The sequence below is a fragment of the Chenopodium quinoa genome, unplaced genomic scaffold (genome assembly GCF_001683475.1).
Source record: "Chenopodium quinoa cultivar QQ74 unplaced genomic scaffold, ASM168347v1, whole genome shotgun sequence".
Classification (NCBI taxonomy): Eukaryota; Viridiplantae; Streptophyta; class Magnoliopsida; order Caryophyllales; family Amaranthaceae; genus Chenopodium; species Chenopodium quinoa.
This window is the reverse complement of record NW_018745569.1, coordinates 661,391-722,338: the sequence shown is the minus strand read 5'-3', so window position 1 is coordinate 722,338 and position 60,948 is coordinate 661,391. Positions and strand designations below refer to the sequence as shown.

The 60,948-nt window shown below is 36.3% G+C and overlaps 4 protein-coding genes across 7 annotated transcripts in view; 3 read left to right on the top strand and 1 right to left on the bottom strand.

The window, feature by feature from the left end:
- Window positions 1-8,470: 8,470 nt before the first annotated feature.
- Window positions 8,471-9,549, top strand: LOC110716356 (zinc finger BED domain-containing protein RICESLEEPER 1-like). The gene is made up of 2 exons (XM_021894974.1): window positions 8,471-9,008; window positions 9,485-9,549. Exons 1-2 carry the CDS (start codon window positions 8,471-8,473, stop codon window positions 9,547-9,549), a joined length of 603 nt encoding a protein of 200 aa, XP_021750666.1.
- A 737-nt stretch (window positions 9,550-10,286) lies between these two features.
- LOC110716385 lies at window positions 10,287-15,544 on the bottom strand. Of its 2 annotated transcripts, XR_002510478.1 has the most exons (5): window positions 14,572-15,544; window positions 13,526-13,729; window positions 13,270-13,437; window positions 11,493-12,249; window positions 10,287-11,412 (listed from the first exon to the last, which is right to left on the bottom strand). XR_002510478.1 is itself a non-coding variant. In XM_021894998.1 (4 exons), the coding sequence occupies exons 2-4, from the start codon at window positions 13,727-13,729 to the stop codon at window positions 11,827-11,829; spliced, it is 795 nt and encodes a 264-aa protein (XP_021750690.1). In that variant the 5' UTR covers window positions 14,572-15,544; the 3' UTR covers window positions 10,287-11,826. The 2 variants fall into 2 exon arrangements, 1 of the variants encoding a protein (XP_021750690.1); XM_021894998.1 differs by having other exon boundaries at window positions 10,287-12,249.
- Window positions 15,545-16,621: 1,077 nt separating this feature from the next.
- LOC110716384 (chromosome transmission fidelity protein 18 homolog) lies at window positions 16,622-49,650 on the top strand. Of its 2 annotated transcripts, XM_021894996.1 has the most exons (23): window positions 16,629-17,328; window positions 17,410-17,471; window positions 19,745-19,879; window positions 19,973-20,248; window positions 23,649-23,735; window positions 25,171-25,272; window positions 25,395-25,460; window positions 26,192-26,302; window positions 26,377-26,438; window positions 27,917-27,961; window positions 35,330-35,403; window positions 36,067-36,134; window positions 37,737-37,805; window positions 37,895-37,995; window positions 38,076-38,157; window positions 38,270-38,348; window positions 39,449-39,536; window positions 39,626-39,779; window positions 40,624-40,815; window positions 40,893-40,952; window positions 42,396-42,682; window positions 47,984-48,089; window positions 49,256-49,649. In XM_021894996.1, the coding sequence occupies exons 1-23, from the start codon at window positions 16,857-16,859 to the stop codon at window positions 49,307-49,309; spliced, it is 2,832 nt and encodes a 943-aa protein (XP_021750688.1). In that variant the 5' UTR covers window positions 16,629-16,856; the 3' UTR covers window positions 49,310-49,649. The 2 variants fall into 2 exon arrangements, with proteins under 2 accessions (XP_021750689.1, XP_021750688.1); XM_021894997.1 differs by lacking the exon at window positions 23,649-23,735 and having other exon boundaries at window positions 16,622-17,328; window positions 49,256-49,650.
- A 10,050-nt stretch (window positions 49,651-59,700) lies between these two features.
- Window positions 59,701-60,948, top strand: part of LOC110716386 — a 7,495-nt gene continuing 6,247 nt past the window's right edge. For both annotated transcript variants that reach the window (XM_021894999.1, XM_021895001.1), the window contains exons 1-5: window positions 59,701-59,885; window positions 59,963-60,037; window positions 60,434-60,529; window positions 60,609-60,684; window positions 60,762-60,860. In XM_021894999.1, the coding sequence (XP_021750691.1) occupies window positions 59,823-59,885; window positions 59,963-60,037; window positions 60,434-60,529; window positions 60,609-60,684; window positions 60,762-60,860 (409 nt within the window). In that variant the 5' untranslated portion in view covers window positions 59,701-59,822. The remainder of the gene's footprint in view (window positions 59,886-59,962; window positions 60,038-60,433; window positions 60,530-60,608; window positions 60,685-60,761; window positions 60,861-60,948) is intronic.

The window sequence follows — 60,948 nt, the reverse complement described above, 5'->3', positions numbered from 1 at the left end:
AACCTCTCGGATGGTACGAGGCGACTGCATGTCGATGACCGCATGCACCTTCTCAGGGTTCACCTTTATTCCTCTCTGATTGATAAGGAATCCGAGAAATTTCCCAGACTCAACTCCAAAGAAACATTTCTTGGGATTGAGCATGACATGGTGCCGCCTGAGTGTGGCGAAAGTTTCTCGGAGGTTCGACAGATGATCTTTCTGAAGTTTAGACTTGACAATCATATCATCAATATATGCCTCGACATTTCTCCCAATCTGATCAAAGAACACAGTGTTTATCATTCGCTGGAAAGTGGCCGGAGCATTCTTAAGACCAAACGGCATGACCGTGTAACAGTATAACCCCTGATCAGTGACAAAGGCCGTCTTCTCCTGATCTTTCTTCCATAAAGGAATTTGATGGAAACCAAAGTAGGCGTCCATAAAGCTCATCAAAGCATGGTCGGTTGTTGAGTCGACCAGGTTATCAATTTTAGGCAGAGGGTAACTGTCTTTGGGGCACGCCTTGTTTAAGTCTGTGTAGTCTACACACATTCGCCAGGTGCCATTCGGCTTTTTAACAAGCACCACATTTGCAACCCAGTCTGGGAATTAACATTGCCGAATGAACCCTACATCAAGTAATTTTTTAACTTCGGCGGCTGCCGCCTGACTTCTTTCTTCGCCATGGTTTCGCTTCTTCTGCCATACCGGCTTCTTTTTCGGATCCACAGCCAGTTTATGTACCGCCAGATGAGGACTAATGCCTGGCATTTCATGGACTTCGAATGCAAAGATGTCCTTGTATTCTTTCAATAGTTTGTGAAAGTCATCACCCAGGTCCCTTAGAGAAATCGTCCCAACCTTGATTGTTCTGTCAGGACGCGAGTCATCTAAGATCAGGTCCGTATGCTCACCAGCTGGCTGAGGGCGGAATTCATCCGACCGCTCCTCTGCCAATGATTGCTATTTTCTGTCTTTTCTTGCGGCCCCTGTCTGGGATGCCTTTCTCTTCTTGCCGCCTGCTTCTTGAACAGGCGCACTCTCCTTGACATTGTCAAGGTCTATTTTTCCACCTCTCGACCCAGTGGCCATAACAGTGGGCTTGACATCCGAGAGATAGCACTCTCGGGCCATCCTCTGATCTCCCCTTAGGGACCCGACTGTTCCATTATCCCTCTCAAACTTGAGCAACATAAGAGATGGGATTATAACAACCTTGGAATTATTCAGGGTTGGTCGTCCCAGAATCATGTTGTAGGCCGAGAGTTCTTCTACTACCAGGAACCGAACTACCATGTGTCGTCCTTCCCCTTTTTCGCCCAGGCGGATGGGTAAATCCACTCGTCCCACTGGGTGGACGACTCCTCCTCCAAACCCTACTAAAGGGTGGGATGCCGGATGTATGCAATCAGTCTGATATTTTAGCTTCGACAGACATTTTCTACTGATGAGATCTGAGGAGCTTCAAGTATCTATGAGGATTCGGCCAACTCTCTGGTTGGCCACTTTACATTCAATAACGATAGGGTCGTCATGCGGCCCTCTTACCCCTCCTAGATCTTCTTCAGTGATGACAATCTCAGGAAATGAATATTTGGAGGGTCGTTCTTGGTGAACGGAATTTACATCTAACCGTCTGATATTGTCTTTGTTGCCCCTAATAGTGGGGCCGCCTCCTGAGAAGCCGCCTGCAATGGTGTAGACGACTGCATCATCTGCATCGGAGCTGTCGGCCTGTTGATTCTTTTTGGTCGACCGCTTTTTCGAGGAAGTGTTCCCCGTAGATTTCTTGACATAAGTGTCAAGGTCACCTTGCTCAACCAGGCGGTCCAGATACCGCATGAGAGTGATGCATTCATTGGTGTGATGACCAACATCTTCATGATAATCACAGAATTTTTCTTGGTTCCGATTGTTTGCAGAACCCTTCATGGGGACCGGCTTCTCAATTGAGATCCGTCCCTTGATTTCCTTTAGGATAAATTGGATATCCTTGTTAAATGCATACTTTGGGGAGTATGGTTTGAATTCTTTTTTCTTCTTCTGGGCCGGATGTTTAGAGGAATCAGCCGCCCAGACCTCTTTTCTCTTCTCGTCTTTGTTTGACGACTGTTTCTGTCGTTCTTCTCTTTTGTCGGACCTTCTCCCGTCTGACTGTTTTACCGTACTACAAAGATCAGTCGCCTGTATATAGGCTTCCGCTTCAATCAAGGCCTCTTGAAGAGTCGCCACCCTCTTTCGGACCAAATCAAATTTGAAGGTCGACCCGTCTTTGAGACCTCTGAAAAAGTCAGTATAGGCTACTTCATCCGGTAACCCTTGAATCTGTATTCTCATCAGGTTAAACCGCCTGATGTAAGAACGAAGCCCCTCCTTCTCGCCCTGCTGAATTGTTCCTAAATCAAGGGTCGTCTTCTTCGCAGGGATGTTCATGGCAAAGTTGGAGGTGAATAAGTAAGCAAGCGTCTTGAAGTTATTTACACAACTAGTCGGCAGGTTGCCGAACCATTTTTGTGCGATTCCTTTGAGAGTCGCTGGGAAACACTTGCACCAAGTGGGATCATCCAATCCTTGAAGGTACATCAGGTTGGTGAATGCCATCAGATGGTCTTCTAGGTTAGTAGTGCCGTCATAGACGCCTACTAATACATTTTTCACTTTGGCCGGCTGAGCGGCTTCAGTAATTTCCTTGGAGAAGGCCAATGGCTGTTCACCAAGTCTAAGCAACCGTAGCTGTCAGTCCATAGGTTGGACATTTTTTGCTGCATGTCCACCAAACGGAGGTGGCTGTAAAAAATACTGTTGTTGCGGTACAAACGGTAAGTTTGGTACCGCCTGGTCGCTATGAAAGCCGGACTGACGGGAGGTGCCGCCTGACTGACTCTCATGATACGACTGAGTATGCCTCATCGAGGTATTTCGCAGACTGTCTTGAAAGTATGAAGTAGAGGCCGACTCTGACAATCGGTCACTCTTCTTCTGCTTTAGCAGTAGCCGAGCGTCTGTGTATGTTTTCCTCGACCCGTCCGCCTGAATATGACGAACAGGTTTCCTATTTCCTGGAGTAGGAAAACGGTATTTTGTGAAATCAAGGGCAGGTGGCTCCCACTTCCTAGATTTAGGATGAGGGGTCGCCTCTCGCCCTTGAACTGGCTTCCTCTTCCGTGAAGTGGAGGGTTTCTTAGCCGACTGCTCCTTGTCCAGAGCAGGCGGCTTCTTGTTGATCAACTCTTAAATTTCTCCCTTGAAGTCCCTCATGAAGGTCATGAGTTCGTCCCTTGTGATGGGAGCAGACCCATCAGTCGGCTGCTGCCGAACAGGCGGTGCGCCTGCTGGCTCGCTTCCAGTTTGAAGATGTTCCCGTTCCCTCCTTTCGGTATGACGGGTACGTTGGGCCCTTAGGGTCCCGTCTGAAGCTGTGTGAGCTTCAACTTCAAATTCATTCTCAGTATCGCGGTCCGACTGAACTAGAGGATCGTCCAGGGGACGTCTCACTTCAGGAGCCGGTACAAACGTGGGTGCCATCTCAGAAGTACTCTCCCCACAGACGGCGCCAAAATGTTTCGGGGTTTTCTGATGTCCTGCGGGAGAGTTACAATTCCGAGACTGGAACCGGACGTCTGTACCTGCAAAACAAACGGATGCTCCGGATGGTTGGAGATCCGCCTCCAACGGTCAAGTTAGTACTTGATTAAGGAGTAATTAATGCGGAAATTAAAGTGATTGGGTCTCTCTAGGTGAGAGTGTTTAATGTGTGTAATCTGCGTTGTTTTTTGCGTCCCCTCCCTTAATGAGGATTAAGAGAGGTATTTATAACCTTGGGAAACGTGCCAATCTAGGTTTAGGTTAACCTTGGGCTGATTGGGCTTCCCTCGGAAGTTGGGCCTAGGTGACCGGCTTCTCCATTAGGCATGGAGTATGCCACGTGTCATGACATAATAAGTCCAGGGTGGACGAATAAGCGTGTGCCACGTGGCAAGCCCTGAGAGGTCCAACTGGGGGACACTTGGCAGGACCTGATTGGCCCACGTGGCGCATTCCGATTGGTGGGAGAAAAATCCCCTAATCAGCCGTTAGGGTGACAATGTCTCTGGCGGACATGCGCGCCTCAGTTGGGTCGGTTATGGACGGCCATTTGTACGCCTCCTCATCCCCACTGACGGCATCCGCCTGCAGTGAGGTTGACTCCTCTGAGTCAGATTGTTGGACGGTCTCAGCGTCGTCTCCATTATCAGATTCCTCCAATATATCGTCACTTGGAGTGCTGGGTGCACCCAGAGGATTGTAATATTCTATTTCAGTCGACGCCTCAGCTGAGCCGTCTGATCTATAGTCTGGGTCAATTGTCGTCCGCTTCGTCCAAGCCATAATGTCCTGCACATGCACAGAGACAGTCGGATTCGAGGAAGAGAAAGGGTGGTCCAAACACCCCCAAATGGAATCCCCAGTCCTAGACTCAACCGTACCAGGAGACCGGCTGACTACTGTCCAAGACTGTGCCGTGTGTGTGGTGGGTGAATCCATTATTCATTATGGTAGGCGTGTCGCGTACCTAACAAAATATAACCTAACTGACCACTACTATGTAGCAGGGCAAGCAAGGGTCGAATCCCAAGAGACTAAGGTTCAAAAATAATTAAATAGACTCAAATTCCTACTAAGCAAGAATCAATAATGATCGATTAACTAAGGAACTAATGTATGGAAAATTCGAAAATAAACTAAAGAATATGAAGAAATCAAGTAATTAAAACATCCAAGATCAAGTATCACCACAATTACGAATGATGCAATTATAATTCTACCCCTAACATACAATTCCAATTGAATGGGGAAAAGTAAACCCTAATCAATACCAAGGACCTCTCTCGAGTATCAATGGCTTCTCTGACATACAATCAAGCCTATTCTCATGGTATCATGCATATTAGAGACATTAAACACATTACTCTAACTTCCCAATCATCAATCCAACTATTCTCATATTGAAAATCAAACCCTATATTGATCTACTCAAATCCGTTTAAATCCAACTCTCGCTGCGATAGAAACAATGGAATAATCATAACACCAAGATTACGTCTAACCTAGTATTGGCATAATCACAATCAATTTAGCATAGCAATTGTAAAAGTCATTAGAGAATTTAAAGTTTTAATTCATGCATCAATCATAATTGGGCTACCCTAGATCTTAGAATAGAAAATCTACTCACACATATTGAAAGAGACAATAACAATCATAAAGATGGAAAACATAATTGAAAAGCAATTATAATTGAAAGAGAATGAAGTAGAAGTGAATACCAAAGATTCTTCAATTGAAAGGAATTAAATTGTTGAAGAACAATGCTCAAATCTTGTGCAAGGAATTAAAATTGCTTCAAAATGATAAATTAGAATTCTAGAGAGAGAAAGAGGAATAATGGAAAACTGAAAAACGTCTCTAATGAAAGTTACAAAGGGTATTTATACCCCTTAAGACCTAAAAAAAGAAAAAAAATTAAATCGGAGTTGCGCCATAACTGTGCCCGGTCTGCCCGGGCTGTGCCTGCCCGATCGGGCACTTAGGATTAAAGTTGCTAAAATTGCTTCCGCTGGAGTTCTTCTTCGCCCGGTCCAACCGGGCAGGTTGAGCCCGATCGGGCGCGAGACCAAAAATCATCCTGCTACCTTCTCTTGAGCTTCGTAGCAATGTCAAGCTTCTTCTACCACGCGCCCGGTCTGACCGGGCATGGGTTGCCCGACCGGGCACGTGGCACAGATTGCCAAATTCAGATGATTGCTTTGACTGCCATTAGCCTGACTTCCTCTATTGCGCCCGATCTGACCGGGCATGCCTAGCCCGGTCGGGCACATCTATAATTGCTGCTTTTCTTCCTCTTTTCTCCTTAGTCTTGGCTCGTTGTTTAGCTTGCTTATACGTCCTCGTCCACTAACATCTCCAAATTGCTCTAAACATGTCCGAATTGTCCGGAAAACTCCAAATTCCTGTAAAACTTATAAAAATACACCGAACACACTAGAGAAGAGATTGTTAGCGGGAAATGGCTCGAAAGAGCCTAAAACCATGCAAAAACGTAATGAAAAGTTGGGAAGATATATGTATAAAACGTGTATATCACATTCCAATACATACAGACGGTAAAAAGCTCGAAAGAGTTGCGAAGGGGAGAGACGGTACCTTGAAGATGTTTGTGAAAGTGAGGTAAAGCGTTGACCGGCTGACAGGCAGGCGGAAATCAGTCAGCTGCCTGAAAAATACACAGACGGTTGATCGAATGTACCCACTTGAAAAGCAAGAGAATTTGCTGGATATGTACCCAGGCGGTTCCTTGAAGCTCTGGTTGTTAAGTCCACAAGCGGATGGCCCGCTGTAGGTACTTTGAAAACAAGCGAATTTGCTGCAAATATACCCAGACGGTTTTGATGTACCTTGGGTAAAGGTTACACAGACGGTATACAGGCTGTGTCAGACGGAAGTAGCAGAGAATTTTATGGAAGCAAGCGCAAGCGTTATCAGAGCTTTTCCTAAGTCTCTCTTTCCCTCTCTTTAAAATTTTTTCCAAGATGCAAAAATGAGGAAGGGGGGGGGAAGTCTTACTTATAGAGGGAGGGAACTAGGGCTACCCCTCTAACTTCCCCAGAAGATGAACCATCATTAAAAAAAATGAAAAAAAAATCGTCAGCATGTGACACCAGTTCACAGGCGTCACGTGGCATGCCACGTCACACCTGTGAGGGGCAAATGTTTTGGGTAAAAATACCATGACACGTGGCCCAATAAAATGGTGACACGTGTCACCTAAGGAGAGGTTCAAAATGAACCAATCCTCTGCTAACACGTGGCATCTCCAATCATTGGGAAAAAAACGGCCTTCCTGGCCCAATTCTCGAGATAGCCCATCATTCCTAGGTTTCCGTAACCTAGGATGACTGCGCGCATCCCCAAGACCCTATAAATAGGGAGATGTTCCCACCTGAGAACACATTCAAAAATATTCACAAAAACAGAGCAATCATTAATTGCAGATATTCTCCACTGAGAGAGCACTCTTGATCTCGGAATCTGAGAATATACTTTACTTTCTGCACTTTACATCTTCCAAACACGTTCTAACTTGATCGTCGGAGGCGGAACTCCACCCAACCGGAGTCTCCGTTGTTTTGCAGGTACAGGCGCCCAGAATCCAGTCTTGGAATTGTAACTCTCCCGAGGGACACAGAAAACCCTGAAACACTTACTTTTGTAGTTTTTTTAACCATGGAAAGTGAAGCAACTACAACGTCAATGCAGGTAGATGATGAGGTTGATGAATCTGATGCCGCCCGTAAGCGTAAAAGGAGTAGGAAATCTAAAGTTTGGCAAGAAATGACGGATGGAAATAATGCAAAAGGTGAGCGAATTGCTATTTGTAAGCATTGTAAAGTGGACTTAATTGCCCACAAAAATAGTGAAACATCTCATTTAATACGTCATTTGCTTGAAGTGTGTAAAAAACGAACTAATAGACTTCCACTTGGGGAGGCGGTTGATGATGAGGAAGAATTTATTTTTGATATGAGTGAATTAAGAAAGGAGATTTTATTGTATGTTGTTGAAGGTTCTCATTCTTTTTCGACTGTGGAAGAAAAAGGTTTTAAGCGGATGATGTTAAAGTCTAATTCTAAATTTAAACCATTTAGTCGAACAACTTTAACTAGAGACCTTTTTTCTTTGTGTGCCTCTTATAGAGAGAAATTAAAAAAAAAAAAAATTGAGGAGTGCACCCGGACGAATATGTTTGACAACTGATAGTTGGAAATCATCACACACTTGGCAACATTACATTTGCATAACCGCCCATTTTATTGATCATGATTGGAAACTTCATAAAAGGATCATTAAGTTCACATCATTGTCACCCCCTTTTGATGGACAAAGCATCTCCGATAAGATTTTTATGTTTCTTAACCAATGGTATTTAGATGACAAAGTGCTTAGCTTAACGGTTGACAATGCAAGTTACAATGATGTGATGGTTAAGCACATGAAAAATCGCCTAAGATCAAGGGGAATGTTGGTTAGTGGTGGTTGTTTTTTTCATATTAGATGTTGTGCTCATATCATCTATCTTATTGTCCAATCCGGTCTATCTTGTATTGAGAACATATTAGATAGGATTAGAAACTTGGTAAAATTTGTTATAAGATCATCTTCTAGAAGCAAGGATTTTTATGATACCGCTCAAAACCATTTTCATTTAGAGGCTAAGAGGAAACTTAGTATGGACATGCAAGTTCGCTGGAACTCTACATATATGATGCTTGATAATGTGCTTTACTATAAATATGTGTTTATTCATTTGGGGTCATTACATGCATATTTCAAGAGTAATGTGCCTTTGGAGGATGAATGAGATAAATTGAGTGTTGTTCACAAGTTTTTGAAACTCTTTTATTATGTTACATGTATGTTCTCGGCCAATAAGTCTCCAACTTCTAACATGTATTTTAAGGGAGCATGTATGGTGCATCGTCGTTTACTTGAGACATCTAAAGGTCCACATGAAGTTTTAGCTCAAATGGTGTTACCTATGTTGAAAAAATTTGACAAATATTGGTCCGAGTATAACCTATATCTAGCTTGTGAGACAATTCTTGACCCAAGGTTTAAGTTAAAGTTTGTGGAGTATTGTTTTGACAAGATATATGGTTCGGATGAGGCTATGTATAAAGTTGAAAAAGTGTTGAACACTTTAAGATCTTTGTATAATGAGTATAAGTCGACATTTTCAACTTCCCCAATTGTTGCTCCCTCTACTACAAGTAGTAGGATTGAAGATGAAAACTTCTTTGATGATTATCAAAGCTATATTTCAAGAATTACAAGGACTCAAACGAAAAAGTCCCAACTTGAGTCATATTTGGAGGAACCGGGGCTTGATTTGAACATGGAGCTAGATATTCTAGAGTATTGGCAACAAAATGTAGTGAGATTTCCAGAGCTTGCAATATTGGCACGAGATTTTCTAACGATTTCGGGTAGTACGGTGGCTTCCAAGTCGATTTTTAGTGTAGGGGGGGAAAATATATCTCCTAATCATAGCTCATTGAAACCCTCAACGGTTCAAGCCCTAGTTTGCATTCAAGATTGGCGCCGTGAGAATATAACATCCTTTCAAATTTGGATCATGATTCTAGCTCGGATGATGATGAGGTCGTTGATGATGGAGATGATGATGATGAGGTTGATGATAGTTTCCTATACTAGGTAATTGTTTTGATTTTTCTTCTCTTATTATTATAATCTTGCTGTTTTTCTTGGTATAAATCAATACCATGGAGTTCCATCTTCATTGTAAGCATATTGCCTTTAGTTCTCTGCTTTTATATGTGTCTGCATTGTCTCTCTTTAAATGCACTTACTGCCAACATAGTATAACACTCATTTTGGCTCCTATGCTTATAATTAGTGATTGGTATTGATTTAACCAAAATTTTAAATGGTCTAATTACAGGTAAAGGGCAGCCTACCATGGAAAGGCCTGCGAGACTGAGGATTGCCCTTGGAGCTGCAAAATGATTAGCATATTTGCATAGTTATAACTCTCATAGTACTATAGTAGGTGATATGAACTATTTTCATGATACAATGTGCTGGATTTTAAATTTTATTGTCCGAGATTTATCCTATACTTATTCAGAGTTTTACAACACCAATATATTTGCTTTGTAATTTTATTTCTAAGGCCCTTTATAAGGCCCCTGAAAGGCCCTTTATAATTCTCTTATATTGTGTTTACTTCATGGTTGTTGTAGTTTGTTCATACATTTTGAATGGGATGGTCGGGCTGGGCTTAATGGCCCATGGACAAGCTCGGCCCATTTCGGATTAGGCTTGGCGTGGCCCGTTGAACAGGTCTAGAAAAGACTCAATTTATTGTTCTGCCCATCTGTTGCAGGGTTGCAGGCAACAGGCTGCTGATAAATAATAAGCTACTGGGAGCATAATATCTAATTTAAAGGACACCTTATACTTAATGATGATCAATCAGATGTAAAGCCCGTGGGCAGTGAAGAGTTTTTCATCCAAGTGAGTTTTACAGCGACTGGACAATGGAACCGCCTACTGATTCCTTGAAACACATTCAATCCTCCAGTGTAGAGGGTGGCAGAAGACATATAAGAACTCATTCTAGCCAGCACCGACCAAGAAATTAAATCATAACACCTGTGTGCAAATATTCTATCGCTTTATTTACTAAATGCCTCCGTTTTGGTCTTCTTGAAGTGAGAAAAGGAGTAAAATAAATAAAGATATCATTCAAATAGAATCTTTATTCCACAAACATTGATGATATCAATCAAGTCTACATCAAATTATACAACATTAGGTCCAAGTGACCTGAACAAAAAATTAGGGGGTAGGGAACGGGAATAAAATTAACTTAAACGTCAATTATTGAGTCTCCAGTCCCACATGGATGTATCCATAGAACTACACAACACTTGCACTTCATACAATGATTGTCGTTTCACAACTAGGGATATTCATCGGTCAAAGACCGAACCAACCTAAACCGGACTGAAGACTGAAAAATTAAATTTTAAGAACTGAAGACCAGACCGATTTAGACCAATTTTAGAATATGCTTGTAATATTTTAAATTTATTTTTAATTATACTATGAAATGTGAAAATAAAATAAAGGAAAATTCATTTTATCGCCTTTTTTTGTAAATCTAATATTAAAAAACTCATAAACTTATAGTTTTCCTAACTTATTAAGAATAATGTTAATTATTTTTAAATATTTTATGCATAGTTTTAAGCAAAAAAGGGGTCTGGTCCGAGACCGGTTTTTATAAGATTTTGGACCGAACCGGACCGAAAATCGAAAAAATTAATTTCTCAACTAGAAGATTGGACCGGTAGAGGTCTGAGGTCAGTCCGGTCCAGTTTGGTCCATTTTTCCGGTCCGGACCAGTTGTTGAACACCCTTTTCCACAACTACAGATTCTTCAGTGATAGCAAGCTGTTTACGTGGAGATGTGGGAGGTCAAAATGTCTTTGCCAATTAATTGGAGATGACCAAATACTCCCCGTCTTCCAATTGTAACAAACCAACGCTACATTCATGCCAGGGCTGGACCTCACGTTGCCAAAACCAAAACTCTCCAGTTTTCAAACTAATAAGAAAGAGGTATAGCGCCTCCAAACCTTAAAGGATGGAAATGTCTATCAAGCGCCGAATACATACCAGCTGCACCGAAATTTGTACATCTACCCCAAGGACCAGTTTTCGGTTCTGTCATTTCCCAGACTTTCCAACACATAGCAGGGGATAGCATATGTATTAGACCCGCACCGGTGTCCATCGGTATACAGTAAGTCTGACTGAAGTACATTGTATAATCTTTTGGCCCAGCAAATTGATACACTGGCCCTGCAAATTGATACATGGTTTCAGCATCTATATCCAAGGCAAAATCAAGATAGTGATCTGTATGAAACCAACAAATATACCCTCCTGCAATAGAAAACGGATGACTCATTAGTGTCTGCTTTGCCTCATTACTCATAGTAATGCCTTGACAGTCAATGGCCCTCCAAGTTTCATCAACAGCTACTGTCCATACCATAACCTTAACTTTGAATCTGGCACAATAATAACCAGCTTTCCCAGGTTCAAGATATGGTGGATGTTCATATTTGGAGACGAAACAAGCATATAAGACTTTGTATTGACCTGAAGAAGGCGCAAATGCTAGAGCAGCAGAAGGTTTATGATGAACAACTGCCCTTGGCACGGCGAGGGACAGGGGAGGGAGACTGATGTGGGCTTTAGTTACGAGATTCACTACAAACAATTTTTTTGGAATGATGGCATTTTGAAGCAAGAGTAGACCGTTACAAGAACCCAAAATTGTGGCTTTAAATGGAACTTAAGTATACTGATAGCACGATCATATGGGTGAACGTAAAAGGCCCGCTTTAGCTTAGCATCATGCAGGTTGTTGTCTTGAATAAGGAAACCAGTAGTAGCAGGAGATGACAAGGACTGAAGAAGGTGGGCTCTAATAAAGAGCCGGTCATTGATTATAGCATTCCACTCCTTGCAAACGAACCTCACAATCTCCTGAAGAACTGAAGCAGGAAGAAGTAATAATATATCATACATAATTTCGCTGGGAATAGGCAAATTAAATGCTGAATACTTGTCTACTGTCCTCGGCCTCTTGCTGCAAGCAGCAAGTGTTTGCTTTTTTCCTGCTCCTGAAACCTGAAAATTTTGACACTATTACAATCCAACAGTGACATGATATATAATGTCACTAGTAATACTTCCTCTATTATGCACTTCTTCAATCAATAATTCTAATTATACAATTGAAATAAAAAAAAATGATAATTTGAAAAAAACACATCTACATTTTTAATATTCTAATTTCCCTTTTTAATTTGTTAGTTGTTTCACTTTGACCAGGGCACATTTGCCAATGTAGAACTTTGACCACTAATATCTTTAGATATTTTTTTAATAATTATAAAAACAATTAATGTTAGAAAATACACATTAAGACAAATTCATTAACATATTACACTATAAAAATTGTTTAATAAGTTAATAGAAAAATATGATCAAAGTACATGCAAAGTGTACAAAGTCAAAGTGGTTCAACTATTAGATAATGGAGGGAGTGTATATATAAAGTAGTACAAAAAGATGGGTCATAGTATATGAATTGTGCCACCAACTTAAGCAAAGACCAATTTGAAGTGAACTCACAGCATTAAACACAGTGTAGAGTGTAATAGACTAGTCTAAGTAGGGGCAATATTGGTAGCCTAGTATTGTTGTTATGTTAGGTTAATAGTACTTAGTTTTAGTATAAATAGAGAGAAAAAGGTTAGGCAGAAATTTAGTGAGAATCCTTGAGAGAGTTATGGCCTAAAGCCATTATTTAGAGTGTTGTGAGCTAAATTCACTATGGAGCTTGATAGGCTAAACCTATCGATTGTGTAGTTCGTGTTCTATTTATCAAAGTCTTAGTCTTTCTTCTCTATTGTACTGTTCTGCAGTATCTCTATATTTGGGTTGTGCTTGACTAGATTAGTAATCAAAAAGCTTCCATCTTTCTCTTTATTTTGTTCTGCAAACTAGTATTATTATTCTGTTATGTGCTGTTGCTAGCAGTCCATCACACAGTTGTATGACTAACAGAATATATAAAGAAACTCGTAATCAACGTTAAGACTAGGCAATGAGTTAGTCAGTAACATGTGTTAATTAACAACTCACCTTTTTAGTACCCCTTCTACTATCATTGTTTGAGCCTGATTTCGCTTCCCCACATGCTCCCATCCTTCGAGAATTTATAGCAGGCAAATGAGCACGAGGAGCAGCAGCACTCTGAGATGCCACAGATGCTGCAAGATGACCAAGAGATCGCCACCTTTCTTGAACAACCTGAAAAGTAGTAGACATACTTGATATAAGAGAAAATTTTGGCTAACAATTAATATGACCCTCAAAGTTTATGGAGGTGCAAACATACCTCTTTAACATTTCGCCCTTCACGTGTTGCTTGCTCCTGCGCACGCTTCAAAGCCTTCATTCTCCAGCTTGCTCCACCATCCCCCACTACAGAAGATGACAAAAGTTGGTCCTTGCTGGACTTTATTTGCTCTTCATCTTCAGGATAGCCACTTCCATTGTTCCTCAGGTAAGGATTCAGTTCTCTGGGATTTTGTTTTGGCATCTGATGAAAAAGCAGTAAAGTAAATTCTCCAATGATATGCTTGATTAAATGAGTTCTCCAAAAGTAAGCCCCACTAATTGAGTTCTTCAAAAATAAACTTTAATAATCAAGTTCTCTAAAATATGTCTATAACACATTCAAAGGTAAAGTTAAGGTAACATCCAGCTAAGAATAAAATCAATCTTCAATCAATTAATTTTATCATGCTTGTCTAATGTCAATAATTAATTACATAAGTTTAAATGATAATAACAAGATGCCAATAACTAATACTTTCTCTGCCCCGGGAAAATTGCAACTAAACAGTAACGCACAGGATTTTAGGCAAGCTACAGTGGTGGGACATGTGACAAAGTTACCAATGTGATTAGAATGCAAATGAAGAGAGATAATTTGCTAATTACCACTGATCAAACCCAAACACATCATCAAACCTAAACATCTTGAAACACATCATCATCAAACCCAATCAACATATTCAACATAGTCATACTCAAATCCAGAAAATCAACCCAACAAATAAAAATCAACCTAGAAATTTCAAGTGGAATGAGTAAAAAATATGGAATTTACAATAAAAATAATTACATTAATACACTGACATACTCTAAAGTACAACGATCCGCCAATAATTTTCATCTCAGATGCAACAATATCAAATTTAACAAAAAAAAAGAACAATCAAACATGTGTTTTACAACCAAATGAATCTTGAAACAAATTATTATCATCTTGGATCCATTGGAAAACATCATCAACATCAATTTCGTTTTCAAAATCAGAAAATAAAACCCCCAAATTTCGTTTTCAAAATCAGAAAATAAAACCCAGAAAACTCATACCTGATCGAATTTCGCGATGAATTTGTGCGCTTTTTGTAAGAAATTCGTTGCAAAACAGTTAAAAAAATTGATTTCCGAATAGTATTTGTGCGAAATTGGTGTAGATTTGTGCGACTTTGGTATAGATTTGTGCGAATTCGTAGGATGCTACAATAATAAAGAGATAAGGGTTTTTCTACGTTATGACCTTGTTTTTTTCGCGTTTTCTACGTTGTGACATGACATTTTTTATTTTCTACGTTGTAACCCTAAATTACCAAACGTTTCTACGTTGTGACCCTGCCGTTAGTTGCTTCCGTTAACTTTAACTATTTCCGTTAGTGGGGCCCAACCACCGTCCATCCACCTTCCAGCCAACCCACTGCCACCCCCTCCGTCATCCACCTTCCAGCCACCCCCTTCGTCAGCCACCTCCCTGCCTCCACACGCCCAGTCCTCCGCCGCAGCCCCCATTCCCGGCCGCGCTTAGACCCCCCTTGTGCCGGCAACCGCCCAGAAACTTCAAGCGTCGCCCCTTAACCACCAAAACTCCACCACGTAACCCCTCTCCCTTCCCCGAAAAATCCCTAAAAAAAACCCTCCCTCCACCGCATAAAACCTCCAACCGCCTTGCATCAACTTAATCGAAGTCTGTGGTTAATTGCTTGCTCGAATTATTTAACAAATCAGATAATTTTTTTTTTTTTTTTGAAACTATCAGATCGGTGGTGTTTTGTTGGTGAATTGGGGGGTTTCGTGGTGGGGGTTTCGGTGGTTTAGGGGGAGGGGGAGGGGAAGTGCCGACGAGGGGAAGGGGATGGGTCTGGGAGCGGCGGCGGGCCGAAACCAGGGCGGGAGAGTCCGGCTGGGGTGGGGGAAGGGAGATGGTCAAGGGGGCAATGGTCGCGATTGTCTGGTGGTTATGGATGGTGGTTCTAGGGTTTGGCTTTGGGTGGTGGTGGGGATGGGGAAGGGGAGGGGGTGGGGTCGCTGGAAATGGAGGGGGAGGGGTGGCTGACGAAGGGGGTGGGGTCGCTGGAAATGGAGGAGGAGGGGTGGCAGCTCATCTCAGTCAAACAGGAAGAAGAAGAAAGGAGGGAGGCAGCCTAACAGCTTAACAGTACGCACTCCCATTACCTTAACGGCAGACACTAACGTCAACTTAACGGCAGGGTCACAACGTAGAAATGTTTGGTAATTTAGGGTTACAGCGTAGAAAATCAAAAATGTCATGTCACAACGTAGAAAAAGCGAAAAAACGGGGTCATAACGTAGAAAAACCCAAGAGATAAAGATGAAGTTCGTCAGGTATTTTTGGGAAATTAGGGTTTTTTTTTTTTTTTTTTTTTATTCCCAAAGTGAATTGCTAAACCATGTCGGTATTTATTGAGTGATGCCCGTATTTTAACATGACTTTACAAACATGCCCCATATAAAATGTACCCTATTTCACTTTCACTTTCTGTAACCACTATCTAACTTATTACCCCACCAAACAACCGCCACCCATATTTTTAAAAACAAAATTGCTTTTACTCTTCACCAATTAGCGCAAACGGTAAATGGACGAGTTTAAGGAAGCAACAACGCCAGTGGAAAGGTCGTCGGAGCATACGGTTTCGGTGAATGCTCTGAATTTTTGTTGTTGTTGTTGTTTTTTTTTTTTATTAATATTTTTTTTATTTCGTAATCATAGAAGGAACGCCTTAAATTTTAGAATCACCCTTGGAACATTCTAAAATTTCAGGCGTTCAAGAGGGGAAACGCCTAAAATTTTAGAATGTTATGGGGGGAACGGCTGAAATTTTAGAATGTTTCGGGGGAGATTCTAAAATTTCAGGTGTTCCTTCCATGGAACATTTTAAAATTTCAGGCGTTTGTCTAGAACGACTGAATAAAAAAAAAATGTAAAACAAATACCTGATCGCCAACTCCCTTACCTTTCCGATTTTCTGACATCGTCCCTTGTAGCCGGTCGCAACCCTTGGTGGCGATGGAATTGTGGTGGCTTTGCTTGGTGGTGACGGAATTGTGGTGGTTTGCTCGGTGGTGGTGGTTGTAGATGAAATTCTTAAGGTAAATAGAGGGAAAAGTAAAAGTGAAAGTAAGAGAGAAGATTAAAGAGTTATTTAAGGGTTACTTAGGAGAGTTCATATAAAAATACGGACGTTACACGGTAAATATCGGACGTGGTTTAGTAGACCATTTCTGTTCCCGCCAGAAACCCTCCTCCTCCTTCTCCCCTTCTCTTCCTCTTCTTCAATTGCTAGAGGGTTAGGTCAGCGGTTCCACCCTAACGTTCAAAAATGGAATTTCCCGACTTAGATGAGCTTCAATGGCTAGAGGTCAACCAGCAGGAGGAGGAAGAAGAATACTCGGTGGAACTGGAAGTCGAAGAAGACAAATTCGAAATTGAGGATGCCCATTATGAATCTGAAGAAGCACCTCCTTCTCCCCATCGACATTCCCAATCTCGGATTCAGATTGCCTCCAATGACAAGAAGCGTCCTCGATCCCCACTGGATACCGACTATGATGAGTGTGTTAGGGTTAGGGTTAGAACTGAAATTGAAACGCCTGACGTCTCTATTCAACTAGAGAAGCACGACAATGGGATATATTTGTCGCGCTTTGCCTCGGAAATTGATGGTAATTGTGTGCCAATCACTGCCCCCTCTGGATCTGGTGAACGAGTCTATGCCAAGCTCGACAGGCATACATTTTCAGTTGGCGATGATAATGTTGTTAAGAAATCCAATATGCCAGCCACATCCAGCGGTATATTTCTCTTTGGTTACCGAAGTTGGCTGGAATTTTTGTTTTAGATGTTTTCAGTATCCTAAACTCAATTACTTGCAGGTCTTATCTCAGAATCAGTCTGTGTTCTGCTGCAAAACGCAGAGCAGGATGCACTGTTGAAGGTACTCCTATTTCTTGGTCCTCAGAGTTTCATGTTTTATGAAATATCTACTTAGGATGCACTTTTTATGTAAAATACTCCTATTACTGACTTTGACATATGTGAACTTGTTTTTGTTTTAAACTTCTTATACTTTTTATGAAATTGGTTAAATTAGTTTGAACAAAACACACCCTTAGTGGATACTACTCAGTCTTGATTGAATGCATTTTTTTTTTATTCATAATAATACGTGTATATACCTTATCGTTGTAATTGTTTGGATCTTAAACAGTTCCGACAAGCAAGTAACCATAATTTAAAACCATTAAGAATCATCAAAATCATGTATGTGCTAGAGGACTCACATAACCTAGGCTATTGATATTACAAGTGCTACTAGCTATGAGTTTTATAAGACTCTCATTTGAAGGGCCTTCAATGTTGTTTCCTTAGTGGAGCCTACAATTGTGTAGATTTTTTGTTTGAGCTTGGTTGGCAAGCGCTAGATTAGCTTGGTTTGGTTTGAGATTGCTGTTTTCTTTTGAAGCTTCTTAATTAGTATGATTTAATAATCAAGTATGTATTATTAGATTCTATCCATACTATTAACTACATTTAGGTTGTGTTTAGCTCAGCTTATCTTCTTTATTGATCTGGTACGAACTATTTTCATCGCATCCAACTTATATATTTAACTGACATATACATATATTTTGATTTGGAATATATTTGTACTTTTTTAATCTAATCTGATTTTAGGGTCTGATCTAAATTTTAGGTATATTTAAAATAATTACACTTCCTCCTCTCTTTATTTTTTCTCTCTACCTCTCTCTATTATTTAAAACCAACTTCAGAATAAGATTTAATTGTAGGAAAAAGTTGTAGATAAATCTTTTTATTAGCATAATAAAGCTAAGATAACAAAATATTTAGAATAATTTGTTAGGAAGGGCCCCTTTAAGTGGTCTATTTGTAACAAAGGGATTTTTTTTATCTAAAAAGTGGCAAAGTAGGACCTTAAACGTTTTTCTTTTTCTTTTTATTTTTTATTTGTTTTGTTTGTGAGGAGGTACCTTTTATCAGATTCCGACGTTTGACTATTATTTTCCGATGTTGACCTTCACGTGCCAAACTTATGACATGATTTTTGCCTAAGGTTTTGTCCATTCTCCTTTAACTACCATGCTCATCAACCCACCATCATTTCACCGTCATTCCACCGCTATCCCTCCCTCATGTCATGCCATCCCACCACCATCACTATATCTTTCCACTCGTCACATTATCTTTTTTGACTTTTTACCATCTACCATTGTAGTTCACCCTAAGTCAAATAAATTTACTTGAATAAAATGAAAACCCTCTTTTCTGTAATGAGCTACAGAAAAATGGAATATTGTTGAAAAGCTTAAAGTTAAAACCAAAAAAGAATACTAAAGATGATGTGAATCTTAGTCCAAAAACCAAAAGTCACAAGGATATGATCTAACCCTTAAATCGATACAGAATATTCACCACAAAATAGCCTAGATTTTGAGCTTAATTAACTAAGAATCCACCAAATTAATTAATCTCCATACAAACTAAGAACAAGGAATCTAGCTAGACTAGTTTATGCAAATGAGTCATTATCTAAAACAAACAAAACAACAATTGATCGCAATCAACCAAAACTTAAGTGTTTAAACTCAAACTAATTATTAATGTATTTCATATATGAACAATAAACGTGTGTACAACTTATATATAAGCTAGCTTCCCTAGAAAGATTGGGACAAGTCCCTAATTCAATTCTAAACAAACTAGTTAACCTAAACTGCCTTGAAGACCAAGTCTTACACGATTTTTACAACTCACCAAATCTGATTTGTTTTAGTTATCCAAAACCAAATCAAACTAGAATTATTTCCTTAAAACATATCCCTAAATTATAGGATTTTTGGATAGATTAATAACTAATCTTATGCTAACAAAAGACACATGTTAATTAGCTAACAACTAACTAATTTAGCTGTAACAAACTAAAATTATTCTAGCTTTGAAGAACTTGAAGAAACATAAAGAAAGATTAAACATCCTAATGCTTGAACCAAGAAAAAACCCTTTCAAGTGAAAGGTAAAAATATGCAAGCAAAGTCTAAATAAAAACGAACATGTAATGCCTATAGTTTTTAGTTGATCTGGATCTTGACTTGAAATATGTTTATAGGATTCTATGCCCCTTTTTTGACTGTTGTTAATTTGTGCAAATTTTAAATGGTAATTTTATTTTTTGCTTTGTTGCTGTAGGCTTTACAGTCTAGTTCTGAAGTCCAAGACACTTTATCTCCAGAATCTTCAGTTATGACTGAAGAACTTTGGGTTAACAAATATGCTCCAAGATCTTTTACTGAGCTTCTAAGTGACGAACAAACAAATAGAGAGGTATTGTTCACCTTAATCTTTTTCTGAAGTATGAACTCTTTACCAAGTGGCTTTTGTTCTTCTCTTTTTTATATGTCATATTATTGCATACAGGTTCTCTCTTGGCTGAAACAATGGGATGCTGCAGTTTTTGGTAATGGTATTAGAAACACTGAAGATGAGGTTTTATCTGCACTGAGACGACATTCTTCTCTTCCCCTCCATCAGAAACATTCTAGTGCTAGTTTTCCCGGGAAGAGTAGAGGACCTAAATATGCTGGAAAGTACACAGAGACTTCATCTAATTTTGAGCAAGAAAACAATAGGCCTAAAGTTATTGATAATGTGCAAAACACGAAGCAAAATAGTTCAAGGACACCAGATCAAAAGGTCAGCATTTAGAAACTACTTTTGTTGGCAAAAGTCTATGATGGTGGTATGGCACTTTCACTCTTATTTTTCCAAAGTTTGTTTTCATCATGCCATTGTAGATTGCTACCAAAGCTTCTTAAAATAACAAAAACAAACGGTATACCAATGTAGACTAAGAATCAATAACTATAACAAAGTTTATGTGCTCTCTCTCTCTCTCTCTAGGTGCAAGCATGTTATGTGGTTGCTTGATTGTAGGCATAATTATTGGGCAAGTCGAGGCTTAGTACTAGTGAGGTCTACTGTGGCCTTGTGGGTTATTCACAATTGAAGGTGGGAAAAATCAGGGGTAAGGCCAATTATAAGTGGGTTCAAAGTGAAGCCAATAATAAAATTGTTTAAAATAACCCAAAGAGCAAAAAAAGACGAAAGAAGCATCGAGGAATATGAGGGAGAGAAGGGGAAAGGTCACTGTGTCAAAATGGACATGTGGTGCCTATAGTTGAATATATCATATAAAAAGTCCTAATGGCCCTTATTAATAAAGACATAAGAGGACCAAATACCCTTAATAAGTGGCCTGACCCTATTGCCGTTGGGTAGCTTTGCCCAATGACCACCGTACTTTCATGTGCGCTTAAGTACATGTATAAAGGTTAGATACAAGGTTAAATTACAAACCTCGGTATTTGATTAAGTTGAATGATAATGGCTGTCATTTTTGTGTTAGCTTCACAAAATAGTGCATTGGTTCATAATTGATCAAAAGTAGGAGTTTTGCTGTCGCATTAATGTTTAGTACATTGATGCTCTGTTAGAAGGTAGAATCTTTGCTAAAGTAATGAATGGATGGTCATCCTTTTTTTTTTTTTTTTTTTTTTTGTGGTGCCTTAGGTGGTATTTAAGTTTGTTACTGTTGTTAGGTTATTTTTTTTAAGGTAAAAAATGAATTAATAGCCTATGGAGAATTTTTAATGTTGAATGGATTGACTTCATTGCGGACTATTATACTACCTCCGTTTTATATCATGTGCAACATTAAATGGATGTTACTCATTGTCTGCAACAATTTTTTCTTTCTTTATTGGGTATAATATCCCCCACTTAAAATTTTATCTTTGTCCTACTTTTTTACTCAAATGCTCCCACTAAAAATTTTGTCCTACTTTCTCTCTCCTACTTTTAATAATTTCATATTCACATGTCTAAAAGGTTGGTCCCCACTTCTTTCTTTTACTTTTTCTTAATCATATGCCCCTAACTATATTAATCGCTTTTTAAGAAATTTTTGCTTAGGAGAATGAGCCAAGACAATTGTTGCAAATGTTATATAACTGAGGTAGTACAAAAGATTATAACACACACACACACACAACTTTTTCCTTCGATTGTTGTGTGCCTTTGTAGTGCTCAATCAATATAAAGAATAGGAAAAATTGATTCTAATAATCCAACCTTTTGATTGTTATTCAATAATCCAACCTTTGGGGGTAATTGCTCATGGTAATTGATTTGATAGGTTAAGCATGCCACATGTTGCTCTATGGTCTAGAATATTTATCTTTTTTTAAGAACTCTTTCTCTTTCCTCCCCTTTCGTGAATCTCGACCATCTAAATTTAACCCAAGCCACCGCCAAGGCGCCAACACCTTCCCTACCTAGCTCTTTTGTTTTCCTTAAACCTCGGTTTCTCTCTTTAACCTCTTCAAACCCACCACTGTCAACCGTAAACTGCTCTACAACAATCGGGGCTTCCTACATCCAAAGGCCTCCCCTTTCAGACGCCCCACCTACGACACAAAACCCCCCTCGCTACTGAATATCCCTCTACCTCTCTTTGTTCCGACCTTTTTTCTCGACGTCTTGCCAAACCACCACCCCATGTCAGTAGCGGCCATTCGACCAAACCCATTGCCCCTTGCAGCCCTTCTTCTCCCTTTCCTCTTATTACTCTTTCTTGGCTTTGATGTTGGGTATGAAAGGTTGTTAATGGCAATGACGGTGACGAGGGTGTTGTTGGTGTTGATGACGGTGTTGGTGGTTCAGGTTTATGTGTTGTGGTAGGTTAAGGGGAGGAGAAAGAATGGAGATGGTTGTTTTTGTTGTTGTTGGTGGTCAAAGGGTTTAGGTGTTTTTTTTTTTTTTTTTTTATTTTTTTTTATTTTTATGATGAGTGGTCAAAAGGTGTAGGTGGTGGTCAAAGATAGAGAAGAAAAAAAATTACTTTTGGTGCATTAAAATCAATGGGATGAAATGTTTGGTTATTACATAATAATCAAATGGTTGGATTATTTAAAGACTACCAGCTAGAGGTTTAATTATTAGAATCAATTTTATTGCTCGATGACAAATTGTATTGATGTGAATCTTTTGAGAAATTATGAACAAGGACAATCCCTTTTCATTGTTTTCATAACATTATTGCCATTGTTTATTTTGAAATGAAAATTATGATATGAAAAATCGCGCACATTCTTAGGTATGTAGGCTTACCACGGGTGCTTTTTTAGGCCATAACTGCCGCAACCCATCCGCATTGCCCACGAAAGTGGTCCTGTGATCAGTACTGAGATGGTGCCCGCTTTTGATTCCAAAACCACAGTATAGATAAATAGCATTTGTATTAGACTTCCTAAACATTATAACTAAATCTTTCTTTTCTCCATGGGGTGTGTAATTATGGAAAAAGCTAATAGAGGATTGATCGTCCACATCTTGGATTGGATAAACCTGGATTCTGGAGTATGTGATCATTACAATCATGGGACCACTTTCCTTCACAGGGATAGATTTTTCCTTCCTAGGAAACAATTTTGTTTGTAATTTCACCGGGACAACTCCTGCTACGTTTTTCATCTATACATAACTTCCTTCTCCTGCTAGGAGACTCACCCAACAGTCCGGTGACTCCTGTCATTGTAAGCCCCAGAAATATTATGAGGAATCCCCAGACTAGCTTGTGTGCACATTGATATTATCACCGCACTAATGAAAATAGTGATAAACCATTCTATGTGAGTTGGGAGGTCTTAGGTTTGAGGATTAGCAACTCAGAATGTATTTTTTTTTTCTAGGATTATGTAAAAATGACAACAATTTATTATTTAAATCGCAGGTGAATTTTATTCATATTCTATTTCCTAAGATTTTTAGTTTCTCATAATTTTGGTGATAATAAAAATTGCTGATGTTTTGGATGACATGGATGTTCGCTTTAAATGTATTTGATAATGAGTAAGAATGAAAATAAAGCCAGTTAAATGGTCAGATTTGTTAAATCCTTAGAATTGATGATGTTAAAAAAAAAAAAAAAAAAAATCTTGATACGAAACTGGCAAATGTATAATTCTACCCCACCAATTATTGGTTGAGATTTTGTTCTACTTTATATGGTTAGCCTAAGCTTCAATAATTGCAGGTTCTTTTGCTTTGTGGACCCCCTGGACTAGGAAAGACCACTCTTGCTCACGTAGCTGCTAAACACTGTGGATACCATGTTGTGGAGGTTGGTAGCTAATTTTACTATGGTTAAAAATATCCAATACCCAAAACCTAGAAAACAAAGATTCTTGGTTACTTCTAGCTAATGAATCAATTTACTTGTATTTTATGGCTATATAATTGAGAGAAACTATTGTTGTTAACGCAAATTCAAAAAGGGGCAAGAAACCCTAACTTTTAAAATTACCTGCAAATTTGATGAAGTGGCCAAGAATTACAAAACAATCTAAGAGTATCCTTGGTCAAAATTAATTGCCAAACACAATAACTGAAATTAATCCAAACTACCTTGTTGAAGGATCTTTAATTGAGAGAACAACATAATAAGAGAAGAGAGGATTTGAAATGCGAGAGTGAAAGAGGCAAATTAGGGGGGGGGGGTATTGGTATAAGGGTCACGTGACCTGCACATGGGGGGTAAACGCCGGAAAAAACCAAGTCAATGTCGGAAAGTGACCCTAGATTGTCTTGAACAAAAAAAATTTAGAATCAGGTTTTTAGTTGCAAAAAAAATTTGTAAGGTTTTTCTAGACAAAAAAGTTGTTTTAAAAGGTTTTTCCTACAACATTTCCTTTTTAATTTTCATGTTTTTTAGCAAAGTACAAGTTATTTTTAAAAACATTAAAAATATAATTATTCAAAATTAATTGTCGTATCCCCGTACCCATGTCCATATCGAGTCCTTGTGTCTTGGAATTTTAAGATTGACGTATCGGACACTCATATGTGAACTCGTATCCGATCCTCCTTCCCGAGTCCTTGTAAAATAGCTTTCCATTACGTATTCCCATCTTTAGCCGCTTTCCTTTTTTTTCTTTTTCTTTTTCTTTTTCTTTTTCTTTTCTTCTTTCCTTTGCCAAAATTCACTATGGCTGCGAAGATCTTTTTAGTCAGCCGTTGAATAAATAGTGTCCCTCCTTTCTGGCTTGATAAGACCAACATTACTCTTTTCGAATTAAGTTGGAAATTAATCTAATAGCATTTTTTAATTAAAAAAAAATGTAGAGTAGCTGTTGTCATCGATGGAGGTTATACAATTCATATCGTAGAGTGGCTGTTAACTCCAAAAGAAGAAAGAAAAAGAAAAATGTTTTATTATTTTTGCATTTTTTTCCTCTTACAGCTGCCACCTTATATAATCTTAATATTAACTAGCTACTCTCATTGAATGGATTCCGCATTCTTCTAACAGAATTGCTAGTAGCCTTATACCCTTAGGCTGCATTCCCCAAATTGTCCTCCTGCAAACGTCTGACATATGCCAGTCCAATAGGAGGCATAGGTTGGGCATACCTATTTTGATGTTGTTTGCACAAAGTATACAAGGGAATGCAAAATATGTGCTTTCTCTTTAGGTCAATAAATTTATAAACATACACTACCTATTTATGCCTCATTGTTTTTGTTTTCTATGTTCATTTGGAGGTTGATGTATGTAGATAAATGCTAGTGATGACCGGTCATCGACTACCATTGAGGCGAAGATCTTAGATGCAGTGCAAATGAACTCAGTCATGGCTCATTCTAAACCCAAGTGTTTGGTAGGTGATGTAATCCGTTATTTTGTTTCAATGTATTCTACAAGTTTAGAGAGCTCCAATACCCTGGTTTTTAGATAAATAAAATATTCTCTGGTTAAAAAATATACAACTAATCTCAACAGGTAATTGATGAAATTGATGGAGCACTAGGGGATGGAAAGGGTGCAGTAGAGGTCATTTTAAAAATGGTAATAACTTTTTGCCTCTTATCCGTCCGTTTTAGTATTCATTATCATTTTTTGTTTATTATAAAGGGGCTTGATACCACTTTGGATTCTTAGTTAAACAACTAACATCCTCCTCAAAGAAGTGGAATTGCCTAGAGAGATGTAAATTCAAAATGGAGAATTTATGCTTTGGAGGCCTCTTTTATGTTTGCTCAAATACCTTTTCTAGGTTCCTTGTTTCTTTCGATAAGTTATGAAGAAATACGTTAAATGGATTCCAAGAGGGTGTCAATGACTCAATGCTGTATATAAGGAGGGATATATTTACTCAGTCACTCTTATTATACCCTCAAATAATCACATAGTATTTTGGGCTGGAAATGTTGTCACCTTTTATAAAATAGTACGGAGTGATAGTTGATGATTATTTTTCTACATCTGCCACTTAAGGGATGGTGAATAAGAAATTAATCCAACTATTTATTTAATTGTGTATTTGTTAAAATAATGCCATATTTAATCATATCAAAATTCTTCTTTGTGTCAGATTTTAACAGTCTGTTTTAGCTGAGTACTTGCTTTGTATCAATCGATATGTAATGGTGCTTTATGGCTTGGGAATCATTGGCATAACAAGTTAAATTTTCAGTGCATATCTGCTATTCATTGTTTATGGCTGCTGTTAAAAACCATGTTTGAAGTGTATATGTTTTGATTTTCCTAGAAAGCACATTAACAACTGCCTTGTCCAGGTTGCGGCAGAAAAGAAGTCTTATGTTGGAAATGAAGCCTCCATCAAAGAGGAACGATATGAAAGGAAATCGTTGAGTAGGGGGCGCAAAGTCGTGTCTCTGTCACGACCGGTAAGATTAGATTTAATTTTGGACACTTAATAATATGTTTTTAGTTTGTCAAATTAATTGAATACAATTTGCAGATAATTTGCATATGCAATGATCTCTATGCTCCTTCATTAAGGTCTTTGCGACATGTAGCAAAGTGAGTTCCTCCCTCTTCTCATTAGGTGTAACATGTTTACATTTCAAGATGTCCTTTATTTTTTAATACCTTAATTAAATATTCTATCATTAGTCTACATCTTATGTTTTGAGCTTTTGTAAGGATATTTTAATCACGGTAAGAGCCAAGAAGTTGGTTTCATAAAACTTTGTGTATCTATTATTGATTCAAGGACATAATGGATGTAGAAATGGGGTGAAGTGCCACTTTAGTTCTTCCACGCCATCTGCAATTTGAAGTTCGAAGACACCTACACACCATCAGAGTTCAACAATTTGCTTTTTTCATAAATATAATCCCTCCTTAAGTCCATTTTGAAAGTGATTCTTTTTCCGTTTTGGGGTGTTCTAGAATGTTTGACTCACTTTTACAGTTCCATTTTTGGCAACCTCTTTTACTACCTTATGTCCTTACCCCTTTTACCCCACACTATTTACACCTTTCCACTCTCTCTTTTACCTTGTTCACCTTTTTCCAAACACACCCTGCTTTTTTACTTTATCCACCTTCATCTTACACCCACCCACTTTTGTAAATTTGCCTTTGAAGAAGAGTCTACAGTTAGTGAGCTAAACTTTTGAGAATGGAGGGAGTACATAGTTTTTGGCTTTTGAAAATTATTAAATTGTAGCTATATAGAAGTTGGATGATTTTATCATGACATTTAGTATTGATGTATGCTTTTTATATTTATTTTATTATTTGCTTTTCGGTTGAATAAAATTGAGTTTTTTCTCTTAAGGACTACAACTCATTCACGTGATGTATTGATGAAATTTTTGGTTATTATTGCGAAGAGGTGGTTTTAGTTTTTAAGCTATGAGAGTAGGAAATATTTAGCTTTGTAGCAAGATGAAATGGAGCTAAGTATGAGACTTTGTGGACTCACTATCGGAAATTGCTTTTGAAACTGCACTAAAACATAAGGTACATATGTGATATTTATTGATTTAGTAAAATATATTGGTTTCTAGTTTAGCTCTTAAGGACGTGTTCCATAATTCTAATTACTCATGTATGTAGTGTGATTAAGTTTTCTCTTACATGGTAAGGTTACTCCCTATGCTTTCTTTTTTAAGAGCTCTTCTAGACGTTGAGCACTACGCTTACCTTCCCTTCACAAGATCGACCCCTTTGAAGCGTAGCGATACCCTTTACATCCCCACTATGCCCGTTTTGAAATATAAAGGGAAAATAGTAGCTATACCCAAATTCGAACTCTTTTAATTGAAAAAAATCTACACTGTAATTGAAGGTTGTTAGAACCTTAAAACTATTTTCGAAAAAAACTACGAATTTTGAATCTTATAAATATTTCAGCCATCAATAATGGACTATCCATTTTGGATGTTTGGTTACGTTATGTATCGCTTATGTAAATTGTTAAAACATCATTGAATATTACTTTGTTTTTTAAATTTCCTAATTGTTGAATTGGCTTTTTTTATGCCTTGCAGGGTTCATGTATTTTCTCAGCCAACTTTAAACCGTGTGGTAAATAGGTAATATTTATAGCATTTAGACACTTAATTATGTGATTATAACATAATGAAGCCTTATGCTTTATATATAAAACTCCTTCATTTTCCCTTTCCATTAGCTTGATCTTTTATCTTATACCAAAACTCTTTAGTCAACACCTTTAATAAGTTTTTTTTTTTAGTGTTGGAATAACTAAATAAACATCAGAGTTAAATAGCTCGAAAGAGCTTTTATGGAAAACCAATAACATAGGTCCAATATGTATGAATATTAGGAATTGAACAAGAATCACTTAAAACAAGAATATGGTTTTACTATCTTCGTCAATAAGCTTTTTTGAATCAGTTATTGTATTTGCTAGATTTGTTCCACCTATTATTGTAAGTCTAGCACGATGTTTCTACCTTCTAGTGCTCAACTTGGTGTATAAATATTTTAATTAAATACGACTAGAATTTTACTAAAGATTCAATAATAACGAATAATAGGGAGATTGCAAAAACCAATTCCAATTTAATTCAACAAAACATAATATCTATCCATACATTCATTGATCCCCTTAGTCCTAGTAGTAAAATTACTCATACATATGAAAAGCAATAAATAAATCAAACTTGCTAAAAACATAGTCACAATAATAAAAGGTTAAAACTTTGAAATAATAAACAAAGGATATGAAAAGTACCTCTTAAATGATTATTGAATGAAAAACTTGATCCCAAGTGCTTTATGTAATTAATAAAAGCATAAAGAACTTAAAGTAGGATTTAAGTGCTTAAGAAAGTCTAAAACATGAAAAAGGAATGACTATTTGTTGCTAATACAAGTCCTATGTATAAGAAAATCTAGAAAAAAAAACGATTAAAATGGCTTAATTGACCTCCCAAGATCTCGTTTGGTGATCGGATGCGGCCTCGGAGCTTATTATCACCTTCCCCCCCACAAAAGCTCACTTGGTGGGGTGGGGTAGGACGTATAATATTCATCTTACCCAAAGCTTCACCGACCAAGTCTAATTCTCACGGTTAGGGCAGAGAGAGAAATATAGTACAAAGAACTCTTTTGCTTATATTTCATAGGATCATATAGCTTAAAGGGGGAAGAGTGCGACGGGGTTGTTTTTATGTGATCCCGGCATGCCTTATTAATTAAAGTGTACTCTCTCCGTATTTAAATAAGTGAAACGTTTTTCTTGTGCATATATGTCAATGTAAAATGTAAGTAAAAACTATAACGATTGAATATAAATAAATTATTCATTGAGATGATTCCAACGAGTACCTACAAGATTATATTTATTTTTATGTATAAATCAAAAGATTAATCAAAGTGAATTAGATGAATATTGCAAATTCTACCGACCAGCAGGTGTTATATGGTACCGAATGTTGTCTGCAAAGCATTGCCACGTGCATAAGATGAATGTAGTAGAGATGCATATGTTAAGATGATGAATGTCAGTTGAGGAATGAGATAATTCGGAAGAAAGTAGGGTTTACATCTTAAGGTGGTTTGGCCATGTAAGAAGGTGACCAAGTGAGGATCCGATAAGGAGGCTTGAATCGCGAGTGGTAGGGGAAGATCTACGAAAACTAGGAAGAGGGTAATTGAGAGTGGTATGAGTGCGTTGGGGATCGAGGAAAATATGGTGTTGGATAAGTCATTATGGAGGAAGATTATTTACGTCAATGACGTGTCATGATTATATATATACTTTTGTTTATTTTATCTTAGTATTTACTTTTATTATTTTACTCAATGCTTGTTTTATAAGCTTAATTAATTTCCTTTGATAAAGTTTTCTTAAACCCTTATGCTTTTTACTCACACGTTTTTACCACTCCTTTAAAACTTTCTTCAAGTTTATTCTTGGTTCTCTATTAAAACTCTCTTAATTTTTTCTTGGATGCTCTTTCTTTTTCTCACTTTATACACCTTTTTTCAAACTATTTCAACCAGTTATCTTGTTATGTTCTTTACTCTATATCGGACGGTTCCTTATGACGAATCATGTTAGCCGATCCCAAATCATTTTGGGACTAAGGCTTTTACTGTTTTTGGCATTATTATACTTCATAGGATCACATTCCAAGATTCCGAGGTCTCTAATCAAATGATAAAATCAAATGGTTCACATTAAACTTGGTAAATCATCCAACTTCAAAGTAGTACTCCCTCTTTTTTAAAAATGCATCACTTAATTTTCGCGGAGTTTTAGAGAGTTTATTTTTTATATTGTGCTAGTGGGGCAAGTGAAAGATTAATTTATTCTAATAAAATTATAATGAGCACTATAAAAGAAATAACATGTGAAAGAGATTTTTTTTTTTTTTTAAAAAAAAATATATATAAATAGAGATACAATACAACAAAGCCTTAGTCCCAAAATGATTTGGGCTCGGCTAACATGAATCGTCATAAGATTCCGTACGATATAAAAGGAGACATAACAAGACTATTAGTTGAATGAGTTTGAAAAAAGGTGTGTAAAGTGATAAAAGAAAAAACCTCCAAGAAAGATAAAGGGAGTTTTAAAAGAGAACTAAAAATAAAATTCAAGAAAGTTTTAAAGAAGAGGTCAAAACGTCTAGAGTGAAAAAATTAAGGTTTGAGAAAACATTAGCAAAGGAACTCAATATAGTTCATAAAGCACTAATAGGATAAAAAAATAAAAGTATATACTAAGATGAATTTAAAATACATATAATTATAAAAAGAGATTAATGATAAAATATTTTAAGTGAGGTTTTAAATTAGAGAGAAAACTAATAAAATATGGTATAATGTTACCGCATATAGAAGTGGTACAAAGTAAAAAAAAAAACCGAAAGTAGTAATTGATGCATTTAAAAAAAATAGAGGGAGTGGAAAGCTATGTAAAAATCTACGGTTCCTATAAAATTCATTCTAAAACACAAATAACACTAAAAGGAGGAATTGTTAGTAGAAGACAACTTAAATCCACTACCTCCCTTCATAAGTGTGTAGAGAATATTTCAAATATCAACTTTGAGCCCCACTGTGATCATGCATTCACGATCACGGAGATCGCTAACTCCATAGTGGTCCGGAACCATGACTGGATATTCGGGGATGATAGTACAAATCCAACCTAAAAGAGATTGAACCCGCCCTAAATCGGCCTCTACTTTATTCTTATGATATTCATTTGTGCTTTCCGATCAGCATACATACAACAAGATAATCCTAAACCTGGTCAATCTGCGTTGGTTTATTATTAATGCACAAATAAATCTATTATTGGTGATCACTTGAATTAAAATCATATTAAACCTAAAACAAATTATTAGTTATCTTATTAGGCGTGATTTCAAGTACAAATTTCCTTTAAACCTGCAAAAGAGAACGTGATCAAGCAATAACAATAAATCATGAATAATCAAGCATCATATAATTAATTGACATAACAAATCATCATCATAATAATAAATAATAAAACATAATTAGCAAGATCCTAGTCATGATACTAAACAGATTAATAACAAACCCTAACATGTCACTAATAATAAAAGTCAAAGCTTTATCCTAAACATGATACTAGAAACATGATATTAGAAATATTAGCTAACACCCTAACATGATACTAACAAGCATGAAAGCATCCTAACATGATACTAGAAATCATAAAAGCATCCTAGCATGATACTAGAAATTGAAATACTATTCTAAGCATGATTTCTATGTCAAAAGCAAGGAATAAAGATAGTAGATCTACTCACTTTGATGCCTCGTATCTCTTTCTATCAAAACAATAAACACGTTAGTAACTTCAAGAGAAAAATAAACCAAATAAATAAATAAAAATAAGAATTGAAATTAAGGATTAGGGACCAAACCCTCAAATCTATCGACCTTTCACGTCGAGGTCGAAGGCAACTACGAGAAGGGTTTGGAGTATTCAAGTCTTGCAAAGGACGTATGGTGTGTGATGTGTTTAGGCTAAGGCTAAGAAAGAGAGAGAGAGAGAGAATCTTATAGCTTAGAGAGGGATTAAGATGATGATTGTTGGTGATAAGCTTGTTGATGATTGAAAACGGGGGAAAACGATCTCTATTTATAAGAAAAAAGAGGGTCGAAAGATTAGAAAAGAGTTAGAATCCGACTCGGAGTAAAACAGGTTTCCGTCGCGACGCGATATTTCCGTCGCGGCGCAATGTTTCCGTCGCGACGCGATATTGCTATCGCTCGGCGATATTTTTCAAAAGATAGAATCCTTACGAAATCCGAATTCCAATCAAATTGGGTTCATCGTGTGTCCGTACGTATTCTAATTTTATCAGAATTAAAATCATTAAAAGACAAGTGTTTTATCCGATATAAAATTCCAAGTCTTTATCTTTTCAAAAACAGGATAAATTAGAACCTTTTAGAGGATTCCAGAAGCTAATAGTAAATCCTAAGGGATTATGGGATGATGTTTAAGGTTAATGGACCCTCCACATGGTCATTGGGTCGCAGGAAAGGTTCGATTTGGGCTTAGTTTAGTATTTTAGCCATAACTTCTTCGTTATAACTCGGATTTGGGCTTATAATATATCGTCGGAAGATGACATGAAATGAATGATTTTAAGGACACGAAATGAATGATTTTGGGTTGAAAGGCACGAAATAAATGATTTGGATTAAAACATTTAAAGAAAGGTTAGAATGGTCAAGGCTAAAGAAAACTTTACGAAACTCTTCAACTCTTCACCTAACTCGATAATTAAAGACGTGAAAGGTACTCAACACTGGGTTTGGTTTTGGGGAGATACAATCAGGTGTCTACAAAGTGTAACACTTTCATTTTTGGCTAAATACTCCATTTTAATAGTATATATCACTCCTCTCACGGTCCTTACTCAAACCCACCACTATTTTTTTTTTTTTTTTTATAATTTCTTTCCCTTTCTACCCTATTTATGGGATTAAGGCTTTGTTTGATTGATTTATTGATTTCTTTCCCTCTCATATACTTTACTTTTCAATAAAATATTAACCCCAGTATCTTTTCTTTAATATTTTAATGCTCTAACTACACCACTTACATCTTTTTATTTTAAAGTCAATTAATTTACTTAAAACTATATGTCGGTTAAAGTGTAACACTTAAATTAAAAAATATAAAATATAAAAAGGGGGGGGGGGTAAAAGTTTATAGGAGACAGTGTAAAATTCATATAAAATATACACATCAAAGGTCCCGATTAACCTTTGCTCTTACACCTCGTATGTCTTTTTTTGCTTCTCTTCTAGAAATTTTTGCACGAAATACACTAGGTGAATCTCCCATCCATAACCTAAAATTCTCCATATTCTTTAATTGTATGATACTTCAAATATATCAAATCAGCACCGCTTTATACCTTTCAATCATTCCTGGGAGGGGGGGTAAGGGGCTTCCATGCATGCCAGTTTGCCATATTCAAAAACTGACATAGGTTCATTATGTAGAGAAGATAATCAATATTAGTATAGATTAGACTTGGCAAATGGGTCGTTTGGGTCGGGTCATTTTGGGTCGGGTCAAATTCGGGTCAACATATATTTGGATCGGATCGGGTTGTTTCGGGTCAACACTTCGGGTCGTTTCGGGTTGGGTCATTTGGTTCGGGTCAATTTTTGAGTCCATATATCGGGTGAAGTTCGGGTCGGGTCAAGATCGGGTCAGGTCATTTCGGGTCGATGCTTTGAGTTTTATTAGTAGATTTATTTTTCTAAAACGAAATAATTATCATTTCTTTTAGAGAAAATATACGGTGTAGTTAGTGTTAATATCATTGTTAGGGTATTTTTCGAATTTTTTACTTAGACAATACAAGCATATATAAGTATATAACATATTATTCTAAAAAAAAAAAAGAAAATTACTTGGATCAATCCGGATGCCCGAATAAACAGACCGGATTCGGACCCTTAAAATGTGAGTCGGATTCAGACTCTGACTCGGGTCAATCGGATTAACCTCCACCATCCCTTTTGTACCATAGCATTATTTTTTGAGGTCACTGTTAGAAACACTAACTACCCTGTGGCTTTGGATGGTACACCAAATCCAATTTTATAAAATCATCCTTCTAAATTTCGACACTTGAGCTCCAGGCCACAAGGATGGGCTTTGAACAAAGGAAGATAACAGAGTTGTACATGATGAAAAGATTGGATGAGGGCAATCCGTTACCTTGAGAAATCATTTTTCTCACTGGTTTAACCTCTCTGATATCACTGTAAATTCGTAAAGAGTGTCTCCATATAATACTGAACATGGGTTGCCCCCAGGAGGCATGATCAAATAACTTAGGAGTCATATCCTCTCCTCACAACCAATCTCATCTTCCAAATTCAAAGAGGATATGCTAAGCTTTCACTGCAAAAATGAGCTTGCAACCCTGAATCATTCAGATAATGATTTTCTGTGGGTCTGTAGAACCAAGTGCACCCAAAATATATTGTTGTTAGAAAAAGGAAAATCATAACAAGAATATGGTGTAGATATTGGAGGAATGTATGGTGTCAAAAAAAAATATTGGAGGAATGTATAAGTTAACAGTTATTGGAAATCTTTTTGTGTAGCAATCAAGCTGAAAACACCTATTTTGGAAGCATATTCCTATTTTGGAAGCATACTAACATAAATTAAATAAATTAAATTGATCACGTTAAAGACTTTAAAGCTGTAAATTATGCTGAGCCCAAACCTACTAAGTCCAATAAGGGATTTCAATATCCTATAAATACACCTTTTCCCTCCCAATGGAGAGGATCTATTATTCATTTGAACTCACATAGTCCTCTTGAAATTCTCCCTGAAAAGTAGTTAAAAAGTACGCTTAACTAAATTTTTGTTAAGTGTTCAAATACATTCGCATACATTCGAAATGGATAAAAGCTTCATAAGCCTCCTTCGGGTAAATTCAAACAAAACTTTAAAAATTCAGGTTTACATCATCTAAAGTCACCCTACACTCAAATAGAATCAGAGGACTTAGTTTACTTTCTTATAAACAACAATACAAAGACTGTACCCTGTTACATTGTAACTGAAAAATTTGTATATTACTTTATTTCTCGTCTTTATTTATTTAGACTCGAAATTTGTGTAAACAAAGGGTCTTATAGTTCTTTTCAATTACCACCTTTTCTGTTTCTGTTTCCATTTCTCTAATCACTAAACTTAAGTACGGGAAAGTAAATCTAGTATTAGAGGGAGCAAGAATTCACTTATAAAAATGAGCCTGCTATAAAATGCTTGACAGTATTACAACAGTCTGGTCAACAGTTTTCCATCACGCATATATTTTTGTTTTGGTGCATTCTTTCTCGCTGGGTTCACTCATTTTCATTTCAGTGTTTGTAAAGTGACAGATACTATAATATGATCTCTGTAGGCTGAAGTACATTTGTAGCAGGGAGGGAATGAAGACAAGTTCCATTGCATTGACTGCACTTGCTGAATGCACAGGTAAATGGCTGTCCATGTTAGCACTTTGCTGTGTGTTTTGTACTTAACTAATGAAATTGGATATTTCTGCAGCTTGACCTTTGATGTCCATGTTTGATGAAATTTTTATTCTTACCTTGTTGCCTGATATCATGTAAAAATGATGGAAGAACATTGTACTCGGTGTTCTCATTGTTTTATCTTGCTAAAATGTGATTAGCACTTCTCAAGTAGGAAACATAGTTATGGAGAGCAATCTTCTCGCTTTTTCTGTTATCCTTTTCTTTGGGATGTTGGGGCGGAGAGGAGGGGAAGCGAAGGTGGAGTCAGGCAGGTCTTGGTCTTTTGGAGCCTTGGAAATGAGGCAAAGGATCTTGAAATTTTTGAATCTTAAAAGAGGAAGCTCTGGATTGACATATGATGCATTTGTCTCTTAAAGGCCTTAGAAGTTGTGAGTAAAACGTGCGACACTTTGTAACTTAATTTGCTCAAACTTTGATAACTTGAGATTCTAGCATGTGTCTGCTCTATCAGATTCCCTTCCAATCTAGGATCTGAGGTTTATTCTGTATTTTGATTTTGTGTAGGTTTCAAATGACTGATGAACGTATTTTTTTTCTTTAATTGATTGATTCATACATTTTTTGTTTTTTCCTTTGCCTGCTTGATTTTTTTTTTAATCAGAATGTGATATACGCTCGTGCTTGAACACAATTCAGTTTCTTCACAAGAAAAAGGAATCTCTGAATCTGGTAATTCCCTTTTTTTTTTTGGGAAAAACTCACTTTGATTGACCAATTTTAGTTATCTGCCATATTATCCGTGGGGAACTCAAATGCAGCTGACTTTGTTTGCTGAACTCTTCCTTCAGGCAAAGATATGTCAGTGCTAATTCTTTGACTTCTGCAAATAAATGCTACTTCTGTTCCTAAAAGATGTTTCCATTTGCTTTATTGCACAGTTTTCAATGCCGTTTTTGTAGTATCAATGTCTTTAAATATGTATTATAAAAAGTACTAGCATAAATTAAATAATTTAAAGTTTTAGCGTGGTTGGTTGTACCGCTCGTACGGATTCTTATAGATCTTAGGGGGAGTATTAGATATCATTTGTATTGAAATTATTAACATTCAGAATTGAAGTATCTTTTAGTAACAGAGGTAGTGTTCAATAATTTATAGTTTTAGCTGCTGGTTGTTGTACCGTTCGTACGGATTCTAGTGGTAATTTGAGAATGTTTTTGTAACTGTGTCTCAATTCGGGTTCAAATTCGTATTGTACTTTATAGTCACTGAAAATCTGCTTGCTTCAATATACTGCTCCCTTTGTTTCCGAAAGATGTACCCATTTTCCAAATTCCATTTTGAGGTGGTTTTTTTTTTTATATAATTTATTTTGTTTTGGGTTAGCTAACTATACTATTTTACCTCTTTATGTCCATTGTTTTTACACCCACTCAACTCTCCTAGAAACAAGAGTCAATAGTAAATGGGTATATCAAAATCAAATGGAGGGAGTAAGTGGTCTAGAAATTAGGTTTGGAAATTGCTTTGGATGACCATACTGCTAATTGTTGTACTATTTTACCTCTTTATGTCCATTGTTTTTACACCCACTCAACTCTCCTAGAAACAAGAGTCAATAGTAAATGTGTATATCAAAATCAAATGGAGGGAGTAAGTGGTCTAGAAATTAGGTTTGGAAATTGCTTTAGATGACCACTGCTAATTGTTGATTTGAAACAATTTTACCCAAGTAACGATATGCTTTGATATACATAATGGGTATGGGAATGCAATTTGTTACCTAGTTTTGTTAAACTGGCCTAAAGGGTACTGCTGTATTATGTACCACTAACCAATTCGCACATTTTAGTTCGCGGCTCAAAGAGGAATCATCAAATTAGTTAACAAGGGAATATATTCTACAGTTTAATCTTTTGTCTACGAAGAAAATATTAAACACGGCCCTCATGTTTTCGAGCTTATTTGTGCACATTGTCTGGGCAAATTTACACACCATCATATATACACAATGTTGTAGGGGTAAACTATTAGTCCAAGGGAAAAGTCAAGAAGTACCATCTTTTCTCTTGAACTTGTACCTATCCATTTCAACTGTATTGTCGGGGAATATTAATTCAATTTTTTTGTTTTGTTTTTTAGTTTATTATTTTATTTTGCATTTGTTTGTTTCTTTGTAATAAGTGTTTTTAGGTGAAGTTAAAGAAGAGAAATTTATACATTGTATGCCTTTGAAATTTATACATTATTTATAGGGAGGGGAGGATGATATTGTATGCCTTTGACCTGTATTTGAATCTCATCTCTACTCCTTCACAATGATTTATCTAGGTGGCATTAAGCTCCCAAGTGATTGGTCGAAAGGACATGACAAGAAGTATTTTTGATGTATGGAAAGAGGTGAGGTGAAGTAGTGGCTGATTCTTTTGATCTTGATTGGCTAAATCTAGTATAAAGATTTTCATTTCTGATCACTCAAACCTTTCTAGGTATTCCAAAAGAGGAAACCAAAGCAAAGCCGAGCATGTGATATCAATTCAAGAAAGTCATATGATGCAAATGAATTTTTGTACTCTTTGGTTTCCTATCGGTAGGTAATGTGTTTGTAGCTAAAAGATACTTTCTATGCACGTAGCGCATTTGATGATAATTTGGGCCACAATGATGCAGGAGCGATAATGAATTAATATTTGATGGAATTCATGAGAACTTTTTGCAGCTTCGTTATCACGACCCAATGCTCCAGAAGACGGTAGACCTTGTGCATATGCTGTGAATCTTTAGTTCCTACTTTAACAAGGATTAATATTCTTGAATCAATAGTTAAACCTGTACTGACATCTGAATTTCATGGGTTTTTGAAGGTACATTGCCTTGATACTCTTGGTGTTTCTGACTTACTCCATCAATATGTTCTACGTTCACATAATATGTCTCTTTCTGGTAAGATGCAATTATATATATATATATATATATATATATATATATATATATATATATATATATATATATATATATATATATATATATATGTATACATATACATATATGTGTGTGTGTGTGTGTGTATATACATACATACATACATATACATACATACATACATATATATATATACTACCTCCGTTAACAGTTATTTGCAACAAAGGGGGTCAGCTCGGACTCTTAGGCAAAACTTCTTAAACATGATTATTGAAAGTTATGAACATTTAATTAACTATTATAAAAAAAAAAAAAAAAAAAAAAACCCATTACAATTAAAAAGAACCGCCCAGAACAACCACTACCACACGCCACCCAGAACCACCACCCATGCCACCCAGAACCCACGAACCACCATCCATGCCACCCACAAATCACCGAAAGTCACCCACAAACCACCGAAATCCACCTAAGAATCACGAAAACCACTTAAGAACCACGAAAACCACCCTAGAACCACTAGATCTGAAACCCAAAAACCAAATCCATCCAGATTCTACCCCCACGAACCGCCCAAAACCACCACCACCGACACCCACCCACGAAGCAACCATCCGCGAACCACGAAATAGCCACCCACAAACCACCAACACCCACCCACGAACCACAAAAACCACCCACAAACAACAACTAGCACTAGATTTACCGAACCCACCCACAAACCACCAACAGCCACCCAGATGATGATGAACTGAGAGATGAAGATCGAAGAAGATGAGAGATGATGATGAACTGAGAGATGAAGATGGAGGAGAGAGATGGTGGGGAGATGAAATTAGGGATTGATCTGATTTGTTTGGGGGAAAAGCTTAGATAATTAAGTTAGATTAGGGTTATAATAATTTGTAATTATGTGTAGTATTATATGTTAATAATTTTTAAATGAGGGTATTTTGGTCATTTTACCATAAAAAAGTTACTATATTAGGAAAGCAATAGTTTTGTTGTAAATAATAGATAGCACCCTTTTTTGGTAAATGTTGCAAATAACTGTTAACGGAGGTAGTATATATAATTGAAGAAGATTCACTTCACATACCTTACAACTCATTCTTTGGCAGTGTATTATCCTTCACTCACTATCACAATACATCAGCTGCTGGCTCGTGTAGAAACACCTTCTATTGAATGGCCTAAATCATTTCAGAGGTATCTACGATCGTGGCAAAACCTCTGGATATTAATGCCCAAAACTGAAAAATATTGCCTTTTATTCATAACTTGGAGCAAACTCTCAGGTATCGCTCATTGCTGATGGAAAAGTTGGAAAGGTTAAGATCTTGGCAATCTAAAATTGCACCATGTATTTCAAGGCATGTATCAGCGAATTCTTTTGTCGAAGATACTATATCTCCATTACTGCATATTCTCTCTCCAGCTGATGTTAGACCAGTAATTACCTTACCTGATTCTTTTCTACGTTACCTTGATGAATAAATTGTGTAAAACCTGTCATTATTGTATCGATGCTGTTTGTATGTGTTTCTCTGTGCCTTGCTGTAATTTTTTTCAAAATATTTAGTCATTGGCTTCAAAGTCCTGAGTCCTGGTTGTTTAAAATACTCTCAACTCAGTTAATAATAAAAGCTTAAGATGGGTAGATATATGATGTATAGGAATAGGATCTAATGAGAAGGGTCCTTATTAAGAAAAAGGTGAGAATGGATCTTGACAGTTGAACTTGTTAATGTAATGGCTTAAATTTAGTAGTTTGCGTGTGTAGTTATAGAATTCTCTTTACCCAATAGTAAGAATCAAGCAAATGTATGCTTTGGATACCCTTTGCTGTTGTTGCCATGACGCCTTGCACTATCACTTCAGGCTACAGGGAGACCCTGCCAACATCAAAATTGTTGGATAATCTATTGGTTGTTCCCATTTCGCGCAAAGCTTAACCATTATTTTCTCTTTCCCTGAGTCTCATCATTCTTTCAGACTTACCTATTGCCACTGGAAATTAAAGCCAAGATATCGAATTGTGAAAAAACACAGGAGTTAATCTGGGACAAATTTATATCAAAAGTCTAGCAAATCTTTGTGATTAAATTATATTATAGTTATGTTTTGGATATTGATATATGCAAAGTCAAGTATGAGATGGATGGTAAAATCTTGATAAATGATTATAAATAGTGACAGGTCAAAGTCAGATATTTTCCTTGCTAATTTCTAATTTTAATGAAATCGTGATAAATGGTTAAATTCTGATGGATGAGATTATACTGTTTTTCCACAGGTTGCAGTGCAGTTACTATCAGATAAAGAGAAAACTGATCTGGCTCAATTAATTGGCACTATGGTGTTATATTCTCTAACATATAAGAACACAAAATCAGATTCATCAGCAAATAAATCAGTGCATGATGGATTACTGGATGCCGTGTCATTTTCTATGGATCCACCCATATCGGGTTTTGTGAATTTCAAGGTAAGAGTTGTTGTTTGGATAGTTGCTGATCTTTTCATTTAACTTCTCTTCTTTAATTTTTGAGTTTGTTTGGTCAGGGTTACAAGCCTGGGCATTATGAATTAGCGTCAGCTGTGAAGCAATTACTCACATATGAGGTAAGCTGGCATGATATAGCTATGTTTGAATGTTTTTTGTGCATACAAAGTTGAGTGCTCAATTATCATCTCTATATTTGAAATCTTAATCTCCTTTTAGACTATTTTGTGTTGCTTTTGGATTTAGTTATCAACCATTAGTTTATTGCTCCATGCATGGGGGTAAATGGTTTAGAGTTTTAGACTCTTAATGCAAATCAAAGCTTGTTTAAAGATCTTTTTTTTTTTTTCTTAGGTTCAATAATGACTGAACATTAGGATGCTTCTCGTTAAAAAAAATGAATAAAATAAAATAAAACATAGGGATGCTTCTCATGTGTGTTATGAACAAGTCTTTTATCTGCCTATGAGCATTTAGAGACAAATTTTTTTATTTAGAGCTAATAGTAAGTCAACATTACAACATGAGCCACCCTTCTCAAAACTTCAAAACTTACAATATTATATAGTAAAATTATATACAGAAGTATGCCTATTTGTGGGAAGAGAGAAATTTTGTGTTGTTGGATGCATAAAGTGGGTATGTTGTGGTGTCTTTTTGTAATGTTTTAAGTTCAAGTTCATGGTTATAAAGTTCACAATAATAAAACAGTTTGAGATGATCTCAAACCTTTTGTAAGGCTTTAAATAGTTCTTTGTATTTTTATTTTTTTTTTTGTGAAATACTAGTCACCTTGCAATCATAAAATAACTAGTGAATAGCCCGGGCGTTGCCCCTGGTTGCTACTTTTGTAGTTGCGTAATTGCTAATTTTTTAAAGGCATTTAATAATTTGCATGTATTTTCAGTACTTTTGTAGTATAGTATTAGTTTATTTGTGTGCAAGATTATAGCATAAGCGACAATTAGCCTAGATGGTTAAACAATGATCTTTCTTCTAAGAGGTTAGAGTGTTTGAACCTCCTCGTTCTTATATATATATATATATATTATATATATATATTATATATATATATATATATATATATATATATATATATATTAGTTGAAACAACATGGAGTATTGTTGGTTGCTTGGGTGACATGGCATATTGAAGAATTGAGTGGGTTACGTGGCGTATTGAGGAATTATGTATGTGACGTGGCGTAATGAGGGGTCTACGTGGCACATAGACGTTCTTAAGAACGCTTTTTAATATATTAGTTTAGATTCTTCAAATCAACTTAAGATGACTTGAAATACGCATAACATTGGTCATGTGCCTTTTTGGTGATTTGGTCTAGTTGAGGTGATATTGGTGAGGTGCGCCAAAATTTGAATAAAATTTATACATGGTACAACATTAATATAAATATCAATGCTCCATAACCCATTTGAATGCTTTATGTATTATTGAGGATCTTAAGTTTCAGTGTTCTAGTTTCTTCTGTAAGTAACTATGTATGCTTGATATCTTATAACTTGGCATGTTCTGTATCTTACCATGTAGTCATATGATTTAGGTTGAAAAACATAAGATAGTCCAAGAAAGCATAGCCAAATCCATGCATTCAACTGATAGCATTAAACTGGATAACAATGCTGCAAGGGATGGAGAAAATGGTAGACCAAAATCTTCCAAAATGCATGAGGCTCCGTGTGATTATAGCAATGAAGGGATAACAATGAATAAGTCACAGAAAGACTTCTGCAAACCTAATATTCATAGAAGTACATCACCCCTGGGTTTTGGTGGAAGTGCAGCTGATGTGAAGAAGCCTTCCTTTGGTTCCTTTAACTTCTTTGACAGGTATTATCCGATTTTATTTATTCTTGTGAAATCATAATATTGGTTTTGAATGCCAATGTCCTCCTTTACTTTGTTATAGATCTGGCTTCTACAGTATAATTGGAATGTCGCCTAAATTCATCAGAGTTAGACTATACATTTTGCATCCTTGTGCAAATTTGATTATAAGAGGATATTCCTTGGATAATCTTGAGCCATGATGTAATTATAAATGGTTTTTATTGAGGTTTTTAAACCGTTTGACAATTAGATTGAAAAAAAAAAAAAAAAAAAAAAGCAAAGCACACAATTATGATTTAGTCCTTAAACGAGTATTCAGAGTGACCATCAGTGGTATACCTTTCTCGAAGAGAGTTGTAGACATTGCTGTTTGAAATGGGAGTAAATCAAGATTTTATGTTTTAAAAGGGAATTTTATAAAAGCATAGAGTGTGCCACCTAAGCATGATTTTCTTACACAGTCCCCACTTTAGGTTACACTTTTTACAAACTTTTTCTTACATAAATCCACTTATAACTCTCTTACTTTATCTTATAAAAGTTTTCCTGTGGTTTCTACTAGCAAGGTTTTTCCGTTTGTGTTTTCCCCTACATCTTGAGTGTCTTCCTTTCTTCAACCTAATGCTCTAGTGTGTGAGTTCCTTTATAACAGATAATGGACTCCCGAAAGATTTTTTCATTCAATGAAACTCTGATTGAGAATGTGGCCATGTGGGTGTTTGGGGATTTACTGTGTTTTTTGGTTTTGGAGGCTTATTCTTTATTGGATTCTACAAGGAAATTCATTTGGTTTTCATTACATGAAGTAATCACATAATAACCTTACATCTTTTTTTGTCATGCTCTCTTTTCAGTCTCATTTCCCAAACAGAACCTCTCTCTTAATTTTCTCCAGTTTGCAAATCCTAGTATGTAAATAAGACAAGGTGCTCTTTGAACTCTGCCGCCATCAGGACTAGACTTTAGATCTCCATCTACTAAACTCTTCTAGCATTTCTCCATCATTTACTAGAAACAACACATTTTTGTTAGTTATGGTAGTATGGTACATTGTTAACTTTATCAAAAATTTGTGGGTCACTTTTTACCTTATTGACAAAATTTTGAAGGTGCTGAAGACCCTTTTTTTTTGGGTGGGTTGGGGGGGGGGGGGTTTGAAACAAAAAAGCTTCAAGTAAAGCATGCTACTTTCTTCACTTTTCAATTACAAAGTGATGTCATGTAAATTGACTAATGAGAGGTAACGAGGTTTGCTTCGCACCTCTTGTGAACTAGCAGAGAATTTTGGTGGTTTTCTATTCATGAAACAGAATGGAAATACAAGAGAATATCCTACCTTCATTTGCTAAGGAAATACTCCTTTCGTTTATGCAGCTTCAAAGCCAATCAACTTTAAAGCTAAGCATTTGAGCAAGATTATGTATTGAACTTGCATGAAAACATTGTTGAAGCTCTAATAAACACAAAAAAAGATGCCAGTATTTTTAGCAACCAAAAATGTCCACTCTTATGATCTTAGACCATGTTCACCTCACCTTAAAAAATAATATTTAGTCGGTAAAAATAATTTCAGTTCAGCAAAAATAAGTTCAGTTCAGTAAAACTAATTTCAATTTACTAAAAATGGTAACTTAAAGAAAAAACATAACAGAATATCAATAAAAATAATTTCAGTTTAGTAAAAATAATTAATGTTCAACAAAAATAATTAAAGTTCGGCAAAAATAATTTAAGTTCAGTAAAAATAATTTCAGTTTAGCAAAAATAAGGCGATGTGAACGGGGCCTTAGTATTTTGGTCTTTTTTGGTTTAGTTTGTTCGTGTCCATCTTTAGCTTATATATATATGGGTGTAACTTGAATGAATTGGATTGGGCTCTAGTATTCAAATCCAAGTTTCTAAAATGTTCCTCCTTTGAAAACCAAATCCTATTCAAATTTAAAATATATATTCTTTTTTTTTATACAGCCTATACATTATTTTAATAATAAGATAAATAATTGCTAGAAAGAAAGAAAGAAAAAACCTAATGTTGTGTTTGTGTTTGGTGTAAATTGTAAAGCCGAAGTGGTATGTTTTGGCATATTTTGACGAGCTGATTGTTTTAACATGTTGTATTAGTCAATCGTTTAAGTGTTTCAGTTTGGTAAATAACTGATTTCTTAAAGTTGTTTGAGCATTCAAAATGACTAAACAGTGACATATCTTATTGTGGTAGGGTTTTAGGTTAAATAAGGATATAATTATCATTTCACCTTAGAATACTTGAATAAGTTGATGAAAAAGCTCCTCCAAGCAGCTTATTGAAAATGAGCTTATTTGGTAAAATCAACCCTTTGAATCAGCTTACTACAAAACCCTCCCTATTAGCTTATTGTAGTAGTCAATCAACTAATTTTGCCCCAATAAGCTTTCCCCAGCACCCTCTAAGTTAGGGTTGTACACCGGTCCAAAACCGGACCGGACTTGTTGGGACCGGGACCTGAATTAGTGAATTTTGAGGACCGGTGACCGGACCTGATTCAACAGGTCCGCATCCGGGTCAAACAGTCAAGTCCGGTCCGGGTTTGGACTTGAACAGACCTGTTTTGTATTTTTTTCGTTTTTTTAATAAATAACCTCTTGGACCGGAACAAATTTGCTCTGAATCTTTACGAAAATATACAACCGCCCTAATACTAACCCACATGGCCACACCCACGGACCATTAGATCGGCTCTCTTCCAGTCTTCCCCTTCCTAATAAACTCGGTTTTAATGGCATGCACAAATCGTGGTCACAACAAACTGTTTCTATGTTTTCTGGGATTCATAGAAACCTCAAATGATTCCCCTAAAATTCTAATCTCTAAGCCATAATGCTGCCCAGTACAGAGATCAAGATGTTTAATTTTTTTATATGGCTCAAGTAGTTCCTATTTTGCTTTCTTAAATCGTTTTACGGAGTATAATTCAAATTACAGGACAAAGCATCTTGGACAGCTTATTTTTTGCACGGTTGCTACTCTTTCCCCTCCACCACACTCCCTAATCCAAACCCTAACAACAACTCACCTAAAACCGTCCAAAATAACCACCCATAACAACCAAAACAGCAAAAAAAATAAAACCCAACCACAACAAATTCACCCAGCTCGCCCAATTCACCCAAAAATTCGCAAAAAAACGGAAGAACACCGACAAAAAAACCAAATAAATGAAAAAAAATTAAAGAACAGCATACTTACCTCTTATAAACATCAATTATGAGTTTTATTTGGTAAAATTTGACCGTGAAAACTCTAGATCTAGAATTTTCATGGTCAAATTTGACCATTAAAACTGAATTTACCAAGTATAAAGCTCGAACACCTAAAACAATGGAGAAGGAGACCGATTCTTGCTCGCAAGGTCGAATCTCTTCAACCGATGCTTCCGCTTGATTCCTTTTCAAAACAAGAGGAGAAAAAAATGAGGGGAGTGAATGGAAGAGAGAGAAGAGAGGGGCGTGAATGGAGGAAGAAATGATGGGCGTGAATGGAGGAAATGGAGGAGGAGGAGGAGGAAGAGTCTGGAGAAGGAGAAAGAGGAAGAGGAGGAACGGACATTGAGAGAGTGAGGTTGTGAATGTGAGGGAGTTAGGGTTTAGAAAGGAAACTGAACTTTTTGTTTTGATTTTTGAATTTTTTTTTATTTATTTATTTTTTTTTTAAAATACAATTTAACCGGGTTTTAGGTCCGAACCTAAAACCCCGGTTTAAGACCGGAATCGGAATCCCTGAATTTCAATGACCGGGACCTGACCTGAATCTACAGGTCCGGTCCCTACAGGTCCGGTCCCAACGGTCCGGTTCAGGTTTTCAGGTCCGGTCCTGTTTTTGTACACCCTTACTCTAAGTAGTAATTAGTCTAATGTTAAGGGATGTATCTTATAACCTTGAGATTGTAGAATCAATCCCCACTATAGGCAGTTTGGGAGTAGAGATTCCCTTCCCTAGCCTACCCCACCCACTCCTAGTAGGCCTTTGCCGCTAATTTGGCATGTGTGAGGTTTTGGTCCCGTAGGACTGCTTCTTACCTTAGAAATGTGGAAATGGAAAAAAAAAAAAAAAAAAAAAAAAAAAAAAAAAAAAAAATTAGCATTAAAACATCATCTCTTAGATACCATATGGAAAAGCAAATAATGATCCTTTTAAAAAATTTCTTCTAAGATATCCAACTAATATAAAATTTCCATAGTTAAAATTGAGGGGTATGTTATGATTCACATATTCAATTCAATTTCATTTTTTTTTAATTTTAAGTCCAAATGTAGACCAAACATTTTTCAAGCCTAGTCCAGAGAACTTGGATTTGAAAGAACTGGATTAAGGAATATATGCAATCTGCCACTATCCACATTTTGAGTATAAGGGTCGAGTCAACCATAGGTGCATCAAATGTGACTTGTGTATCTCCAATGCCAAATAGTGAAAATTGGGCTGATAGGTGTAATGGTGGTTTGATCGTGATGTATTTTCTTTCATTTTGGTGACATAATAAACTATTTCGAAATAAACCATTTTAAATAGTTATACTTTACGTGCTAGAATAATCATTCAATGAGATATGGCTCACAATTTGTTTTCGTGTCTTCCACAAGTAATTATGAGACTTATATGAATGATGATGCATTGGTGATAACACTATAGTTAGAACTTAGAACTATTTTTTGGGATTTTTATCTATTGTGATTTATTTAACTAATTTTTTTTTTTTTTTTTATAATAAGTCATTGTATTTTATTAAGATTTTAAACTTAATTTGATTAAATTCTATATGGATGATTTGTACTTGTCTTATACCCCTCTGTCCCATAATACTTGACACATTTACTATTTTCTTCCGTCCCAAAATACTTGACACGTTGCCAAATATGGAATGAGACCACTAATAAAAAAATATTTTTTTATATTCTCTTTGGGACCACGAACCCCAAAACCCTATTAAATCATATATTTTCTCTCTCACTGTCCCCACCTCTCCCACTTTTTATTTTCTTACAATATAGAAATACAAAGAAGAATCCTTTATATAATAAACAAATGTTTTAAATGGACTCACTTGTAGTTTTCTTAAACTACGTGTCCACCCCAAGTCCCAAGTATTATGGGACAGAAGGAGTACTCTTGAGTATGGCATAACACCCCCTATACTTCTGCTGTTTTATTATACATTGTAATTTTAAATACAAAATTAACTGACAAAATTACGGGGTGTTACACAGTCTGTCGGAGAATGTGTCATTGTTGCTTTCTGATATTTCTCATGCTGACTGTACCAGGTTTAAAAAAATTGGCCACAAGAGTTGCCACAATGTGGACAGTTTAGAAGAGAGGCTAGCAAACGCTGAGAGAGATGGGCATCATCTTTTATTCAAGTTCAACGAGGTATGTAGTGATTTGTCTATGTTGAATTTGATAGTGATGTTTTGGTGATCTTGTACCAAGTAGCACTAGAATTATAATGATTGCAAAAATTAAAATAGTTTGCACTATGAAGTAAAAATTAGTATTAATTAATACTTCGTATGAAAGAAATATGGTGGAGAGACATGGGGGCCAATTGCCCCTCTCAAATGCTCATAGAAGAGAACCTTCTTACCAACAATAAGTCTATAATTGAGGTGTAAGTCAACTTAACATAGATGCACAAACCGGCACAAACTTCAACCAAAGGAGTACTTAATGAATAAAGTACAATAACTTCCGTTGTGAGCTTGGTAATGATATCGTCTAGTGTGCCTTCTCTATAATGACCATTTGTGGCTTCTTCATCAGCGGCGCTTTGGCTCGCGTCTTTTCTTGCCATTTACTGAAACTATTTTATGGTGAGTGTTAACTATGTCCATGAGCGGGCTAGAGGAAGTTTTATTGATCTCAAGGATTTACAGATTACACGATAGCTAAGGTCAAAACCTACGAAGTTTATATAATACTCCCATAACAGAAACAGAATATACGCCTTGAAAATTAGGCCAATGCCATACAGGAGATTTCAGCCCAACGTGTTGGGTCATTCATAGGGGGGCAAATAGATTTAACAAAACCCATTATCTCATACAAACATTCTAACAAAACCCATTCTCCAGTACAAACCCTAGTCCATCCACAATGTTTAACTTGTAAGCTGTCACATAACACAAATCAGCAGTCTGTGATAATATTGAAGTGACAACTATTGGCACCATAAGTCTCTTATGTAAATATTGGGATTCTATGTGATAATAATGAAGCGACAGGTATGCTGTAGCTATTTGAAAAATGGGGTGTTAGATTAGTTGTCATTTTTCATCCTATGATAAGTCTTCATGTAAATGGTCTGAGCCTTATTTAAATCTACATTAAGTCTGTGTAATGGAGGTTTTGAAACCGTCTATGTGGAGTAGCTTAATTTTGTCGTGTGGTCCATCTCATCCTGAGCTTATATGATAGAATACCTTGGAATTTTGCTGCTTCTAGCGTTACTGATATGTAGGTTACTGGCACGCTGCTATATTCTGGCCAGGACCGACCTTAAACTGATATTTCTTCATGCTTGATGTTCCATTTTGCAGGGCTTTACAAATGCAGTAAAGAGGCCTGTGCGTATTCGTGAATTCTTACGATGATGGAGTTCAATTTCATTTGTTGGATGCTGTTGTCACTTGGATTCCTCAGTATCTGGGTCATATATTGCATAATTGGATGCATTTCACTTCGAATGAGTCAATTCAAATCGACTTGTGTCTTAAAAATGCCCGTTTTGCAATGGAAGTTACAGTTTTAATATTTGTATTGTTGTACCCAATAAGATTGGACTTTTTTTTTTTTTTTTTTTTTTGACGACAGCAACTTTACATTTAAATTCTGCTAACTTGTGTTTTTTTTTTACATGTATAAAACAATTGAGATTACAAACTCTAAATAAAATTCCAAATACCATTACATTGGGACAATTTTCCAAACTAAGCTTAATTACCAAACAATTTTTTAAAATAGACGCGTGGCTAAATTATTTACCAAACTAACCTTTCAAGGTAAAACACTGTCTCGGACAGCATTTATCCCTGATTTTTTTAAAAAAAAAAAACAATGTGTAAAACGCTGTTTGGGACAGTGCTTTACATGTTTGACCTTTTTTTAAAAACATATATTTTTTATTCTAAAATAAATAAATAAAATATGTTGAGCGTTTATACTCTTGATGACTTTTTTTTAAAATTCGTAATTTAAAAAAAAAAAGTAAAAATTGTTAATGAAACGCTGACTGAGGCCGCGTTTCAGGCTTGAGATGCATGGATTTTCACGTATGTTGGTAAAAAAAAAAGTCTAAGCTTTGGGAGATGATATATATAGGGAGTATCTGGCAGTCAAAATTAATTAACTTCTTTATTCTTTAATTTGCATGCAAAGCCATTAACATTAGAAAAATAATATTAAAAATTAAAACTTTTTCTCTTTTACTTTTTTTTCCTCCTTTTTTTCTTGGCTATTTTAAGTTTTATTCAACTAAGAATCCATTTTAAAGAGCCAAATTAAAAACCAAATTGCAAGTGTAATGTGGTTAACTTTATTATCTTTTATGGGTACATATATTATATTTTTAATTCAAATCTTATAATAGGGATTAGGATATTAGTTATGACATAGCAATTTAAATCATTGCTTAATTGTGAAACCGATTTAATTTAGGGACAAAAAGAACATTTTTGAGGGTGATTGTTTTTGTAAGGTTAACATCACCCTCCTTCACTGCTACCACATTCTTGCCATCCGGGAGACCAACAGGAAACGGTGGTAAGTCCTTAATGTTGGTTAAACATGTTATATTTCCCGTGACGTGATGAGAGCATCCTGTATCTATTATCCACTCACCACTCAATCAATTGGAAGGAGGCAAGGAGGCACCAAAAGCAATAACTAGGGACTGCCATTGCTCAGCAGAGAATCCCGTAGGATGTTGTGTGTGTTTGTCGTTTATTTCCGACGGTTGAGAAGGCGAAGGAGTTGTGTTTGCCTTCACAAGATAAAAGGGGGAGTTTGATTCAATTTTGGGGTTTAACGGTGGTGGTATCGTGCTGCCACCGGCCATTTTGTTGGGTTTAAAAAACGGCTCTGATACCATGAAAAGATGTAACAAATAACAATCTTCACTTGTGTTTCATCAATGTGTATGCAGTACATATATATCAAGAAGAAAATATCAAGAGAAAACCGGCAACTATGGCTATCCTCAAATACCAAAACCTACGGCTACGCTATAGCATGCATGTTTATCTATTTGCATGTTTATCAATATACTAAGGGGTCGTTTGGTTGGGGGTATTTAACAAAGGGAAAGGGAATCAACTGTCATGATTCCCTTTGTTGATGTTTGATAGGCAAATTCAATCATTCCCTTTACCCCTCCCATTACCCCACTTTCCTCTATTTTCATCCCCCAACCCCCCCCCCCCAAGGGAATCACCCTAACCCCTAAACTCCTCTTCACCCACCTACCTTGACCAACCTTTTAACAACCTTGACCACCCTCGAAACACCAACTGCCCACCGACACCACCGCCCAACCACCACTAGAACCATCGCCTAGCCACCAACAAATCGTCGACACACTAACGCCACCACCCAGCCACCACCGAAACTACACAAAACCACCCTGCCACCACCGCACCACACTCCCCACCACCGAAACAGCTAGCCACCCCACCGAAACCCCTCCCTTCACCCTCGCCCACCACCGAAACCCCTCGCCTCACCCTCGCCCACCACCGAAACCCATCGCCTCACCTTACCTCGCCTTACCCTCCCTGAAAACCACCCCACCGAAAACACCCTAAACCCACCCTCCCCGAAAACATTCGCACCAAAATCGACCCAAACCCACCCGAAAAACCCACCTTTTGTGTAAACCACCAAACCCAATTCGACACAACCACCACCCATATCTCCAAAACCTCCAGATCCACCACAAAACCACCCCAAAAAAATAAAAATTGAGAGAAAAGAGGGCATCAACGGCAGTAGAGGGGAGGGAATCAGCGTGGCCAAGGCAGGCGACTGGGGAGACGGTGGCAGGTCGTGAGGAGGGTGGTGGCTAAATTGGTGGTGGTGGTAGGTGAATGGTATATTTAATGGGTAGTGGTGGTTGACTGGTTGTAGAAGGAGGAGAGTAGTGGTGGTTGCAAATGTGATTCCCTTTGTTTATGTAAAACAAACAACAATACAAAAATGAGGGATTAACTTTCCTTTCTCCTCCTTTTCCTTTGTTGATTCCATTCCGTTTACCTTGTGCGAACCAAATGGCCCCTAAGTAGTAATTATCATGAATTATCATGATGTGCTACAATAATTATCATGTGCTACTTGAACCGTGTTATCCTTATCATGCATATCAAATACCAAATTTATCTTATAATCCATGTTTATCTTATCATGCATATCAAATACCAAATCCATGCAACTTACGCCTAGAAACGCTGCCTCAGACAGCGTTTCATTAACATATTTGTTTATTTTAAAATCAGAAATATATGTTTTTTAAAATAAAAAAGTCAACATGTAAAACGCTGTCCGAGATAACGTTTGACCCTGAAAGCTTAGTTTGGTAAATAGTTTGGCCACGCTTCTATTTTCAAAAATTAAATTATTTGGTAATTAAACTTAGTTTGGTAAATTTTCCCTGAGCATTAATAGCTCTAACCTACCATCAAACTAGACAGCAATAACAGCTTCAAGTCTTGCAATTTTCGGGGGCCTCCTTTAGTTGGGGTATTCACAAACCTGTAACTAATTTTGACCTTAAATTGTACACAAATCATTGGCAAGACTTGAAACTAGCTAACGATACACCTGCCAATATTGACCTAGACCTGATCACCCAACCCAAATGACCCGGCCCAAAAACATTGACATGAAAATGAGCTGAAACTTGAAATTGACCCATACCCAACCCGAAAATGGAGTTGACTCGATCCAGACCCGACACTCGAACTGACACGACCCGAAATTGACTCGAAGTGTTTGACCCGAACAAATCCGATACCCGAACAGACCTGATATTCGAAATGTCCCAAACTAAATCACATTATAATTGAACTAAAAATGTCTAGTACCAAAAATAACTCAAATTGTTCATCTTCAACCGTAGCTAAACTCATAAATTGATTTGATAGTTCTTATAATAACAATAACAAAATATAAAATTATTGATTTGATCTTGATTCTTGATCCACAAATAGAACAACCCGAACATGACCTGACCTAATTTTGACCCGACTAGGCCTGATTTTGACCTGAACATACTTGACCCGAAATGACCCGACCCAAAATTGATCCGACCCGAAACCTGAGCCGAATCATACCCAAAACCCAAAATGAGTTGACCCATACTCGACCCCAAAAGTTACCTAACCCGAAATGACTCGACCCGAAATTGACCCGACCCATACCAGACTCGAACGACCCATTTACCAGGTCTAGCTAACGAGCAATTCCAAGGACTTAAGCAAACACTTGGGATTCATTGCTCTTAAGTCTTTACCTTAACCAGAGTCACATTTCCTAGTGCCTTTGCACCCCAAAACACTAGTACAACTCTTTGTCCTTCCTTAGACGGAGAGAAACCGTGTTGAGTATTGTCTCTATAAAAATTACTTCTTCTGTTTCATAAAAACTAACAACACTTTTGTAATCCCCCGTATTTTTAAATATTTTATAAATGAAATGTTATTTTATTTATAATATTTATTTGTATTTTTCCAGAATTTAATTTTTAAAAGTTTTAAATTATTAATTGGGTCAAAAAAAATATTTTAGGCTAAATTATTTTATGAACCTATATCCTACAACCCATTATCATAAAAACAAAGCCTAACCCATTTGTTTATTTAATTGGCCCATAATTTTCATGAGGCCCAATTCTACCCTACAATTCTCTCCTATAAATACCCCATGAATCCCCAAATTTTTCCCACACAAAAAGGTTAATCTTATTTTCTTCCTCCTTTATTTCTTATTATTTTCATAAAGCTTATGTAATTGATTTTTTGGGTTTTGATTTTTATTGCTTGAAATTAGTTTATTTAGTATCAAAATCATGTTTTTGATGTTTTAAACTAATAATTTCAGATTATAATTGTCGTTTTAATTTTCAGATTTTGTAATTTTAAACCTAGGGTGTTAATTTAGTTAAATTGGGATTTTAGGGTTCTAATGATCAATTAATTTGGGGCTTTTGTTCCTATTGAATTTCTAATGATTAATTAAGCATAAAAACAAATTATCAGTTTTCCGTAATCAACTTTGATCTAAGTTCTTATTTTTTTTAATCACGTTTAGATTCTAACTCGTCCGATTTTTACAAAAACATAGTGTTTTTCGTGTGTAAACGACGTTTTAATCAAAACTCAAGCACCACCCTCTCGTGGCCAAATTCAGCTTCTAAATATGGTTTTCGGGCAGTTTTTGATTTTTAACGAAGGTTTAATGTTTAAAATAAATTTTCAGATTATTAAAGTTTTAATCTTGGGTTTAAATTGTATTGATTTTAATTTTATTAAACAAAGGTTGTGGTTATTTTATGATTATAAAGTTTGAAACTTTAAAGTTTGATTGCAAGAATAAATTTTCAGATTTTTGGTTATTGTTTTTGGAGTCTTTAATTACATTAAATTGAGGAATTTTTGGGTTTAAAGTCTACTAACTTTCTATATAATGTATGTAGTGATAAAGATCTCTATAATTTCAAGATTTCATGTGTTAAATAAATTTTCAGATTTTTATAAAGCTTTAAACTAGCTGTAATTTCATGAATTAGTATGTATTTTAAGGTTTTTATGTAGGAAACTTAAAGAAATATATATAAGCTTTTAATTCTAGTAAAATGGAAGGTTTTAAAGTGTTGTTTAATTGAATTTTGAAGGTTTTAAAGTAAGTTAGTATTGCTGTAAATTATATTGCTTGGGTATTGATTGAATTATTATTGTTTGGTTTAGGAGAGGACTTTGTAGAAGGCGATTTCTAGTTCCTAAAGTGGCCAACCAACTCGTTTACTCAAGGTACGTACAAGTTAGGATACGAAAACCTTGACTTTAGGAGCATGTTTAAGGATTAGGAAAACTTAGAATCATGTTAGGGAAACTTGTAGATTGGTTGAAATTGTTTGGTAGTGAGTTTGATTGATGATTAATGTAATGATTGATTTGATTCATGTATGAGAAATGCGTATTGATTTTTCTTGTAAGTATTATTTATGCAATAACTTGTAAGATGAGATAAGAGGCTAAGGTAAATAAATATGTGGAATGAATTATCTTATTACTCGTTTATGTTTATGAATTGGAATGAGTAAAGGGAGAATTAAAGTCTTATGAGACGAGGTTGGTGATTTGAGGTGCCTTATGCACTTAAGGTTGGTGATTTGAGGTGCCTTACGCACTTAAGGTGTTTATACATCGAGGTAGTTAAAGGATTTAATAATAAATATTGTTTGCCACTAATAAATCAAGAATTGAATTGGAAATTTGAATTGCTTGAATGATTGATGTATGATTGGTTGTATCATTTTGCATTAGAGTCATCACCAAGTTTAAACTGGTAAATCACGTAAAGTGCAAGAAAGATGAGCAATAAAACTCTGGATTTGTGCACATTTAGAGTAATGACAAACAGGGGTTGGGGTACACGGGGTATTAGCCGTGTACTTTCTAGAGGCCGTCTGATCTACGAGTCTCTTGTTTACAAATGATTTTTAAAACTATAAAGACTTAGATGAGATCTCATACTAGCTATGGCCACGGAATCGCGCCCGTCTGCCATTGGATGTTTATTGATGATTCCAAAAGGAGGCATGGGGTTTTTTCTTTTAATGATGTTCCGAAATGGAGCATGGGGAGACAACCTTGTCTATTGCTTAATCCAATCAATGAATGAAATGAAATGACTTATTGTTAGTAATTAGTGAAGTCTTAGTAATGTTAATAGTTGAGGCATGTGTTAGAGTCAATAATTAAATTGTGTGTGCTGATTGATTTTTAGTAACATGCTAGGGACTCTTTGTTATATTTCGTAGTTTTTGTGTACTCAGCGTTGTTGATTGTGTGCTTTTGTTTGTCTTTTCCTGGTCATGGTCTTCGCCTTTTCAATGACCCTGTAATGATCCAATTTTAACACTTGTAATTGACATGCTAAAGTCGTATCACCTAATCAAAAGTAATTCCTAAATTCTCTAACTAAAGTAGATAGGGAAGTAGGGTCGATTCCACAGGGAAACAATGTTCTTTTATTCCTAATCAATTATTATAATCTAAATTATCGAGTAACCAATTTGTATTGTGGGAATTAAACTAACAATTAAACTAAGCAAATTAACTGAGGGAATAATCAATAATAAAAGGTCTAGGGTATAGGTTCACCAATAAATAATACTCCAGGGTAAAACATAATAATCAATCATCAATGCATAAATTAATCAGATTATAAAGGGCTTCGTATTATAATCACAAAATTAATCTATCGGTATTAAATCGCATCTCGAATCTTGACTTAACCATTTATAAATTAACTCTGCCTATTGAAACTAAGCCTAAACATCAATTCTCATCTCTCGAATCTCGAATCAATATTGCATAACTCATACAATTAAACCAACGCTAATCTAATTGCAAAGCAGTAAATCAATCAATAGGAAATTAACCAAAGCATTAACAATCAACAATAATAAATTACCCCTTCATATTATTTATGGATCCCCACAAACCCTAGAATTAAACTAGTCACACATAATTAAATCTCCACTAATCAAAGCAATAAAGCAAGACATAATTAAATCAAAGCAATTAAATTACTGAAAGTAAAGAGGTAAGAAATCGTTACCAAAATTAAAGGAAATAATGAATTGCATAAATCAAGGAGTGTAGAGAGAATAAAAGTATCAAGAACAAGCTTAAACAAAATGTGGAATTAAATCTAAGGAGAAAAGACGTAATCGTCAATGTGTAAAAACGTAAAACAATCTTTGGCAACAAAAAGTATTTATACTAAACTAATAATCCTAACTAAAGAAAAAGATAAAATAATTAAAAATCCTAATAAAAACACGCCCCCGGTCGGGCGAGTGCTCGCCCTGCCGGGCGCGCCTCCGGGCGAGCTCCCTGGCAGACTTGGACTTCTTCAATTGGGTCGTTTCTTAGCCCAATTCGCATTTCCTTTTTGGGTTCTAAATACATGGTCCATTGCCCCAGACTCTTCTTCTTCGCCGAGCCCTTAATCACCGCTTTGATGACTCCTACTGGTCCTGGGCCTCGAAATGTGGTCATAAAAATGCGGCCTTACTCCAATGCTCGTAGTGGCTCTAATAAATCCAGGAAAATGCTCCAAATCTGCAATTTCCTATAAAACAATACCAAATCTACGAAAACACTAGAAACGCATATTAGTAACAAAAGTAGCTCCGTAGAGCTCAAATAAACACAATTATGACCATTGGGACGGGGAATATATATATATATATATATATATATATATAATATATATATAATATATATATATATATATATATTATATATATATTATATATATATATATATATATATATAATCACAGGTTTTTACACAATCAGAACTTTCATCAAGGTGGTGGGATTTTGAGTGGAGTGTTAGATATTTCCACAATATATTTCATTATATAAGTTTGAATTTAATTCAACTCTGGTTTGATTTATCTACTACTTTTATTGGGTTTTGAATAAGGGCCTTAATGGTTCCAACTTGTAAGACTAAATTTGGTTTTGATTTTTGGTTTTGAAACTTATTGATAACTGAGTTAGTTTTTCCGCTGCTAAATTTTGAACTAGCTCAGCCTTAACATTTGAACACGTGGCGGTAGCACGTCAGTATTTCTCTTGCAGATTGTTAAAGGTATTTACAGGTTTTTAAAGAGAGAATTATTGGGGTGCAGTTAGTTAAGGTGTGCACATTTTTTTGCAACAAGGAAAATATAAATTTTCAAAGCATTGAAAAATTCAATGATCATTCCTAAGCCTTTGTTTGGTTTGATTTAAAAACATTTTCATTGAATACATATTTTCAAGGAAAACCACATTTGCATATTGTTTAGTTTTCCTTTATTTGCTTACAAAAATAATTATAGAGTTTTTCTACACAATAACCCTCCTTATTTCACTTTTGTACGTTGTGTCCCTCCATATAACACTTTTCACACTGTAACACGTAGCCCCGTAGGGACATGTAGTAAATATACAGTAACTTTGTCGTTATCCCGCCGTTAACAATTCCGTTAGTGGGCTCAACATATTCCGTTAGTAACCATAGAAAGGCACACATTCCCACCCCTATAAATACCCCAATAATTTATGATGGGAGGGGTGGATTGATGATGAGTCTATTTTATATATATTTTTATTCCCCGTCCCACGATCATATTTGTGCTTATTTGAGCTCTGCGGAGCTATTTTTATTACTAATATACGTTTTCTAGTGTTTTGTAGAGTTGGTATTTTTGTAGAAATTTGCGGATTTATGATAATTCCCGAGCTTATTGAACCACTACAAAAATATTGAAGTTTGATCGTATTTTATGACCATATATTTGAAGCCCATGGTCGACCTAATTAATTTGGTTCGGTGATTAAGGGCTCGGTTCATTTGGAGTACTAATTTTATTACAAGTTCAATAGTTGAATATCAAGAAGAAGGAAATTGGGCTAATTAATATAAAACCACAAGTTACAAATCCAAGATTAAAAAGGCCCAGCTCGCTGCTATGTTGACCGGGCCCGATCGGGCAGAGCCTGGCCCGATCGAACACGCGTGGTAGTTGTTGCTCCGCTGAATCTCGTTGTTAGTTGGAAGTGTTTGGTAGGTTGGGCTTTGTTACAAAAGGCCCAAATTGTTTTAAAGGAGGCGGTTAGAAGTAGTAGGTTGGTTAGGATTATAATATTAACTCTTTAAATACTTGTAGGAGGTTAGGCTTTAGGGGGCACGTAAGTTTTACAAGATTTATTCTTAGTTTAGTTTTGTTTTATTTTGTTATTTTTAGTTTAGCATTTAGTTTAGTTTTTCAATTGTCAGATACTTTGTTTAGTTTCCGTAGTTTTTAGTTGTTTACATTATTGTTACTTTGGTCTTCATATTATTACTGCTTTTCTTTAGTCCTTGTTGTTACTGTTTTCATACTAGTTTATATTATTATATTGTTGTTAGTTTATGTTTTGTTTAATTGCTTTGATTAATTTAGATTTAATTATGTGTGAGTAGTTTTATTTCTAGGCTTACGGGGATCTAATTGACCGATTGAGACATCAACATTTAAGACACTTTGTTGCTATTTGCTCCACCTTCTCTCTACTTTCTATCTCTAAACACTTTGTTCCCTGTAATCAGAGAAGGCGAATAATCCGGTAACGCAATATTCGTTTTTTTGCAGGTGTTGGAAGACCGAGCGAGTGACATTGACGATCTGTTTCCCAAGGGATACCAAAGAACCTCGAAACAAAGTCCTCGTCAGGCCACCACCACCATCACAGCGACACAACCATCACTCTTCTTGCTGATCTAACCACAAAGTCCTCGCCACCACCACCGTTATCTCAGTCTTCTTCATCCCATCTTCCTTCCTCAAGAATAACCTCAACGCCGCTTTGCAGCAATTTGAAAAAGACATCCTAGTTGCAAAGTGTGTAACATAGGGTCTATCAACCCTTAGGGAAAGCTTATACTTCACGACGACATTTTTAACCGCCATAGGCGGTGCGCGATGGTGGCAATGGTTTGCAGTTATGGTCTCGTGGAAGAAGAGGAGTGCAGTTGGTTATGACGGAGGATTGCAGATGGGGAGGTAGAAAGAGATGAAAATACGAAGCTACCCCCCATTAAATAAGTGAAATGACCCATGTATGATAAATCAAATTTGTATACAATCCGGTTGATTGACTTGTATTTTCTCGTTTCACACTATATAAAAAAAAAATATATATATATAAAAATAAATAAATAAGGAAAACGGCATTCCTCCTCGTGGGTGTTGGCATAAATTGATAGGGTCAGAGACAAAGTGAGAAGATATCAAAGAGTTAAGAGGTGAAGTTGAACCCCAGATCGATTGCATCATCCTTATTCCCAAATCATGGATCCCCGTTGCCCTTGCCTGCTGCTCTTAATCTTTTCTATACTCTGTCTTCAATCCATGGTTTCATCCTTTATCTCTTCTTCTCAATTTCATTATGTATTTTTGCAATTCAGATTTTGATTGCTTGTATTGTGCAGGCTGATGATTCTTCCTCTCTTCTTTTTATCGATAGCCCATCGCATCGTTATCTTCATTCTCATCATGCTGCTCAGGTATATTCACTCTCTCTCTCTCTCTCTCTCTTTTTTCAAAGGTATATTCATCATTATTAGTCAATATGATTTCTTTTATTTGATTATAATATTTTCTGTTCGCCCCTAATTTATACATACCATTACCAATCGATGACATTTCCAACGTCTATGAATTTTAGTTATCACCCTACAAAGTTAATATTAGTAATCGTTTAAGCTAACAATCGTGATTTACTTAGCCTGAACTTGGGATCACAGTATATTTATAGTTTGAGATTTTGGGCATAATTGGCTTTTTATTTATTTATTTATTTATTTGGATTGCCTTCTTCTTTCCCATTATAAATCTTCCTGTTTTGGAATAAGGTTTTTATCATCTGTTTCTGATTTTAAGACCATGTTGTGCCTTCTCAGACTAATCCAATGTCAGCCACGGAAGTTGGTGCTGCAGTGTCAATCTTGCTTGGTCTGGCACCACCACCTATGCTTTCAACTGCTAGTTCATCTAAGGTTTGCAGACCGATGCTTTTGATTCAGATCCGTATTTCGTTGGCTTAATTACCTTCTGACTATGCTTGTTATTTTGCAGTTGAATGGCTTCCTGTCGCCTAATCCCTTTGATAGGCCACGTCATGTTTTTATGCTTGAAATTGGGCTTGCTCAAGGTTCTTACACCCTTTCATTGCCTTTTACACTTTCTTTCTTATGGCATAACTAACTTTGTTAATTTATATTTACATAGACTCTCAAGAAGTGGTTTATCCCAACAATGCTCTATTTAGCAGTGCCATCAGGACCCAGGTGGTTAGGAATGTTGCTAGTGTTGACGTTGAACTTCCAGGTATTGCTGTCTGTAACTTGCTTCTTCTATGCACACTTACAACATCTTAATTTCTATTCTGCATTTAATGAGCCCTTTGGAATTATTT

Excerpts from the sequence above, each read along its gene's own strand:
- LOC110716356 (XM_021894974.1), top strand. The coding sequence starts at position 8,471 with ATGTATTTTAAGGGAGCATGTATGGTGCATCGTCGTTTACTTGAGACA. Across the intron at positions 9,009-9,484 it reads AGATTTTCTAACGATTTCGG|GTAAAGGGCAGCCTACCATG; the intron begins GTAGTACGGTGG and ends GTCTAATTACAG.
- LOC110716385 (XM_021894998.1), bottom strand. The coding sequence starts at position 13,729 with ATGCCAAAACAAAATCCCAGAGAACTGAATCCTTACCTGAGGAACAAT. Across the intron at positions 13,438-13,525 it reads AAGGGCGAAATGTTAAAGAG|GTTGTTCAAGAAAGGTGGCG; the intron begins GTATGTTTGCAC and ends ACTACTTTTCAG. Across the intron at positions 12,250-13,269 it reads GTAGAAGGGGTACTAAAAAG|GTTTCAGGAGCAGGAAAAAA; the intron begins GTGAGTTGTTAA and ends CAAAATTTTCAG.
- LOC110716384 (XM_021894996.1), top strand. The coding sequence starts at position 16,857 with ATGGAATTTCCCGACTTAGATGAGCTTCAATGGCTAGAGGTCAACCAG. Across the intron at positions 17,329-17,409 it reads TATGCCAGCCACATCCAGCG|GTCTTATCTCAGAATCAGTC; the intron begins GTATATTTCTCT and ends AATTACTTGCAG. Across the intron at positions 26,303-26,376 it reads TCGTGTCTCTGTCACGACCG|ATAATTTGCATATGCAATGA; the intron begins GTAAGATTAGAT and ends TACAATTTGCAG.